Here is a 72,089-nt window from a genome sequence, read left to right as displayed (position 1 = left end):
CTATAGTTTTAGTAAGTCGGTTAGGACATCTACTTTGTGCATGACACAAGTCATTTTTCCAACAAATGTTTACAGACCGATTATTTCACTTATAATTCACTGTATGACAATTCCAGTGGGTCAGAAGTTTACATATACTAAGTTGACTGCCTTTAAACAGCTTGGAAAATTCCAGAAAATGATGTCATGGCTTTAGAAGCTTCTGATAGGCTAATTGACATCATTTGAGTTAATTGGAGGTGTACCTGTGGATGTATTTCAAGGCCTATCTTCAAACTCAGTGCCTCTTTGCTTAACATCATGGGGAAAGGAAACCTGTACAAAAGTATCTATATCCAGAGTAAAACGAGTCCTATATCGACAGAACCTGAAAGGCCGCTCAGCAAGGAAGAAGCAACTGCTCAAACCCGCCATAAAAAAGCCAGACTAAGGTTTGCAACTGCACATGGGYACAAAGATTGTACTTTTGGAGAACTGTCCTCTGGTCTGATGAAACAAAAATAGAACTGTTTGGCCATAATGGCCATCGTTATGTTTGGAATAAAAAGGGGGAGGCTTGCAAGCCYAAGAACACCATCCCAACCGTGAAGCACGGGGGTGGCAGCATCATGTTGTGGGTGTGCTTTGCTGCAGGAGGGACTGTGGTGCACTTCACAAAATAGATGGCATCATGAGAAAGGAAAATGATGTGTATATATTGAAGCAACATCTGAAGACATCAGTCAGGAAGTTAAAGCTTGGTCGCAAATGGGTCTTCCAAATGGACAATGACCCTAAGCATACTTCCAAAGTTGTGGCAAAATGGCTTAAGGACAACAAGGTATTGGAGTGGCCATCACAAAGCCCTGACCTCAATCCCATAGAACATTTGTGGGCAGAACTGAAAAAGCGTGTGCGAGCAAGGAGGCCTACAAACCTGACTCAGTTATACCAGCTCTGTCAGAAGGAATGMGCCAAAATTCACCCAACTTATTGTGGGAAGCTTGTGGAAGGCTACCCGAAACGTTTGACCCAAGTTAAACAATTTAAAGGCAATGCTACCAAATACTAATTGAGTGTATGTAAACTTCTGACCCACTGAGAATGTGGTGAAAGAAATAAAAGCTGAAAAAATCACTCTCTCTACTATTATTCTGACATTTCACATTCTTAAAATGAAGTGGTGATCCTAACTGACCTAAGACAGATAATTTTTCTTAGTATTAAATTTCAGGAATTGTGAAAAACGGAGTTTAAATATATTTGGCTAAGGTGTATGTAAACTTCCGACTTCAACTGTATATCCTATTACCACGTTACGGTTTCTATTTCTTCAGTTTTCCATGTGGGCCAATTCATCAGTGATATTGGTTCTTGTAGAATCCATGACATTTTCTTCCATGTTGTTATAGTGTTCTTAATTATGAAGTTGTTKATGTTCTTAGCTTCATCCTTTGAAAACCGACACGTGAAAAGATTCTAAGGATGACTTTGTGTCTCTTCATTATGTACCCATTTTTCCTCTTTAGTGCATTTAACAATATGTCGCTAGTAAAAGGGTGACTTGGGTGGCGAGTTGATACAATTCCAAATCTGGAAGGTTAAAACCACCCTCAGATMTAAGAACATGTACCATGTTTAAGAACATGAACTTTCCTATTTGTTCTATGAGTTTTATTTTCCCATYTGAAGTCTGTTATGGCAGGGTATACTTTTTTAAAGCATGTTTTCAGTGGGTTAATTGGTATTACTGAAAATAAATATATMAACCTTTGGAGAAATGCCATTCTAACGAGGTTCAAAATATACACAAGATTTACCTGAACGATTTATGGGGAGATTGTTCCATTTAGTTAGATCTGTTTTCATGTTGTTGAGTAACGGGATYAAGTTATCTTTATATATTTGTTGTCACTTATCAAGCATTCTAAGTATTTAATATTTGTTGTGGTCTACTTAAAGGATTGCTGTAGATCATGAGTTATTTAATTTTTCTTATTGCAATTATTTCAGTTTTTTTCACGTAACTTTTATATCCTGATATTTTAGAGTATTTTGATAATATATATTTTTTGTACAATATATTTATTAGATTTATTTTTTTTATATTTTTTTTTACAATTTAACAATCATCAAAATATGACACAGATAATGCCCCGTTATTCCTTCCATCTACACAAAACACCATGCTACATGGGGGCACATCGTGCAAAACCCTTCCCTCCCCAACACAGGAACACCCCCCTACCTCCCCTCTACCGGTATTAGCTTCACTTATTATCAACAAAAAAAGAAACAGAATGACCTTCACATTCCATGCTAGAAAATAAATTTTTCAACACAAAAACAAATAATAATAATACATTAATGAAGAAAGTAGTAATGAGGCAGCTAAAATGACGTCTTTAGAAACTGCTGAAAGTCCCCCCAGACATCAGTAAATTCAAAGGGTTTATTACGTAAATTGTATGTTATTCTTTCAGATGGAATATAGGAAGATCTTTTAGCCACATCTGCTTGCTTGGCGGAGTGCCACTCTTCCATATAGTAGCTGTGCATTTATTGGCTGCAATGACTGACAATTTAATGAATCTGGTTTTGCTACAAATATTAACTGGTAGAACAGAATCATCTCCAAGAAGTATAAGGGAGAGATCTAGTGGTACTGTCATATTAGTAACCTGTGATAAGATCTGAATAATGTCTTTCCAATAATTGCTTAGTTCAGGGCAGGACAAGAACATATGCATAAGTGTGCCCACTCCCYTTTTACACCTTGGGCAAAATGTTGAATATTTAGAATTGATCTTATACAGTCTCTCTGGTGTAAAGTAGATCCTATGTAAAATATTGAATTGCATCAACTTGTGCCTTGTGTTAAATGGTAGACGCTGAGCATCTAAAAAGAGCTTTCCCCAATTCTCATCCTCAAAAATGAGACCAAGTTCATCATGCCACTACATGTAAGCTTTCAGAGGTTCATCATTCCCCAACAGAGCTTGACCAGAGTACATGTAGGAAATGAAACCTTTTACCCCTTTCCTTTCCTTGTTAATATTTTTAACAAGGAGTTGCATTGAGTTTTCAATATTAGTCAGGTATATCAGGAGATCGTCAGCAAATAAYTTTAGTTTATATACATGTTTATCAATACTGATACCCGTTACGTTTGGGTCCTGTCTAACTCTATAAGAGGTTCAATTGCCAGTGCAAACAGCAGGGGGGAGAGAGGACATCCCTGTCTTGTGCAATGTAATCAAATCAAATCATGTATTAAATAATGTATTATTTGTGTATATTTTTGCTTTAGGTGATTAAGATAATATTTTTATGAAATMTATTATTTCAGCTGTTAAGTTTAATGCTTCCAAAGTTTTGAATAGAAAAGGCCACTCAAAGGGCCTCCTGAGTGGCACAGTGGTCTACGGCACTGCATCGCAGTGTTGCGGCGTCACTACAGCCTGGGGTCCGAACCCAGGCTGTGTCAAAACCGGCCGTGACCGGGAGTCRCATAGGGCGGCGCACAATTGGCTCATCGCGCTCTAGCGACTCCTTGTGGCGGGCCGGTCGCCTGCATGTTGTCTTCGGTCATCAGTTGAACGGTGTTTCCTCCGACACATTGGTGCAGCTGGCGACTGGGTTAAGCGAGCGGGTGTTAAGAAGTGCGTTTTGGCGGGTCATGTTTCGGAGGAWTCTTCCGAGCCTGTTGGAGAATTTGCAGCAATGAGATAAGATCGTATTCAGAGAATTGGGGATAAAAAGGGGGTAAAAATTAAAAAGAAATGCAATAAAAAAAGTCCAATCAAGACTTTTGCCATTCTGTTGCTTATGAGTTTTGTTACTATTTTATTGTTGTAATTTATTAAATGTATTGGTCTGTAATCTGCAGGGGACTCTCCAGATTTTCCTAGTTTTAATAWAACTTAAATAARTGTTAGATACATGGAACTTGGAAGCACTGAATTGAGTGACGTGTGTTGTAATTTGAGTAAATAGGGGAGATACATAATATTAAATAAAATTCTATGGGAAAGCTGTCCATCCATGGTGCTTTTCTCCACACAAATGTTTTAACAGTGTCCAATATTTATTTTTGAGTGATTTCCGTGTTTAGTGATTAAGATTTTTATCTGCTTCAGGGTTATTGAGTCTAAGAAGGCTGTAAGATCAGTCCAATTCTGGTTTATATAGATTTTCATAGAATCTTTTAAAATTGTTATTAATTGCGTTGCTATTTCTAATTAAAGCATTTGTATCCTTATCTTTTATAACTGGTTTGGTGTGTATTCGTTTTGTGAGGTCTGCGAAAGGATTTGCAAGGTTTATTTGCCATTAAATTGTATGCTTTATTTGAGTTTAACCTGTAGTTGTTGGCTCTCTTCAAAAGTAAAAGGCCATATTCCTGCCTAAGTTCAGAAATTGTATTATCATCTTTTCCTTGTAAAGATTTTTATGGGCTTTTTCTAAGATAGTGATTTCTTTTTCATTTTAAACTCAGATTTAACTTTAGCTGAATATGATATTATCATTCCCCTAATGTACGCCTTAAAAACATCCCAAATGATGTCAGAGGTCAGCTATTCTCTGTCCTCTATGTCTACATTTGTAATGGTAAAGGTCTTTATTTTTTCATTTACCTATTTAATAAATTTCAAGTCTTGAAGATGTGCTCTGTTCATTATCCATATTCTGTCACTAAGTGTATTTACTGTTGGTGTAATTAAGCATGATACASGAGAAAGATCTGATATCACTATATCATGGATTTTAGATGTTTGTTAATTGTGTTTTTTTTAAATAAAAATGCAGTCAATTCTTGAGTAGGTTTTCTTACTTTGAGAAAAAAAGGAGTAGTCTTATGTAGTTTGGAATAATAATCTCCAGGTGTCCTGTATAAAATTTGTAGAATTAAAATGTTGAGGCTCTTTGAAGACTCCTTAAATTTCCCTTTTTTTATTGCTATGTCTGTCTAACTTGCTGAATGCTTGATTTAGGTCACCTGCTAAAATAATAGTTCCTGTCTGGGGTGGATCTAATATAGCTTGAATTCTATCTAAAAACACCAGGTTTGCCCCTGGGATATAAAATGAAATCAATGTGTATTTTTCGCCATGTAAGGTATAATTCAAAATTAGAAAAGGTCTTTCTTGGTTTGTGTGCTGAAATAAAGGTAAAATTAAATTAAATATAAGGGGAAAGGTTGTATTCATATTTATCAGAATGCCTACACCTCTGCTGTTACTACAGTAGGTGGCAGCACAGGCCTCTCCAACCCAGCTTCTCTTTAAATAATACATTTCTCCTCTTGTAGCTCTTGCAGGAAAACCACATCGGCTGACAATCTCTTTAAATGTTCAAGAACCATGCTTTTTTTTGCCATCATGAAGCCTGTGCACATTCCATATAATAAGTTGGATTTTATTAACTTGTATAGAATAGAATCAAAGCTAACATGTACTGTTCCATCTGTTATTGTAGAACCAGATAAAACATTTTAGCAGACATGTCACATGACCTCCGAAACATGACCCGCCTAACCGCGCTCCTTTATACCCGCCAGCTTAACCTGGAAGCCTGCCGCACCAATGTGTCAGAGGAAACACCGTTCAACTGGCAACTGGGGTAAGCCCGCAGTCACCCAGACCACCACAAGGAGTCGCTAGAGCGTGATGAGCCAAGTAAAGCACCACCGGCCAAACCCTCCCCTAACCCGTACGACGCTAGGCCAATTGTGTGCCATCCTATGGGACTCCCTGCCAAGGCCGGTTGGAAATAAATCTGGTCTATAGTAACGCCTCCCGCCGATCCACTCGGTAGGCCACACCCGCTGGCTTTCTGTCCAACTCCCATCTCCTACCGCAACTGGTCCCGAACCCAACCGCAGTCTACCAATGTTATTTTAGGCGTATGTGACGACGCAGCTCACTTGCCAGCCATGGGGCATTATTTTTTTTAAATAGCCACAGATTCCTTCCAAACCACTCGTTGTTGAATTTGCGATTTCCAACTTGTTCTGTAATGTTTATGTCCAATGACGGATGAACACCGATATGTTCTATTTATAATTTCCCTTCATATGACAAAGATTGAAAAGGATTTGCCAGTAGATTGTCGACGTGGTTCATGACGATGACTGCTTGCTAGCTAAGATTTTGAAAGTATGATGTTGACATGATCAGTCCAATCAAAGCTACGGTAGATATAACGGGATGTGACGTCATTTTATCTGTGGCTAATGACCTTGAGCCTTCTTGGATGGGCACTTCTAATGTAGCTCTATGGCAGCGCCCAAGGGGCATGAATATTTGAGCTCTCCCCGTAGATTTTGCGGCGATGTAGTGTTGCCATGACTAACCGAACACTGAGCCAATCACGGCCCAACTAGAGAACATTACCGAGCCCTACGCTCCGTATTTTCCGCTMGCCTACCTACCCTGAATGACGGGTTGCTATTGCAGTGGTGTCAAACTCATTCCAAACTCATTTCAAACTCATTCCAGGTTTTTGTTTTTTCCTTTCAATTAAGACCCAGACAACCAGGTGAGGGGAGTTCCTTACTAATTAGCGACCTTAATTCGTTAATCAAGAACAAGGGTGGAGTGAAAACCTGCAGACGCTCAGCCCTTTGTGGAATGAGTTTGACACGTGATCTACACTGATTGAAGTAGATTTAACAAGTGACATCAATAAGGGATCATAGCTTTCACCTGGATTCACCTGGTCAGTCTATGTCCCTCAAACTCCACTCTGGACCTCGAAGCCAGTGCCACTGCTTGTTTTCATTGTTCCCCTATAATCGGGGACTGATTTAGACCTGGCACATCAGGTGGGTGCAATGAATTATCAGGTAGAACAGAAAACCAGCAGGCTCTAGACCTCTTAGGGTAAGAGTTGAATASCCCTGGTCTATGTTGTGGAAAGAGCAGGTTTTCCTAATGTTTTGTACACTCAGTGTAGGTTAGATTACAAAAATTCTCATGTGGCCCATTATATTAGGCTATCAGTACTGGGCTATATTGACGAATAAGTTAGAGAGCTGAGTTGGAGAGACTTGCATTTTCTCTTGAGCCATGTTTTATAGCCTACCTTTTAGGAGTGGGACAATTTTCTGATGGAGGCAAATATGGGTGATCAATATAATTTTTGCCCTCAGAACAGCCTCAGTTTGTTGCGGGCATGGACTCTACAAGGTGTCGAAAGCTTTCCATAGGGATACTGGCCCATGTTGACTCCCAATGTTTTATCAAGTTGGCTGGATGTCCTTTGGATGGAGGACTATTCTTAATACACACAGGAAACTGTTGAGCGTGAAAAACCCAGCAGTGTTGCAGTTCTTGACACAAACCAGTGTGCCTGGCACCTAGTACCATACCCCGTTCAAAGGCACTTAAATATTTTGTCTTGCCCATTCACCCTCTGAATGGCACACATACACAATCCATGTCTCAAGGCTTCCTTCCTTAACCTGTCTCCTCACCTTCATCTACACTGATTGAAGTGGATTTAACAAGTGACATCAATAAGGGATCATGACTTTCACCTGGTCAGTATATGTCAATGAAAGTGCAGGTGTTCTTAATGTTTTGTAAACTCAGTGTACTAGGCACACTTGATCTTGCATGCCCAACTAGGAGAGGTAGGCTACTTCACTTGAAGCAGCAAATTCTGAGAGCGTGAATAATACGACAAAGKTGTGTTCTTAATAAAATAGGTAGGCTAATGCATACAAAGCCATTTCTAAATAATCTGCTGGACATCCCAACCGCAGCATGAAATATGCTGACCGCACCATAATGATCTCTGTTGTGGCTGCAGCCCTCTATCTTGAGCCTTGTTACAGTCTATCACCCTTAACGGGCTTTAGCTGTGGTATAGTGTAACGTGTTACAGTTACCACCCATAATGGTTGTATGAGGTATTGTGCTGGGCTTTTGAACAAGGTCCTACTGCTCACGTCAAATGAACCAGAATCAGATGGGAGTTTCAACTATGGTCCTTGGCTCCCGCTGAAGCTACGTAGTTTCCTCCCTCTAAAGTTTGAATTTAAGGGTTTTCACCGCCATTCCGCTACACCACATTCACACCAGGAGCGTCCACCAGTCACAAACATACACACATATCAGTACATACTTAGGCATCAACTGGCACATGGATTTGGAATGTATTCAATATAGTAGTGTTGTGGATCCCCTTAACTTTGCAGGAAATTATACCGGATTTTCACAGATTGCATGAGAGTGCAAGGAGGTTTACAGCTTTATTTTCCCAAACGACTGTAATTAAATTGCTGAAGTGTCGGAAGTTATTGTGTCAAGATGGAGAGTATACTTAGTGCAATCTCCAAAAATACAGATATTCAATACATGAGTGCAATTGTCTAGAGATACTGTTTCTGTGTAAGTGGGTTAATTTTAATAACTTTAATTCCATTATGAATATTTTTTCTTGAACACTAAGAATATCAACACTAATTTTCTATAAATGTATACAGTGTACCTAAGAAACTTCTGAATATCAAGRCATACTGAAAATGTGCCCTATACTACKAATATATTACATTTGTAGAATTCATACTCTTTKCTGTCCATAATAATATTACCATGCTGTTGTTAACTTTTCATTCTCAGTTGTCTTTCTAAATGCTGATGCCTTCCTTGCAGTTAAGAATTCCAGATATTTTACCCCACCCCCACCTCACTCCCCACTTAGGGCCACTTTGCTCTGAATTAAATGTACATTTGTATATGAGCAGATMTATGATTTAGTTCATCARTAATCTCAATGAATTTCAAGTGCAGTGGTACCCTCTCAATAGTCACACTCACTTCCTATCCTTTCTCTCTGCTGCCAATATCGAGACAGCTATAAACAGCAATAAATGATCACAGAGTTGTCTGTATGTGGTTACAGTGAGCTCTCTTTTACATTGTGGTTCACCTTGAGTCATTGGTTAGAAAATCCGGTTGCCAGTGCAGACTTAGAAATACAAAGAACCAAGTAGACATTGTCAGTTACCCCAAGATCTAAATGCAAAACCACAGGAGGTTGGTGGCAACTTAATTGGGGAGAACGGGCTCGTAGCAATGATTGGAACGAAATCAGTGGAATGGTATCAAATACATCAAACACATAGTTTCCAGGTGTTTGGGGCCATTCCATTAGCGCCYTTCCGGACATTATTATGAGCCTCCACTGTACAACACCTACATTTGTTAGATGATTTAGCGGATCCATTATTGTCCTTTGAGTTTGGCCCACACAATCTCTACAATATCTGACTCTTTACAGTGTTCACATTCGTTTGACACTGATCTGGTTAGTGGAAGAGCATTTGTGAGATCTCCATGCCTAGATCCAGACACTCTGTGGCATGTATGCATGTATCACAGACACAGCACTCAAATCCTGGACCTCCACACAGGCAACAGTGGGCATCCAGACACCCACAGCAGCCACAYTGATGGGATGTGTCCAGCAGAGGCTCCAGGGAATCAGGCTCACAGCAGCACACTGTGGAGCATAGGGAAGAGCACAGGGACGAYGCACAGACATGGCATCCTTTCCCCGTGGCCAGTAAACAGTCCCAAGGCTGGCAGAACAGACATGCCAAGAGGATGGAGGCACACAGGCCTAAAGGTGTGATAAGACAGGAAGCAGGGAAACATGGATTGGAAGGGCAGAGGCATTTGGAAAGTACAACACTATAAATAAAAAACTAGATTTATGCTATCTAAATCTATAAGTAATTAATTGCTTCACATTCAGAATAGGCTCTCACCATCTCCATCCACTTGGTGGATCTGTGCAGCAGAAGTTTTGTGGCTGCTCTTGCTGATTGAAGTGGATGGCTGTCTCATTTGGTATGGTGGGCAATGGTTTGTGGGGGTCAACTGTGGGGAAGTAAGCTGTGGTTGGTATTTTGCCACCGACAATTGTTGTGCTTCATTCGTGTCGTCTGCTGGGAAGGTTATATGGATGTTCTGGTGATGAAATTCAGAATTCTCATCAATAGGAGTTTCTGAATGTGACAGACCTGATATGAAATGAGATCAAGACATAAGTGGTGGTCAGTTACGTTTTCAGCTAATGCAATGTACAGATTGTTTCAATCTTCATTCAAAGTGATACCTAATCTTTTTGTTGGTAATACAGAATAAATAGGTAGCAGGTAGAAGCTCTCATTGGCAGAGACTTCAGTCAAAGATAGTTGACTGTCATTTTGCATCTGGTCTGACAAAGTCAAAGATTCTTTGATTGGGAAGAAATGACCACATACAACATGCAATATTTGTTTCCTGGGTGAGGGGAAGAAAACATAACACATAGCTATGAAATTACAATACACCCAGAAATACTGAACATTCACTTTGGAAGGCTAGCAATRTGTACACATGAAGCACATGAAGTACCTGTGTGGTCCAATCCATTAGGAGCATGTTGTGCACTTAGGTCGTCTATTACATAGCACAACTCTGATCTCTTTTTATTCACATCTCCAGACTCAAGGTTCCCATCCATGGCATCAGTCATGAAACATTTGCTGTCTCCAAAGCAGCTCAATCAATTTTAAATCTAAAAGGCATGAAAGAGACAAAGGATATTTCAGCTATTCACTAAATTGGTTGGAGGCAGCAGTTTCAGGTACTTTAATTTACAATCAGGACCTGGTGGAAATGCACAGATACGCAACAAATAGCATAGTTAATCTATTATTAATCTACATTTTGAAAAAGACATCTGGATACTGGCCAGGATGAGGAAATGCTGACATCCTAATGAAAGTATAAGAGCACACAATTTGCCTTTGCTAGTAATCAGCAAGGGTTTGAGAGTTCTGTAAGTGTAATAATTGACCGTCACATCAGCACAACCCCCTTCCCTGGCCAAGAGTCTCTTTTGAGGTACGAGTCTTGACCACCAGGCCCAATATATGGCCCCGATCAGCCAGCAAACTTAATCTGTGCATGTCATTGATAAAAACAAAAAACAAACATGTATTCATGAATTTGCTTTGACTACAATGAACGATAGAGTAGAATCCACATCACATTCAGAAGCAATTATATTTTCATGTTTTTCAAGACATAATCCCAAAGTATACTAAATGAAATATTGAAAAGCATATTGGTTTTGTCAAATGCATAGCAAATATATTTTACTTATTGTGAATCTATTTCTAAATAGATTGAGAATAATTTGTTTGTACGGGACAGCAGTATCACACACGGCAATGAATTTTACTAATAGATTAATAAAAACTTTGCAATGCAACCACTGTAATTACATATTCTGCAATAACGAAATGTACCTACATTAGAAGCCTTGGCATGGATAGAAGCTCTCTGGCATTGTAGTTGAAAGTGGATACAGCCTACTGTACTAACAACCTAAACAACACTGAGGACTACCTCTCCCCTCCCTCCCATGCTTCTCTCCTTGGTGTTTGTTTGTATGTGTGTGTGTGTGTGTGTGTGTGTGTGTGTGTGTGTGTGTGTGTGTGTGTGTGTGTGTATGCGCGCGCTTGTGTGCGAGAGAGAGAAGTGACTGATGAGATTAAATAAGAAATGACATAAAGTGGGATTAGAGACTAATATTTCTAGATACTGGATTCAGAAACAATATATGGGGTGTAATGCTGCTATCTTGAATGTTACCCAGCCAAACAAGGTAAAATGTTTTACATTTGAATGCACCTGATTAAGTGACACCTTGATGAATCACCGAAAGAGATTGACTTAACTGCGCAGGTGTTCTGTTTGAAACTGACAGCATGTCGGTTGAAGATAAGAGCACAAAGAATGAGAATGAGTGGGCTACAGTGGCGAAAAAGAAAGTTAACAAGAGAAGTAAAGTTGCGCTGGAAATTAGGAAATCCAAAACTAGTCTAGATGTGTTTTTAGTCGGAGTGAGGGTTCTAGACCAGTGTTATCTGGGAGCAGAGTGCCTATCAAGGGGGTTAGCGCATGAAGTGCATGCAGATTAAATACATGAGGAAGTAGGTGACCCGTCATTTSACCCATATGGTGGATGGATTGAACAAATTCACTTCATCCATACTTTTGTTCTTTGATGAAGAGTCTCCCATCTCATTTAAAAATAGGGGTTATGAGATACCCTTAAAGAGTGACTGCCTTTAAAAAGCAACGAATCCCTTTGAAAACGGCCTATGTGGCATCAATATAAATCAGAAACAGTTATTCTAGTGTCAAAATTTACTACAACGTGTTTTTTTATAAAGTCAGTATCGTCTAAAACGATGTTTGGAACATCCGTGTGTCACAACGGGTAAATGAAGGTTTGGTTTTGACTTGACGATGTCCATTTGCCCACCAACATGAGGTGAACAGCTGCGCTGATTGCTCTCTATGCATAGACAGTGAGACAGACCTGCCCAGAAGCTCTGACTTTGTTTACTTATTAAGACAACACGTTGCATATTTTTTTTACTTGAGAAATACTGCACCAAACACCTTAGTTAGATGTAAAATTGTGCAACTAAAACATGGCAAAAACTTCAACATTAATTACAGATTTCTTGAGTTACCTTGATTAATTATAGGGATTTTAAAGAAGGGAAATAGGCTTCCGCATCTAGTGTCTCATGGGGAACAAACATCATTAACCAAATGCAGAATCGGTCAGGAAACACACATCCAAGACTGAAATTTCGTTTTTCTAATGAGCAACAGAAAAGCACATGTGCTAGTCGGTGTGTTCGGTGGCTTTTTAACTTTTGTGCATAAACCCTCTCAGTGTCATAAGTGCAAAAGATTTGGTAATGTGGCAAGTGCATGCATACAGGAAGAGTATTGAGTGCCAGCGGAGGTTATACTGTGTGTTGCAATTGTGGTGACGAACATGCACCCGAATTTCCTGATTGCCCTGTTAGGSTGAAGTAGAAAGATGTGACAAGAGTAAGGGCTGGCCAGCGTGTCTCCTATCTGGAAGCGAAGAAAAGAGTCGAAAGAGTGAGTAATGTTGATGATGCAATGGTAGTAGAGCCTGCACCAGTGAATGTTTCTAGGCATCTGAAGGATGCTAATATAATCCATGTTAAAAAGGTGGACTTTGTGTCATTTATTGCAATGGTCATAAAATGATCAGCGTAAACAGAGAASAAATCCGAGAAAATTGGTATCAGCTGAACGTTTTTTAGGACTAAATGTTTTACAAACTGAGGCCTTGCTAGGAATCCTGTTGAAGAATGTTCCACTCTCACAAGCCCCTGAGCCTGTTGGGATGTGATTCGAGTTGGACTGTGACTGAAGGAGTGGGATGATTTTTTTAATGTGTCTATTTTTCTATTTTGCATGATGTCTCCCCCCCCCTCCCTGACCTTTCCTGCAAATAATTGTTTTCTATAGTTTACTACACCATACAGTAGGTGCCGGCAATAGACCGTATCGGTTGTAGTCTGCCAATAGACCTCAAAGAAGAAGAAGAACCAACTAATGGCTGGAGGAAAAAAGGAAGCGTGATTGTTGGTTTGATGAAGTTGGTTGAAAATGGAGGCGAGTAGTGTGGACAAAATGGAGGAAATGGAGAAAAGGTTGGAGAAGAAAGAGCTGTGCTGGATTGTGAACAATATGGGTGTCAGTTCTGATGGTATGGAGTGGGAGGATGAGGGTTGAGGACCGGAATGGTCGGTAGTGGAAAGACATACGTAGAAAAGAGATCATGATACAGAAAGCAGTGGAGTGTCTAGTAAAGAAAGCATAAAGAGGACCAAGGTAGGAAGCAAGAGTAATAATGTGCCGGAGTGGAGAGTGGTGATGGTGTTTGAGACCACAGGGCCTCATTTACACCCTATCCGACTAACCAATGCCATAGAGAAAGAGAGGTGAAGTCAAACTAGCCCGGTTCATTGGACATGGTAGATTGTTAATATTTTGTGGTAGTCAGGCTCAGCAAGGGAAGATTCTGCAAATAGAAAAGCTTCATGGGAAGAAGATTAAAAGCCATGTCCCTGGTGCTTATGCTAGATTGAGGGGAGTCATCACTGGGGTCCCAATATRAATGTCCACAGTTGATTTTAAAGAAAATATGAAGGGAAGCAGAGTGATTGAGGCCAAAAGGTTGATCAGTAGGAAAGAGGGTCAAAAAAGGGAAAGCTTATCAGTGCTGCTGAGGTTTGATAAGGTTTTGCCTGGGAAAAAGTACAAATTGGATTCCTTAGTTTCAATATCAGAGAATTTGTCCCGTCCCCATTGCAGTGTTTTAAATGCCAAAGAATGTGACATGTTCAGTGTAAAGGAAAGACTTGTGCCAAATGTGGAGGGGAGTATGATTATGGTGAATGTGGGAGCAATGTGAAGGTCAAGTGTTGTAATTGTGTGTGTGTGTGGGGGGGGGGGGGACATAGTGCAGAATTTGGTTGATGTCAGGTGCAGAGAGAATCTAGAGAGGCTCAGCGATATAGAATCAGTCATGATGTATCATATGCAAAGGCTGTAAGACAGATTGGTGGAACTACAGTGCAGGCTGATGGAGCTTCCATGGCTGCTCCTGTACTAAGTGGACCTAATGTGGTAGCTGGTGCTTCTGCTGGTCCTGGCATGGTTTCGAGACCTGTTCAGAAATCTTGTGCTCATGAATGTGCTGTGTCAAAGGACACTTTGATAGTGAAATAAAGTTCATAGCTTTCATTTCATTTTATCAACACGCCTCAGGTTGCGGAGAGCAGAAATTGGAGGTTATTGTGGATAAGGCAAAATAGTTATTCAGGGTAACAGATGCTACTGCCGAAATGGTTGTTGACATGCTGAATAATCCTTAGGGGGGATTGTTTCATCATGATATCAGGTCTAATGGTTGGGGGGCTTGGGAGGTTTTTTGTTTGGGGGGTATACATTAGTAGGGATTTATCTGGTTTTTACATTTTCTTTTCTTAGTAYTACAGAATTAGGCAAGCCATGATTGATTGCACACTCCAGCACAGTATGCGGGGGCATGCACATTAKACGTTTGTTTGCGGACCGCCACCGCCATGGCATCATAGAAGAAGAAGACCCAACCAATGGTTGGCCAGCTATATGCCGAATCTATCCGAGTTCAGCCGATGATTTCCGGCGTCGTCGAACCAGATTTTGACACTGAGCAGTTGTTTACTATCGTTGAAATTTGATCGAGGATTGCAAAGACATCGCAAATGGTAATGTTGGTTAGCTAAATTAATAAAGAGAGGCGTTTTATTTWATGTGAATTTCACGGTTAGTTGCCTAGCATTGAGGTAGATTCGTGCTAGTGCCTGGCTAAGGTAGGTAGTTAGCTAGCCAGTAATTTMGGGTATTAAGCAAAGATGGTGGATAAAGGAATATAGTTCACCCTGGCCGTTTACCATTGAAAAAGGTAAGTTCCGGTCTACTTAACTGGGTGTGTCTCCCCTAGGCACCAATGCAATGAACCAGAAAAAAACAGCGAGTGTGTTGTCTCGCTTCATTTTTSGTCTGTGGTATTATCAAGAGCCATATTACTAGCGAACTTGCCATCTGGAACGCGGCAGAATTCGTTTGTAAACAAATGTCTCATTGCGCAGACTAGTACGACTCGATGTAGAGAGTAAGTAAAATAGTAGATATGACACAATTTAAAATGTTTATGTTGTGTGTGCAYTCAGGGTAGTTGTTAAAAAAAAGAAAAAAAGATTAGCCGATCAGATCGAAACTCCAGCGGTATAGATAGCTTTGCCCTACCCAACGATAGTATATTCTGACCCGGGGTGTTTTGTTAAGAGCCCAGAGGCTTGGTCTAATCCAGGGATGAGCAAATGGCCCACGGACCAATTAAAAATAAATAAGTAAAAGTGTCGTAATTGTAGTGTACATGGAGCCAAATGTGGGTGAATTTAATGGCTTTAAACTTTGCCCCAGTATCTTGCTAAAAGTTGGAATTCAACTATGGCGAGAGCACCAGCCTAGTTATGGACACATTAATACACTGTGATCAATTGGCGGTTAACCTAAGGATCGGACCCTTTTTTTCAATTTTCGCCWAAAATGACATACCCAAATCTAACTGCCTGTAGCAAGGATATGCATATTCTTGATACCATTTGAAAGTTAACACTGAAGTTTGTGGAAATGTGAAATGAATGTAGGAGCATATAACACATTAGATCTGGAAAAGATAAAACAAAGAAAAACATGAGTTTTTTCTCTCTTGTTTTTGTACCATCATCTTTGAAATGCAAGAGAAAGGCCAAAATGTAATATTCCAGTTTAGGTGCATTTTAGATTCTGGCCACTAGGTGACAGCAGTGTATGTGCAAAGTTTTAGACTGATTCAATGAACCATTGCACTTCTGTTCAAAATGTTGTATCAAGACTGCCTAAATGTGCCTAATTGGTTTATTAATACATTTTCAAGTTCATAACTGTGCACTCTCTTCAAACAATAGCATGGTATTATTTCACTGTAATAGCTACTGTAAATTGGACAGTGCAGTTAGATTAACAAGAATTTAAGCTTTCTGCCCACATCAGATATGTCTATGTCCTGGGAAATTGTCTTGTTACTTACAACCTCATGCTAATCACATTAGCCTATGACAACTATGTGAGGGGAGTTCTTTACTAATTAGTGACCTTAATTGATCAATCAAGTACAAGGGAGGAGTGAAAACTCGGAACACTCGGCCCTCTATGGAATAAGTTTGACACGTGGTGTAGGGAATCATTGTACCATCTAAATCGCTGTGAAATATATAACAAATATATKTTTTTAAAGCTGTTTGAAGCTGATGGACCAAAGCTAAAAAGTTACTGTCGGTTTTGGACCACCAGCTTCAAACAGCGGTTTTTGTCCACCAGCAAAAGATACACTTACTGTAAGCAGTTTAGGAAAGTTGCACCCGGCTGTATTTTGAGAAACACCGTAAATGTGGAATGGAATAGTCCAATGGAAATGCGAGCGCAAGGTGAGAGGATGCGTAGTAGCCGAGGCGGTGTGTGAAACAGCCGGGTGCAACTTTGCTAAACTGCCCACAGTAAGTGTATATTTTGTATCTGAAAGAAGATTTCTCGTTTTTTATGAAAAAGTTAAGTTSCAAAGGTTTACAAAGCTGTATTGCAAGTGAGGTGTATTTGCGTTTAGACAGAGCGTTGGGATTAAATAGTACGTCCGAATTGTAGTTCACATGGAGCCAGCTGTGGTCCATACGATCAGCTGGGTATACCCCCCTTGAGTACGAGAYCTATAGCTAAACTAGCTTGTTCTGGAGGTCGAACCGATGGGCTATTGAAAGCATTGTACATTTATTTTCAACCAACCTTTACTTGCCGAAACTTTCTTAATTCTCAATTTGGAAGGCACGGGTGTCTGTTTCCAGTTGCAGGTGGAAAAATAAATGATAGTGCCACTAAGCCCAAACCAGATGGGATGGTGTATCGCTGCAGAATGCTGTGGTAGCCATGCTGGTTAAGTGTGCCTTGAATTCTAAATAAATCACAGACAGTGTCACCAGCAAAAGCACCCCTACACAATCAAACAACCTCCTCCATGCTTCACGGTGGGAACTACACATGCGGAGATCATCCGTTCACCTACTCTGCGTCTCACAAAGACACGGCGGTTGGAACCATAAACCTCCAATTTGGACTCATCAGACCAAAGCACAGAATTCCACCGGTCTAATGTCCATTGCTCATGTTTCTTGCCCCAAGCAAGTCTCTTCTTAATGGTGCCCTTTAGTAGTAGTTTCTTTGCAGCAATTCGACCACAAAGGCCTGATTCACGCAGTCTCCTCTGAACAGTTGATGTTGAGATGTGTCTCTGTGAAACATTTGGGCTGCAATCTGAGGTGCAGTTATTCTGGGTCTTCCTTTCCTGTGGTGGTTCTCATGAGCCATTTTCATCATAGCACTTGATGGTTTTTGCGACTGCACTTGCAGAAACTTAAAGTTCTTGAAATTTTCCGGATTGACTGACCTTCATGTCTTAAAGTAATGGACTGTCGTTTCTCTTTGCTTATTTGACCTGTTCTTGCCATAATATGGACTTGGTCTTTTACCAAATAGGGCTATCTTCTGTATTCCACCCCTACCTTGTCATAACACAACTGATTGGCTCAAARGCATTAAGAAGGAAATTAACTTTTAACAAGGCACACCTGTTAATTGAAATGCATTACATAAAGCTGGTTGAGAGAATGCCAAGAATGTGCAAAGCTGTCAAAGGCAAAGGGTCCTCTTCATGCGAATGACGGGGATTTGGGCCGGGAGGAGCCATAAATCTTTCACCTCRGATTCTTTGAAGAAAGAATCTTTGTCCAGCCCGATGTGAATAATCCCTGTTATGATGTCCTGAAGTACATTATGTACAAAAAAAGTTACAAACAARGCAAAAACACACAGAATAGCACAATTGGTTAGGAGCCTGTAAAACAGCAGCCATCCCCTCCGGCGCAATTATACACTCCCTTTTATGAATGCCCAGGGTCGACATTATGGGCAGCCTTTAGGGGCCTGCCCTATCGTATCTCCTTGCCCATAGAAATAAAATGTATAAGTTGTTTGACCGAGATGCACACCGACAGAAAGACGTATTAATTTCAGTTAAATAATCTCTGCATGTGTACACCATGTATCTGATGCTGTCTGGATGAAAAGAGRGTGATATGTAATACAATTTCTGGCCAGACGGCATCAGATATGGGCTACATATACTGCCCTACCAAGCAAAAAGGCATTAACTGCTCATTTGGTCAAATGTGTTAATGTTATTTTTGCTACATTAAATACATGCTTAACCATGTGGACAAGTATCATGCGTTTTGGAGAAAATGGGGGTCATGTTAGCAGTAACTGCATAAAGTTACAGTGAAACCAAGGTATATAAAAGCAATTTCTTTCTATTCCAAGCTATGAGCAGTTACTGCCGTTTTGCTTGGTAGGGCAGTATAGGGGGGGTGCGCTTCGCTCGTTTGCAAGCTTTTTTCGGGTGATATACAGTGACTTTGGAAAGTATTCAGACCCCTTGACTTTTTCTACATTTTGTTACGTTACAGCCTTATTCTAAAATTGCTTAAATAGTTTTTTCCCCCTCATCATTATACACACAATACTGCTAATTTATAATTAAAAAAGAAAACTGATATCACATTTACAGAAGTATTCAAACCCTTTACTCAGTAAGTACTTRGTTTTTAGAACCTTTGGCTGCGACTACAGCCTCAAGTCTTCTTGGGTATGATGCTACAAGCTTGGCACACCTGTAMTTGGAGAGTTTATCCCATTCTTCTCTGCAGATTCTCTCAAGRTCTGTTCGGTTGGATGGGGAGCGTTGCTGCACAGCTATTTTAAGGTCTCTCCAGAGATGTTTCGATTGGGTTCAAGTKCGGGCTCTGGCTGGGCCACTCAAGGACATTCAGAGACTTGTCCCGAAGCCATTCCTGCGTTGTCTTGGTTGTGTGCTTAGGGTCATGGTCCTGTTGAAAGGTGAACCTTTGCCCCCAGTCTGAGGTCCTGAGCACTCTGGAACAGGTTTTAAATCAAGGATTTCTGTACTTTGCTCTGTTCATCTTTGCCTCGATCCTGACTAGTCTCCCAGTCTCTGCCGCTYAAAAACATCCCCACAGCATGATGCTGCCACCACCACCATGCTTCACCATAGGGATGGTGCRWGGTTTCTTCCAGACATGACACTTGGCATTCAMGCCAAAGAGTTCAATCTTGGTTTCACCAGACCAGAGAATCTTGTTTCTCATGGTCTGAGAGTCTGTAGGTACCTTTGGGCAAACTCCAAACGGGCTGTCATGTGCCTTTTACTGAGGAGTGGCTTCCGTCTGGCCACTCTACCATAAAGGCCCGACTGGTGGAGTGCTGCAGAGAATGTTGTGCTTCTGCAAGGTTCTTCCATCTCCACAGAGGAACTCTAGAGGTCGGTCAAACTTCTTCCATTTAAGAATGATGGCGGCCACTGTGTTCTTGGGGACCTTCAATGCTGCAGAAATGTTTTGGTACCTTTCCCCAGATCTGTGCATCGACACAATCCTGTCTCGGAGCTCTACCGACATTTCCTTCGACCTCATGGCTTGTTTTTTGCTGTGACGTGCACTGTCAAATGTTTTACCTTTTTATAGACAGTTGTGTGCCTTTCCAAATCATGTCCAATCAATTAAATTTACCAAAGGTGGACTCCAATCAAGTTGTAGAAAAATCAAAGATTATAAACGGAAACAGGATGCACCTGAGCTCAAATTCGAGTCTCATAACAAAGGGTCTGACTAGTTATGTAAATAAGGTATCACTTCATTTTTTTAAATAAAATGTGCTAAAATTTCTAAACCTGTTTTCGCTTTGCCATTATGGGGTTGGGTGTGTAGATTGCTGAGGATTTATGATTTATTTAATCCATTTTAGAATGAGGCTATAACGTAACAAACTTTGGAAAAAGTCAAGGGGTCTGAACACTTTCCGAAGGCACTGTATACTAAACAAAAATATAAATGCAACATGCAACAATTTCAAAGATTTTACTGAGTTAGTTCACATAAGGAAATCAGTAAATTGAAATACATTCATTAGGCCCTAATCTATGGATTTCACATGACTGGGATTACAGATAGCTTTTTTTTTTTTAAGGGCGTGGATCATAAAACCAGTAAGTATCTGGTGTGCCCATCATTTGTCTCATGTAACGCAACATCTCCTTCACATAGAGTTTATCTGGCTGTTGATTGTGGCCTGTGGAATGTTGTCCCACTCTTCAATGGCTGTGCTAAGTGGAATACGCTGTCATACATGTCAATCCAGAGCATCCCAAACATGCTCAATGGGTGACATGTCTGGTGAGTATGCAGGCCATGGAAGAACTGGGACATTTTCAGCTTCCAGGAAGTGTGTACAGATCCTTGCGACATTGGGCCGTGCATTATCATGCTGGAACAGGAGGTGATGGCGGCAGATTAATGGTACAACAATGAGCCTGAGGGTCTCATCACGGTATCTCAGTGCATTCATAATACKATSAATAAAATGCAATTGTGTTTGTTGTACGTACCTTATACCTGCCCATACCATAACCCCACCACCACCATGGGGCACTTTGTTCAAACGTTGACATAAGAAAACAGCAGGCCCACACGACACCATACACGTGGTCTGTGGTTGTAAGGCAAGTTGGAATTACTGCCAAATTCTCTAAAATGACAGGCGGCGGCTTATGGTAGAGAAATGAACATTAAATTCCCTGGCAACAGCTCTGGTGGACAATCCTGCAGTCAGCATGCCAATTGCATGCTCCAGGATCATTCGCTTCTTAAAAAAATAAATAGCTGTGGGTTGTTTCAAATCACAAATGTGTAGGCCTATGCCTATTTGGGAAGGCCGCAATTTGGGTAGTGCCCGTGGCAATAGGTCTAGCTGATTGAGTTGCGGCTGTCAGTGAAAAGCGTCTAAAATATACTGGACAAAAATATAAATGCAACATGCAACAATTTCAACGATTTTACAGAGTTACAGTTCATATAAGGAAATCAGTCATTTGAAATAAATAAWTTAGGCCCTAATCTATGGATTCCACATGACTGGACAGGGGCATAGCCATAGGTGGGCATTGGCCCACCCATGGGGGAGCCAGGCCTAGCCAATCAGAATTCAGTTTTTCCCCACAAAGGGGCTTTTTAACACACTGAAACACTCCTCCGTTTCATCAGCAGTCTGGGTGGCTGGTCTCAGATGATCCTGCAGGTTAAGAAGCCGGATGTGGAGGTCCTGGGCTGGCGTGGTTACACGTGGTCTGCGGTTGTGAAGCTGGTTGGACGTACTGACGAATTCTCTAAAACGACGTTTGAGGCAGATTATGGAGAGCAATGAACATTAAATGTTCTGGCAACAGTTCTGGTGGACATTCCTGCAGTCAGCATGCCAATTGCATGCTCCCTCAAAACTTTTGGCATCTGTGGCATTGTGTTTGACAAAACTGCACATTTTAGAGCAACCTTTTATTGTCCCCAGCACACTTGATATGCCACATCTGTCAGGTGGATGGATTATCTTGGCAAATGAGAAACTCTCACTAAGGTTTGTAAACAAATTTGTGCACAGAATTTGAGAGAAGTAAGCTTWTTGTGCGTCAGGAAAATTTCTGGGATATTTTATTTCYGCTAATGAAAAATGGGACCAACACTTTACATGTTGCATTTATATTTTTGTTCAGTATGTGTGTGAAGATGTGTCTTGAGTGTCATTTAAAATATTGCATCAAGAAGATGGAGGGGTGTGTGGCAAAGACATGGTGTGTCTCTTCAGAATGCATGCATATGTAGGAAAGTGACATTGTCAATGTCTGTCTTAAAATCCCCACATACACCACTAATAAATTGAGCTTCTCAGTCATTTTCTCTTCACCTCACACAAGTAAATAAAGTCTGTTTTTTAACATCCATTGAGAATGATAGTTCCTCASTATTTGAAAAATCTTTCCAACACTGCCGGCCTCGATAAATCAACAAGCCTCGGTGTGAAAGAGAAAAATATCATGATCTGATGATCCCACATATCCAGTGGCTGTCCCGAGCTCACTGGCACATCAAACTCTGAGGGCCCTGAATAGGCTAGTTAATACAATGTTGCCATTCAGCTAGCTAGCAACAGGCCCGACCCAGTGATAATTTGATGCGTTGCACTTCACTAGCAATAGCTCAAATCAAGACAGATTGAAAGAGAGGCAGACAGGCGTAGTAGAGAGATTAATGTAATTGAAGGAACACACATTTTCACCCGGATATTTTCTACTGTTTTTATTTTTTTGACTTTAAGTCCATGTATTTCAAGTAGTTGATGTAAGGTATAGGCCCTACTGCTGAATTGGCCATAGGCTATCTCTGAGTTCCTTGCTCTCATTTCTTTAATTATTACCGTCTATTGAATGGYCTAGTTTAGCTATGCCACTGGAGGTTTGATCTGATTGGCGAGATAATTATGATCTTCTGATGTTTATCTCTTKCAGGACAGTGAAGTGTCAGACTTCGAGCCTGCACCGGGGCTTGTGAGCAGTATGGAGGGGGAGAAGGCACCGGTGTACTGCATTTGTCGAAAACCTGACATCAATTGCTTCATGATGTGAGTTTAATCAGATGATCATACAAGTAAACATTAAATGACTTTGAAGCATTAACCTTGGTTTCATAGGGCTCACATCTGTTTTTCTTGTAGTGGTTGTGACAATTGCAATGAGTGGTTTCATGGTAACTGCATCAATCTCACAGAGAAGATGGCCAAAGCTATCAGGCAGTGGTACTGCCTGCGATGCCAAGGTGAGGTTTTAATGGTTTACCATTCACTATCATTCACATTGGGTACTCACATGTGRTTTCTAACCTCACACAATGTCTGTTGCTTTTGATTAGACGACAACCCATCGTTGGAGATAAAATACCGTCCAAAGAAGAGCCGTGAAAAGGAGGCAGAGAGCCAGAGAGAGCCAGAGAGAAATTTTGAAAGACAGAACAGCACTCCAGATTATACATCTGAAAAGCGCCGTGGATCAAATGTTAGTTATTTTACATCTAAACGTTATGTCCCCACTTTCTTTCAATGTATCTTTGGAGCTACTCTGTTGGCAAACATACAGTGCTTTCAGAAAGTATTCATACCCCTTGACTTATTCCACATTWTGTTGTGTTACAGCCCGAATTCAAAATGGATCAAATAAAATGTTTCTCTCACCCATCTACACACAATATCCCATAATGACAAAGTGAAAACACGTTTTTAGACATTTGCGCACATTTATTGAAAATTAAATACAGATATCTAATTTACATACGTTTTCACACTCCTTTGGCAGTGATTATAGCTGTGAGTCTTTCTGGGTAAGTCTCTAATAGCTTTCCACAGCTGGATTGTGCAACATTTCCCCATTATTCTTTTTTTTTTTTTAAATTCAAGCTCTGTCAAGTTGGTTGTTGATCATTGCTAGACCAACATTTTCAGGTATTGCCATAGATTTTCAAGTAGATTTAAGTCTGTAACTGTAACTCAGCTACTCAGGAACATTCACTGTCTTCTTTGTAAGCAACTCCAGTGTAGATTTGGCATTGTGTTTTGGGTAATTGCCCTGCTGAAAGGTGAATTCCTCTCCTAGTGTCTGATGGAAAGGAGACAACCAGGTTTTCCTCTAGGATTTTTATTGTGCTTAGCTCCATTCCATTTATTTTCTATCCTGAAAAACTCCCCAGTCCTTAATGATAACAAGCTTACCCATAACATGATGCAGCCACCACTATTCTTCAAAATATGGAGAGTGGTTCTCAGAAATGTATTGGATTGGATTTGCCCCAAACATAACACTTTGTATTCAGGACAAAAAGCTTTGCCACATTTTTTGCAGTATTACTTTAGTGCCTTGTTGCAAACAGGATGCATGTTTTGGAATATTTTTATTCTGTACAGGCTTCCTTTTCACTCTGTCATTTAGGTTAGTATTGTGGAGTAACTACAATGTTGTTGATCCATCCTCGGGTTTCTCCTATCACAGCCATTAAACTCTGTAACTGTTTTAAAGTCACCATTGGCCTCATGGTGAAATCTCTGAGCAGTTTCCTTCCTTTCCGGCAACAAAGTTATGAAGGACGCCTGTATCTTTGTAGTGACTGGGTGTATTGATACACCGTCCAAAGTTTAGTGAATAACTTCATCATGCTCAAAGGGATAACACTATTATTGTTGAACTCTATTATTGCACACAGAGTGAGTCCATGCAACTTATGTGACTTTTTAAGCAAATATTTATTCCTGAACTTATTTAGGATTGCCTTAATAACTTCTTATGGCTGGGGGCAGTATTGAGTAGCTTGGATGAATAAGGTGCCCAAAGTAAACTGCCTGCTACTCAGTCCCAGAAGCTAAGATATGCATATTATTAGTAAATTTGGATAGAAAACACTCTGAAGTTTCTAAAACTGTTTGAATGATGTCTGTGAGTATAACATAACTCATATGGCAGGCAAAAACCTGAGAAAAAATCCAACCAGGAAGTGGGAAATCTGAGGTTTGTAGGTTTGCCTATCCAATATACAGTGTCTTTGGGGTCATYTTGCACTTCCTACGGCTTCCACTGGATGTCAACAGTCTTTAGAACCTTGTTTGATGCTTCTACTGTGAAGAATGAGGGAAGGAGAGCTCTTTGAGTCAGGTATCTGGCATGAGCTGACCACGCGCGCTCCCGTGAGAGCGACCTGCGTTCCATCGCATTTCTGAAGACAAAGGAATTCTCCGGTTGAAACATTATTGAAGATTTATGTTAAAAACATCCTAAAGATTGATTCTAAACATCGTTTGACATGTTTCTACGGACTGTAATATAACTTTTTTAACTTTTCGTCCGTACTTTCCGCGTCATCAATTTGGATTTTGGAACTAAACGCGCAAACAAAAAGGAGGTATTTGGACATAAATTATGGACGTTTATCGAACAAAACAAACATTTATTGTCGAACTGGGATTCCTGGGAGTGCATTCTGATGAAGATCATCAAAGGTAAGTGAATATTTATAATACTATTTCTGACTTCTGTTGACTCCACAACATGGAGGATATCTGTATGGCTTGTTTGGGCTCTGAGCGCTGTACTCAGATTATAGCATGGTGTGCTTTTTCCGTAAAGTTTTTTWAAAATCTGACACAGCGGTTGCATTAAGGAGAAGTTTATCTAAAGTTCCATGTATAATACTTGTATCTTTTATCAATGTTTATTATGAGTATTTCTGTAAATTGATGTGGCTCTCTGCAAAATCACCGGATGTTTTGGAGGCAAAACATTACTGAACATAACGCGCCAATGTTAACTAAGATTTTTGGATATAAATATGAACTTTATCGAACAAAACATACATGTATTGTGTAACATGAAGTCCTATGAGTGTCATCTGATAAAGATCATCAAAGGTTAGTGATTAATTTGATCTCTTTTTCTGCTTTTTGTGACTCCTCTCTTTGGCTGAAAAATGGCTGTGTTTTTCTGTGACTAGGTGCTGACCTAACATAATCGTTTGGTGTGCTTTRGTCGTAAAGCCTTTTTGAAATCGGACACTGGCTGGATTTACAACAAGTTTATCTTTAAAATGGTGTAAAATAGTTGTATGTTTGAGGAATTTTAATTATGAGATTTATGTTGTTTGAATTTGGAGCCCTGCACTTTCACTGGCTGTTGTCAAGTCGATCCCGTTAACGGGATCTCAGCCATAAGAAGTTGCCTTAACAAAGGGATTGAATACTTATTGACTCAAGACATTTCAGCTTTTCATTTTTTATTATTTTGTTAAAATTTAGAAAAACAAAGTTCCACTTTGACATTATGTGGTATTATGTGTATGCCAGTGACACAAATCTTAATCAATTTTAAAATCAGTCTAACACAACAAAATGTGGAAAAAGTCAAGGGGTATGAATATTTTCTGAAGGCACTTGTATCTTTGTCTCTTTTCTGTTTCTCAGGTTAAGCGCTCCGCTCGTATGTGTGGGGAGTGCGAGCCCTGCTTGAGGACTGAGGACTGTGCCACATGCGACTTTTGCAAGGATATGAAGAAATTTGGTGGTCCCAACAAAATAAGACAGAAGTGTCGATTTAGGCAGTGTGATGTCCGAGCCAGGGTCAGTTTCCTAATGAGACTATGCCATCAATCTTATTTTTCCTCCTAACTTATTTTCACCTGGTCAAAAAACAGTTGTAGTCTTGCAAACAATGTGACATAATGTCTCTTATTCTCTGCAGAAAATGTTGCGTGTAAAGGATGAAGAGTTTAATTTGCGTGAAAGGAGGGACAATTCCTACCACCGGCGAAGACGATATTCAGATGACTACGATAGTGAGGCAGAACTCTACGAAAAGTACAAGGCGGCAGGATACGACGAAAACATGGTATTACAATATAATTTTCAGCCTAGTTTCTCATTTATCTAACAACAACAACAAATTGAAATGCATTCAAAATACACACAGATCATCTTTAGCTTGGGCAGCACTTTRAAGTATTTTGAATGTGGGTTCATCTATTGTTTTTGTTTAACCCAGRCATGGCTCAGTAATGAGGATGACGGCCCTCCCTTCAGCCCTGTCCTGCGAAAGAAAGCTGTTAAGGTCAAGCATGTGAAGAGACGGGCAAATAAATTTGACAAGAAAGTAAGCTAATTTTATTTTTTGATCTAGCAAACACACAAAGATTATTGTTACTTGTATCCATGCAGTTGCCGTCCACATCTACCAAATATTTGAATATTTCAGCTTTTGTTTTTTATGGCATCATGGGAATATTACTGTTATGACAAAATACATCAAAGTGGAATGATTTTACATGACAATATAATATGTGTGCAATGGGATTTGTTTTTGTGAATTTACATCAGAAAGAGTCACGGCGGCACAAACAGAAGCAGAAGCACAAGGACAAACTTAGGCACAACAATAAGGGCGATGCCAGAGATGGAGGGCAGCGGCAGTGCCTCGGGCCCAGCTGTGTGGAGGCAGCACGAGCCAACTCCAAATACTGCTCAGAGGAATGTGGCATAAAGCTGGCTGCCAAGTAAGAACACAAACTACAACACTGACCCAATGCAACAGTAAGAAAATGTGTCAACTGTAAAATACTTTCTGTTTCTGTTTGTGCAGCCGGATCTTTGAGATTCTCCCTCAGCGTATCCAGCAGTGGCAGCAGAGCCCCTGCGTCGCTGAGGAGCAGGGCAAGAAGCAACTGGAGCGGATCCGGAGGGATCAGCAGAACGCCCGCATACGCCTCACCGACATGGAGAAACGCTTCCACGAGCTGGAGGGCATCATTGCCAAGGCCAAGCAGCAGGTGGTACAGCAGGACGAGGAGGTGAGCCCCTTCAGTATAAGAATTTTTGTTGTTGCCCACTGCAGTATTTATCCAGTGAGGTCGAAGCTCCTCAACTAGAGATATGTTTTTCCCYTTTGGGTTAAAATCTTTCTTTTGTTAATCTTTTGGTTCCTGTTTCAGGCGAATGAAGGGGAAAATGAAGAAACAGATCTGCTGATTTTCTGTGTGTCCTGCAGTCACCCTATCAACCCAAAAGTGGCATTGCGACACATGGAGAGATGTTATGCTAAGGTGAGTCTGTGATCATCATAATATATGCGCTAACGTTTTTGACTGGGAAACATGCGACAGGCTTCAGACAGAGACTTCCTGTTTAGTTTCTCTGATCTTGGTTCTGACAGTTTGTGGTATACATCCAGACTGCAGTGCACTTGCCTGATAAGTGTCTGCTTGCAGTTGCTGCAACATCCTATATGGGGAGAAGATGAAACGTACAGAATGAACACTTAATATAGAGTACTAACAATACGAATATATAAGTTGCAAATATGCACTCCTACCAAAAGGACCAAGGAAATGTGTACTCTTTACTGTATAAACTGATAACATTCTGTATTTCGCTCTCTTTTGCGTTGACAGTATGAGAGCCAGACTTCTTTTGGTTCCATGTACCCAACTAAGATTGAAGGGTAAGAGAGTCAAGCACTTTGAATGGGTTTGCTAGAAGTGGACTTTGTTTCCATATTGTTTCACCAAGGTATTCTATGTGCTTTTTGTTTTCTCAGAGCAACAAGACTGTTCTGCGATGTGTACAATCCCCAGAGCAAGACCTACTGCAAGAGGCTTCAGGTCTTGTGCCCAGAGCATTCCAGGGACCCAAAGGTCGGTGATGATTGGCAAGTCAAATCCAAAGAACTTTGTCATAAAGCACACTAATTGTCCTGCTGTTTGACTTATGATTTGTACCTTGGCTTCTCTTGCCCTTCTCATGTTTTGTGGGTAGGTCCCAGGGGATGAGGTGTGCGGCTGTCCTCTGGTCCGTAATGTGTTTGAGGTGACGGGAGAATACTGCAGGGTTTCTAAGCGCAAATGTAATAAGCACTACAACTGGGAGAAGCTCAGAAGAGCCGAGGTGGACCTGGAGCGTGTCCGAGTGGTTAGTAGTGGAATGCACCACATCAATCTCTTATTTTAGGCCACTTCATCCAGGTTGGGGTCAATTCCATTAGAATTCCTGTAGATTAGAATCAGAAAGATCCCAGAATTCCAGTTCATCTTTTGATTTCTAGCTAACTTGAATTGGAATTGACTAAGACCCTGGTTATAACAAACATATAATTGGTAGTGGTAGTTGATACGATCGTGAAAGTGAATTTTAAACAACATTTGATTTCAAAGACAGTTTTCAAAAATGATTTTAGTATATTAATCATTACACCTTGCTTTTCTCCCAAAATGTATTTGTGAACAGTGGTACAAACTAGACGAGCTCTTTGAGCAGGAGCGCAACATGAGGTCTGCTATGACCAACAGGGCAGGTCTACTTGCTCTCATTCTGCACCAAACCATTCAGCACGACCCCCTGACAACGGATCTCCGTTGCAACAAGGACAGATAGACAGCCACATCTGCATCTTCATGTTATTTCTGAGTGGCATTTTTGTACATTTGTCAGATTTATAGTATATCTTAGAATATAATCCTTTCCCTCTTTTTGTAGAGACTTTGGCTATTTTTATTTAGGATTTTAAGACCTTTGTGCTTAAATTGATGAACTGAAATATTTGAATGGTAAATMAATATATTTTTCCTTGTGTCCAGTACTATTGCTGCACTGTCACTGCTGGTATCTCTCTAGTCAAAAAAATAAAGGATATGTGTACAACACAAGAAGTTGATAATTTTCTGTTGCATTTATATTTGTTTTGAGTATTTTGCTTTGTATCTTTGTTTGACGTTTGTCTCACCATGTGTAATATCATTCTATTAACGCACCCACTAAGAAACAGGTACACCAGTGGTTTCAAACCTCTTTAGTTGCACTATACCACAGTCAACTGTTAAGTTGTCATGAYATGGAATATTCCACACATTCACACGACAAGTTAGTTTAGTAGTCGTTAGCTAGATACTTTTTTATTAAGAAATATAAAATATACAGTCATACTTTACAACACCGTATACCAACAAAAAAAGACAAACGCGCTAGCTACTAAAAGCAGGCATTTCACGCGAGCGAGAAAGGATACGTCTAAACGGTATCATTGGGACGTCCCAACMCTGACGTCGCCCCACTGAAGTTCGGTTAAGCGAAGCGAGAGGTTTTACTCCACCCAAAATCTGGCAAAAYWAATAAGCCCACGAAGTGAGGAATTTTTGTATGGAGGTCAATGAGTGTCGAATTTGGTCAAAAATACATTGAATTGKTCAATTTCTACGTGAMGCTTATTTGGTTGAATATATGTTTTGTAATGGCTAGGTTGTTATGAGTGGATGCACGTGGCATTTCGGCAACTTTGGGGGAAAAAAACTTACTTTTGGAGTTATGTCTGTTGTCATGGAGATATAGGACTGAGTCATCATGGACATAACCTGTTTTAACATTGACATTGCCATTGAGGGGTTCCACCATTTCAAAGTAGTCAACTGCGTGGCTATTCCTATGATTTTCAAGCAATCAGCAAATGAAGAAGAAAATTGACTACTTTAAAATGGAGATAGTCTCTGGCACTGCCCATGCTGTAGAAGATGCTATAATGTCACAGATACAAAGATGAGTCCTTTATTCAATTCAAGGGGCTTTATTGGCATGGGAAACATATGTTTACATTGCCAAAACAAGTGAAATGGATCAACAAAAGTGAAATCATCAAAAAGAGAGCAGTAAATGTTAAACTCARGCAAGTTTCAAAAGAATAAAGACATTTCAAATGTCATATTATGTCTATATACAGTGTTAATAGTTGTTAATAAAGTGTTAATAAAATAAATACATGTTGTAATAACATATATCTATCTCTACGGCATGTTGGTCACACAAGAATCTGRCCTCTTATTGGCTAGAATGGTCCCACCTGATTTCACCTCCTCCCGCCTGCCGTCCATCTTTGAGGACATGAATTTCCATTGTTGTAGCGGTCACGCGAATGTCTTGTCAATGTAATATACACTGTCTTAGGTTAAGGTAAGGTAGGGGTAAACTAACGTAGCAGTAGAAATAGTCAAGGGTAGAGGGTAGGGACGACCCAAGCATCCATATTTGCGTTTAATTTGTGTTTCCTGTTATGTTSCATGTAATTTCCGGTTCTTAACCGTCGATGGTAAGTTTTCGATATTTGATGCTGTTTTGAAAATATTTATGCTGTTTTGTTTTGGAGCTGCGTCCATTTATCACATGTATGTCTCTCCTCGCAAGTGGTGGGTTAGCTCGTTAGCTCTGTCCAATAAACAGCTAACGACGTTTTTTCTAGCTAATGTGGCTAACTGATCTAGCTATACTTCCGCTAACAAGGATTATATGAATAGGTAACGTTATCTAGCTAACGTTAGCCCTAATATGTTTCATATATTTGTCTGTGGTATCTCGGTAGCTGTTTCGCGGTTTTGGTTTTAATATGTGAATGTGTTTGAAATGACTTTAGTCTTTTTGCCATGGTGGTCGTGAATTGTCGTTTGCTTGTTAACGTTAGCTGCTATGTTAACAAGCTAGGTATCTAGCTAACGTTAGTTAACAATCAAAAGGCGACGAAGTATGGTAGCATTAGCTAGCTAACGTACGTTAACTAGCTTATCTGTGTGATGCTACTAGCTAACACTTATGTCGTTCTTACCAAATATCTGGTAACGCCGTCACTAAAATAATCAATACATAGGGGAGAGGAGCATTTGTTAACTGTTACATTGTTAGAGTTATTGAATAACGTTGGTTTGATTATTGTAGCTAACGTTACAGTAGATAGGAATTGACATGTCTGAATATATTTGACATTGTGGAGGATGCAATGTCTTGAATGATGCTCCATCTCGTTTCAAGTGTAAAAAAAAAACGTAGAAACAATAATATGGCAAATACTGTCAAATAATAATATATATATATTTTTTTTTATTAACAACAAAATAAAGTTAGTGTACAACTACTAATAGCCATACAACTAATAAAAACGAAGTACCTATTATTTTCATATAAATCTCCACATGATGTTTCTAATTGTTAACTAAATTTACACACTTTCAATTACCGGACAGCTGACTGTCAAGCCAGAAATATATTATGAGTAGCAGTCAATGGCAATAGCAGACTGTCAGTCAAGCAAGTATCATGATTAATGTCAGTGGCTTGATTAGGCTGAAACTTCTTGAACAGCTCAGCTGACTGTATTGGGATGGTGTTATGATGTGGATGCATTGATTCAGGGTATACCCATGTGAAATTCTGCTAAAAGCCTGCATAAAGCCAATGCTGTTATTTCTCAACTTTATCTTTTCAGGTCCTATACATCAATGGGAAGACTGAAGTTTTTGGGAAGCCCTGCGGGAATGCAAGCACATATACAGAGAAGCAAAGTTTATGCTTGAGTTACTRTAGAACCCCACTGGATGTGAGCACTCCTCTGTATTGTTATGCAAAGTCTTGGATGTGTGAACCTTGGAAGTCGTTGTTCAAGAACATTTTGGAGAACATTTAAACCTGTGGCTTCATGAGTGTATAGAGCCCCAGAAATGAATGAAGGACTGGTGGATAACCTAGGTTCCGGGAGAGGGCCAGGAGAGGAAGACATGGAGATAAACGGAGAGGTACTAAAACCTACAAATGATCTACTTATAGAAAGGGAGGAGAGGACTGAGGTCGGGGACAATGGGATGGAGAGGACCTCTCAGGTCCTATCGCCACTGGAGGCCCTGGCTCCCTCGGACAGCCTTGACATTCAGGACCATGCCACCTCTGTTCCTGTGATGACAGGCCATGGGCAGACAGAGAAGATCCCAGGGGGAGTTGCTGAGGAACAACCTGTAGACTGGTTTGAGCCCCTGGAGGATGACAATTATGAAGATGACACACAGGGTTGGAACTTGGGCCTTGCGATGGGGGAGCGACGCGTGAATGGCAAAGGGGATGCCGAAGAGGAGAGTGTTGCAGGGAGCGAAAGGAGCGAAAGGAGCGGTAGCGTGGCAGGCCTTGAAAAGAAAATCAACAGCAACAACCTGTATGTTGAGTGAGATGTGACACTTGATTTGACTAGCTTTGGCTGCTGTTGTATCAATGTTATTAAAACATGTCAGGATTTCTAGGGCCCATAAATCAATACAGAAGTTGGCTAATTTACTCCCCAACATAAAAGTACCCTACCTTTTTTAAAGAAGGATTTATCTGGGGCAGTGAATTGGGGCAGTTTAGTTTTTTTTTTTTTGTCATGAATCTTGTACTGGAGGTTAAAATCAAATTTTAACATTAAATTAAGACCTAAAGCACATTTTTATTTTCATATTTTTTGCAATATAGACAATTTGGTCTWTGCAGTTGGCCTATCAAGCAGAAATCGCTCAGTTCTGCCTCCAGGGCAAGATTCATCACAATTAACGTCAACCTGCTGTAATGGGCCCCAAATGTTCTTTCTTGTAGCAAATATGTAGACGGTCAAACTATACAGACTAGCCAGTCGATATGCTCTGCTGTTATGTTTTATGCTCTTATGCTGATATACTTTGCTGACACTTGTTTTTATTTTATGCCAGGTTTTCTGTTTATAGACGGAAGAAAAGAGTAACAGTTGAAGAGGGCTGGGAGGACTGGCCGGCACTTGGAAAGGGGTGGAAGCGCAAAGCGGTTGTTCGTCGTTCAGGTTCTAGTGTTGGACAGAGTGACGTTTATTACATGAGGTAAAAACATTCTGGCAAAACTCYATTCATTTTTAGACCAAGGTCCAGTCTAGATTTTTAACCATTGGTATTGTCTCATGACATGAGGTTCATTTTTATTTACGAGAACTCACTTGCTGTACCTGTTTGAATAAGCCGTTGGTTTGAAATAAAAACGCGGTAATACCAATTTCTTAATAATACAGGCACATTCATTTCATTGTCAGTATTATATGCTTTAAGTTAACTTTTTATAAAACATTGATGCCACTAATGGATCACACTATCTTTATTCCCTTCTCTGTGAACCTGAAGTCCGAGTAATGAGCGTGTGAGAAGTAGGGTTGAGCTTTCCAAAGTTCTGGCAGATACTCAGGACATGACAATGTTTGATTACAAAGCAGGGGTGTTCAGGGGTGCTGGACAACCCAAGCCCTTGCGTGCGAGAAAGACGGTAATAATAATAAAAAGCTCCCAGTATTTACTTGAAATTATACCTTTTCTTTCACTTCACTAATTTGAATGTATTTTCTAACAAACATATCTTGTCTATTCTAACCCATGGTCTGTTAGAACATACAGAAGGATCCTCCTCCCTTAGTGGACTGTGGATTTTCCTCAGAGTCCAGCTTGAAGGACAGAGGGGACCGGGCAGACAGTCCTGACTCCCATCACAGACTGACCCCTCTGAGTCGCAGCTCTATGGGCACGCCAAGCAAAGACCTCCAACATACCACTCCCCCAAGAACGAACTCGTCTCTTGCTAAGATTAGTTCAGCTTCTGTCGCTCATGATGTGGAAGGTATGAAGCAAAATGCAACTAAACTGCCCTTGAGCCCTGCATCATCACTTTCAGTCTCCATCAARGGGATGGCTGGTTCAGAGCCCTTCTTTTGGTGAGTCAAATGCTCCTATGTTATCCTATAATTTTATCTCTGAGAATTTAAATGTACACATTCCTCATACATAATCAGGGTTTAGGCTATATATACACTGAACAAAAATATAAACGCAACATGTAACATGTTGGTCCCATGTTTCATGAGCTGAAATAAGAACCCAGACATTTTTCCATAAGCACAAAAGGCTTCTTTCAAATTTTGTGCACAAATTTGTTTATATCCCAGTTAGTGAGCATTTCTTCTTTGGCTAAGATAATCCATTCACCTGACAGGTGTTGTATATCAAGAAGCTGATTAACTTCTCTGGGATATGTGGGACGGTAGCGTCCCACTTGGCCAAAAGCCAGAAAAAATGTAGCGRGCCAAATTKAAATATATTACTATAAAAATCAATCTTTCATGAAATCACACATGAAAGACACCAAATTAAAGCTACACATGTTGTGAATCCAGCCAACATGTCTGATTTCAAAAAGGATTTACGGGGAAAGCACACCAAACAATTATGTTAGCTCAGTACATAGCCACAGAAAAACACAGCCATTTTCCCAGCAAAAGATAGTCACAAAAAGCAGAAAGAGATAAAATTAATCACTAACCTTTGATGATCTTCTTCAGATGACACTCATAGGACATCATGTTACACAATACATTTATGTTTTGTTCGATAATGTGCATATTTATATCCACTAATCTCGGTTTACATTGGCGCCATGTTCAGAAATGCCTCCAAAATATCCGGAGAAATTGCAGAGAGCCACGTCAAATAACAGAAATACTCATCATAAACTTTGATGAAAGACACATATTTTACATATAATTATAGATACACTTGTTCTTAATGCAACCGCTGTGTCAGATTTCAAAAAAACRTTACGTAAAAAGCACACCATGCAATAATCTGAGACGGCGCTCAGATATAACAATATTTCTCCGCCGTGTTGGAGTCAACAGAAATACGAAATTACATCATAAATATTCCCTTACCTTTTATGATCTTCATCAGAAAGCACTCCCAGGAATCCTAGTTCCACAATAAATCGTTGTTTTGTTCGATAATGTCCATTACTTATGTTTAAGTAGCTACTTTTGCTAGCATGTCCAAACGCTCGCGCAGATGCAGGCGAACTTGGACGAAAACTTCAAAAAGTTATATAACAGGTTGAATAAACTGGTCAAACTAAGTAGAAAATCAATCTTCAGGATGTTGTTATGATAACTATCCAATAACCTTCCAACCGGAGAATTCCTTTGTGTCTCTAGAAGTTATGGAAAGCAAGACGATATTGTTTGGAACGCGCGTGAACAGGAACTGGCATTCTGCCAGACCACTGACTGAAACACCTCCCATCCGGCCCCACATCACACTAGAGGCTTCATTCCACGTTCTACAGACATCTAATGGAAGGCGTAGGAAGTGCAAACAGATCCATATCTTACAGGGAATTGAAAAGGCGATGAGTTGAACATCGACCAGCCTCAGAATTCTCACTTCCTGTTTGGAATATTTCTCAGGTTTTTGCCTGCCATATGAGTTCTGTTATACTCACAGACATCATTCAAACGGTTTTAGAAACTTCAGAGTGTTTTATATCCAATAGTAATAATAATATGCATATATTAGCATCTGGGACAGAGTAGGAGGCAGTTCACTATGGGCACGCAATTCATCCAAAAGTGAAAATGCTGCCCCCTATCACAAAGAAGTTAAACAGCATGGTGCACCTTGTGAAGGGACAAMGAAAGGCCACTCTAAAATGTGCAGTTTTGTCTCGCAATACAATGCTACAGATGTCTCAAGTTTTGAGGGAGTGTGAAATTGGCATGTGGACTGCAGGAATGTCCACTAGAGCTGTTGCCAGAGAATTGAATGTTAATTTCTCTACCTTAAGCCGCCTCCAACGTCATTTTAGAGAATTTGGCAGTACGTCCAAACGGCCTCAAAACCYCAGACCACATGTAACCACGCCAGCCCAGGACCTCCACATCCGATTTCTTCACCTGCGGGATCGTCTGAGACCAGCCACCCGGACAGCTGATGAAACTGAGGAGTATTTCTGTGTGTAAAAAAGCGCCTTTGGGGAAAAATCATCCTGATTGGCTGTCTCCTCTCCCCAGTGGGTGGGCCTCTGAGGCCCACCCATGGCTGCGCCCCTGCCCAGTCATGTGAAATCCATAGATTAGGGACTAATGAATTTATTMAAATTGACAGATTTACTGTATCTCAGTAAAATCATTGAAATTGTTGCATGTTGCGTTAATATTTTTGTTCAGTACATATTTGTTTATTTGCTTATTTGCCCTATTATACGCATGTGTGAATTGGAAATGTTTTTTTGCATGTCTGCTTGAGTGTTTTCCCCTGATATAGAGCTTTTTTTAATGTAAAATAAGCAAAGAATACATGGGAGTGATTGTAGGYGTTGATGTTAATATCTTGAGAATGATTGTGATATTATGCACTTGGTACCTTAGGTAACTTMCTTCGATACTCTTTATTTCAGCATCTGTGCCATTTGTGGTAATTCATATACAGGCTTAGAGTATGAAAGGCAGATGAAGAGTCCCTGTTGCTCCATATGCAGGGGTATGTCAACTCTTTAGTGTCAATCCAATTAAAGGAAAACCATTTTACAAATTTGTTTTAAAGAGGAACAGAATTGACATATTTTTAAGTTTAAAAACATTGTAAATGTGCCTGTTTTTACTGTTTATGAAGTATATGTTTAATATTGTGTTAACAGTATCCCTCTTTGCTTTTAGCCAACAATCCAGCTATAGCCAAGTTTCCACTTCATCAAAGATTCAGAAAGGTAAACAGGTTTTCCTCAACTAACGAGTCTACTACTCCCATTTCTGTTTTTAACATGCGTGCATGCTCCTCGACTTCCTGTTTTGTATTTTTGACTCTTTACTTATTTCAGTTTTACGTAGTTAAACAATGATTTATCAGCATAGGTCTAAATGGATAGGAATACTCTAACTCCAGAATTCCGTATGTCTGTTTTAGTGGATTCCTTGTGGTAACTGTAGGGCTTGCCTTACRACAGAAGATTGTGGGAGTTGTGCCAACTGCAAAAAAACACTGAACCCTGACACCAGAAAACGTGTCCGCTGTCAGAAACGCAAATGCAAATGTCCTATCCTCAAGGTACAGACTGACCAAAGAACAGACAGAGATTGAAGAAATCCAAGTGGTAGTTTATTTTGATTGTTTATGTATGTGTATTTCAGTATAAACCTGATGGTCCCCAAATGTTGGATCCCTATCCCATGGCGAATTTTAAGGTAATTTTCTAGAATCCCATTACCTAGGATATCTTCGTTTGCATGTATATGACAAATGCAGAAGGCTATTGTCTATTCATATCTCTTATGCTTATGCTTACTCAATATAGAGCAGTATGTCCCACAAGTCCACATATGAACATTGGCAGTGAATTTGGAATATTCTCTTCACCTCCATGAAAAGCTCCCATAACTGAATGTAAAGCATTTGTTTTGCAGATTGACAGCAGAGAATTGCAGGTAACAATACCCAGCCCTCTCTAATAATACTCCTCTAATCCTTATCTTAGTAATCATTTAATATGCAAAGGAAACTATGAATGTAATTTAATAATAATGTTTTTTTTTTTTTTCGCGTTGTTTGCAACTTATATTGTACATAATGTTGCTGCTACCGTCTCATGACCGAAAAGAGCTTCTTTAATGAGTCCGACGCGAAGGATATACTGCTTCCACGAGACCAGGCCCAAATCCCCGTCATTCGCGTGAAGACGGAAATACAGGTGGCCGAGGATGAGATGCCTTGCTAGAATTCATCGGCGAGTGGGTAAACCGCCTCTGCCATCCGTTCTATTGGCAAACGTGCAATAATTGGAAAATAAARTGGATGATCTATGATCGAGACTATCCTACCAACGGGACATTAACTTCTTATGGCTGAGATCCCATTAAACGGGATCGACTTGACAACAGCCAGTGGAAGTGCAGGGCGCCAAATTCAAACATAAATCTCATAATTAAAATTCCTCAAACATAKATGTATTTTACACCATTTTAAAMATACACTTGTTGTAAATCCAGCCACAGTGTCCGATTTCAAAAAGGCTTTACGACGAAAGCAAACCAAARGATTATGTTAGGRGAGTGCCTATTCACAGAATAACAGCCAAAGAGAGGATTCACAAAAAGCAGAAATATAGATAAAATTAATCACTAACCTTTGATGATATTCATCAGATGACACTCATAGGACTTCATGTTACACAATACATGTATMTTTTGTTCGGTAAAGTTCATATTTATATCCAAAAATCTGAGTTTACATTGGCGCCTAACATTCAGTTAAGTCACAAAACATCCTTTGATTTTGRAGAGAGCCACATCAATTTACAGGAKTACTAAACGATACAACTGTTATGCATGGAATTTTAGYTGCACTTCTCCTTAATGCAACCGCTGTGTCAGKTTTCAAAAAAYKWTTACGWAAAAAGCAKACCATGCAATAATCTGAGWCGGCGCTCAGAGCCCAATCAAGACACAAATATAGCCGCCATATTATGCAGTCAACAGAAGTCAGAAGTAACAATATAAACATTCACTTACCTTTGATGATCTTCATCAGAATGCACTCCCAGGAATCCCAGTTCCACAATAAATGTTCATTTTGTTCGATAATGTCCATCATTTATGTCCAAATTCCTGCTTGTTGTTCTAGCGTTCAGTACACTTTCCAAACTCACGACGCGCAGGCAGGTCCAGCGGAAAGTACGGACGAAAAGTTAYAAAAGTTATATTACAGTCCGTAYAAACATGACAAACGAAGTACTGAATCAATCTTTAGGATGTTTTTAACATAATTCTTCAATAATGTTCCAACTGGAGTATTCCTGTGTCTTCAGAATTGCGATGGAATAGAGCTCGCTCTCACGTGAACGCGCATGGTCAGAGCATGGTCACTTCATGGCAGACCTGACTCATTCCTCTCTCCTTCAGCCCCACTAAACAGTAGAGGCATCAGACAAGGTTCTAACGACTGTTGACATCTAGTGGAAGCCTTAGGAAGTGCAACATTACCAATATCCCACTGTATCTTCAAAAGGAGCTGAGTTGAAAATCGACCAACCTCAGATTCCCACTTCCTGGTTGGATTTTTTCTCAGGTGTTTGCCTGCCTGATGAGTTCTGTTATACTCACAGACATCATTCAAACAGCTTTAGAATCTTCAGAGTGTTTTCTATCCAAATCTACTAATAATATGCATATTCTAGCTTTTCTGGCTTTGTAYCAGGCCGTTTACTCTGGGCATGCTTTTCATCCGGACGTGAAAATACTGCCCCTACCCCAAAMAAGTTAAACAGGTCAACATTCACAAGGCCGCGGGGCCAGACAGATTACCAGGATGTGAACTCGGAGCATGCGCGGGACCACCTGCCAAGTGTCTTCACTGACCGAGTCTGTAATACCTACATGTTTCAAGCAGACCACCATAGTCCCGGTTCCCAAGAGAGCGAAGGTAACCTGCCTAAATAACTACCAACCCCGTAGCACTCACGTTGGTAGCCATGAAGTGCTTTGAAAGGCTGGCCATGGCTCACATCAACACCATCATCCCGGAAACACTAGACCCACTTCAATTCGCATACCGCCCCAACAGATCTGCAATCTCAATCGCACTCCACACTTCCCTKTCCCACCTGGACAAAAGGAACACCTATGTGAGAATGCTGTTTATTGACTACAGCTCAGCGTTCAACACCATAGTYCCCACAAAGCTCATGACTAAGCTAATGACCCTCGGACTAACCACCTCCCTCTGCAACTGGATCCTGTACTTCCTGACGGGCTGGCCCTAGGTGGTAAGGGTAGGCAACAACACATCTGCCACACTGATCCTCAACACTGGGGCCCCTCATGGGTGTGTGCTTAGTCCCCTCCTGTACTCCCTGTTCACCCACGACTGCGTGGCCAAGCACAACTCCAACACCATCATTAAGTTTGCTGACACAACAGCGGTAGGCCTGATCACCGACAACGATGAGACAGCCGATAGGGAGGAAGTCAGAGACCTGGCAGGTGTGGTGCCAGGACAACAACCTCTCCCTCAATGTGACAACAACCTCTCCCTCAATGTGACAACAACCTCTCCCTCAATTTTGTGGTATCCAGTTGGAAGTTAGTCTTGCCTCATCGCTGCAACTCCCGTACGGACTCGGGAGTGGCAAAGGTTGAGAGCTGTGCGTCTTCCGATACACAACCCAACCAAGCCGCACTGCTTCTTGACACAATGCCCACTTAACCCGGAAGCCAGCCGCACCAATGTGTTGGAGGAAACACTGTACACCTGGCGACCGTGTCAGTGTGCACTGCGCCCAGCCCGCCACAGGGGTCGCTAGTGCGCAATGGGACAAGAACATACCTGCCGGCCATACCCTCCCCTAACCCGGACGACGCTGGGTCAATTGTGATCCCCCCATGGGTTTCCCGTTTGCGGCCGGCTGCGACAGAGCCTGGACTCGCACCCAGAATCTCTAGTGGCACAGCTACCCTTTTTGTTTTTACTCTGCTGCTACTCACTGTTTATTATCTATGCATTGTCACTTTAACCCTACCAACATAGTCAAATTAACTCGACTAACCTGTACCCCCGCACATTGACTCGGTACTGGCACCCCCTGTATATAGCCTCGTTATTTTTACTTTTTGTTTTATTTTTTAGTTTATTTAGTAAATATTTTCTTAACTCTATTTCTTTAACTGCATTGTTGSTTAAGGGCTTGTATGTAAGCATTTCACAGTAAGGTTGTATTTGGCACATGACAAATAAAATTTGATTTGGTATTCAATAAAGAGGAGAGGGCAGAATAGATAAATCTCATTATTCCCACAGAACTCCACTTCTCAATACAGTGACCCTGAGGACTTCTCTGTGAATGTCGATATAGAAGATGACGATGAAGAGTTTGATGGTGATGATGCTGACTATGAGGTGAGCTCTGCTTCAAGATATCTTACCCCACTTCTATCTAGGAGTGCCCTCTGCTGGCCAATTACAGCCTCTCCCACATTAAAACCCTGTTCTTCCTAGTGAGGTCTCCATCTGAATTTGGTCACAGTTTGGGCCAACAAGCTACCTTATATCGGTCCACTGAATATCTAGACAGTGACATGTARTTGTTGGAATAAAAAATWWAAAAACATTTAACGATAGTAGTACAAATAATGATTCGTAATTTTTTTAAACATTTTAATTATCATTCTGACTTTCAGGCTTGGGTGAGGAAACGTAAGCGGCGCTCCTGTGGGAAGTGTGAAGCCTGTAATAGTAGGACAGACTGTGGCACTTGTGATTTCTGCATAGACAAACCCAAGTTTGGAGGCAGCAATAAGAAGAGACAGAAGTGCCGTCTACGGCAGTGCCAGAGACAGGCCATGGTAAGGGTTGATTACTCACCTATGTTTAAATAATTGTCAGTCYTATGAGCATTTTGAGGGTGACAATATTTTTTGAAAGTACCGTTTGAATTAGTCCTTGTTTGGAATTAAGCAATGGCCGTACTCATTGTTATGCCATGAATGGACTCCTAACAACGCTTTCAATGGTGCTCTTATGTGTATGTATGTGTTTGACAGAGACACTTGTTGCCCTTTCAGTTGGGCCAGACTGATTTTGGGTCCCAAGAGGGGTGGGTGCAGCTTGGCAGGCCTAGGCCTCACTTTACATACAGTCGRAAGACAACCCCAAAGAAAAGAAAAACACCGCATCTGGAAGTGGACATGGAGTTCACTGATGATGAAGACGAGCCACTGCAGGAAGAAGAGGATTATCGCTACATGGAAACAGTGAGTATTGCTATGTGGAGATGGCACGATAGGGAAAGGCAATGTTTAAAAAGTTGTATTATTGTTGTCCCATCTTAACGTCACATTGTCTTGAGTACAGGYTTCCATGCAAATACTGATATGTGCATTAATTGTGTCTGTTATTGTTGTAGGCACATTGGCGCCCTATGCTTCCCAGCAAACCCCAGGATGAGAACTTCAGAAACCATATACCGACAGTCCAGGTTGGAATCAAACTTAAAGAGAACATCAACACAAACCTATCTTTTGGTCTTTTTTTTCTTTTTTTTCTCTCATTCGTCCACTGTTGATCCCAAAAATGTTATGCATGTCAGCAGTCAGGTTTTCAAGATCTAGGACTTTCAAGAAGCAAAGTGTCACTGGCCACATCATGATGGTGCAAAATGCAATGTTTTTTTCCCTTTTTAAGCTTCTGTTTAGGTTTACTTTTGTGGCATTTGCCTTTTGGCATTTTATATTGGTTAAAAATGCTCTTATCTTTCCAATGCACAATATTTTCAACYGATTTTTCATATTTTACAGGCTCACAAAGAGACTGTGGAAATTGTCAAAAATAATTCACTTCTGGAGCATGTACCAGATATCCTCAACCTTATAAGTTCTCCAGCAGTGAGTCACCCTTCTCTACCTTATTGAAATTCTCTTAAGCATGTAATGTTTTACAGTATAATAAAATCCCATGACTAGTGTGCTCTTCAGTGTTTACCTTTTTAATATTTAGACTGGAGTATGGTATAATGGTGTATTTCTTTCTTATTGCCCAGTATTGCACACTGTTCAAACCGGCAGACCCTGCGGTGAAATATGTTGAACCCCCAGTTGAGAATACGTCCTCAGCAGCTCCGGACAGACAGAGTGGAATGAACGGAGGAAGGCCAAGTGTGGACACGGATGTAGAAACGCCGTCTGGGGAGCCAGAAGTGGAGGAGGTCACACCTATGGTAAGTGACCACTTCCTGCTTTGGTGCATAAGMACACTTTACAACATTGTAACTGATATTTAAGGCCAATAATTACCTTTCAATTTCAAACTACAGGAAGTTAGGGATTACAATTATGCTTGGATTTTTCATTTTAAAATATTCTATAGGAGATACATGTGAAAGTAAATCTGTAATTGACTCGATTTGGAGTGGAATTGATTCCAACTGTATTTTGTTACCCCTATTATGTTCTGTGTAGATCACTCAGATCTTCAGTCTGGCTGACAGTGCAGGAACAAGTGGGATCGACCAAGAACATGAGCTGTTAAAGCTACTGAAGTCCATTCACAGCTCTGCACTCCCCACACTCTGGTTTGCCATAATGGTGGAGGGCCCGACACTACAGCTACTGCAGTGCTCTAAGCTCTCCCACATGGTGGACACAACCGTGCAGATTGACCCGAGCTTCTACTATCAGATCTGTGTACAGGGCCAGCCGCTGCTCCTCACCCACCCGCTGTATGAAGCTCACCCATCCTGCTTGACATCTGTGCCCCAGGTGGCGAACCTGCTCCTGGATCTGGAGAAGTACAGCGTGTGCCAGGGGGTCCCGACCAAGGAGCAGCCATTCAGCCAGGCTCCAATCATCATTGAGCGGGCATCAACCTGTGACTTTCTGGTACTTAAAGAAACAGAGCACTGTGCGAGGTGTAAGGCCTTATCCTGCAGCTATTAAGGCCAGACACCACACCGTAATAGGGATTCCCCCCGTTAATCATATCACAATCAACTTTCTACAGTTGAATGTAGACACAAATAATATTTTTTGTATTACAATTTCAGATTTWAAAAAATTMAAATATACAAATTAGGTGACATCTCATTTAAATATTTACATATCCAACACAAAYAAAAGTCTGGACACTGGATTAAGTCAGTCTAAATATTTTTGGTTTCGTATTGTTAAGACACTCCAGGATCGGACTTACTCAGTGCATTGTGGACAAATACTTAAAAAATATTTTTATCTGTAAAATACWAAAGATATGAAAGTAAAATGCATTTTGGCACATAAAAAAAAGCATATTCAATTCCCTCTGGGCAAGTATGAGAATATATCTAAGGTTCACTATTTGGTGAATACAGATGCTTCTGAAGCTGGGGGAAATTAGTTGGCGTGTGGGAAGAGTCTTGACTTTTCGGAATTGGCAGTTAAAGACAAGGACACTGAATTTAGACTAACAAACACCTATTTAGACCCAATCACCATCTCTTCAAAGTAAGTTACTACATATAGTTCAGTTTTTTTACATTTTCTATGAAATGGGTTTATAAATTGTGTAATCCAATGTAGTGGGCTTTGAAATGATGGATGTATGTCCATTTTAAAGTGGTTAACATTAATGACATTTTGATGACTGTAGTATGATAAACTAATGAAAATATGCATTATTATCAAGATTGTCATTTTTGTTTACTTTTTGAAAATACTAATATTAATGGACCAAAATACCAACAAATCTAAAAATTGATAGGTAGATGCTGTGATGTAATTTCAGCCTGTGGTGCCTGGCCTTAAGAACATTTGGTGCCGCAGCGCAGGGTTAAGAGTCACCAGCACTTAGCAGTGTCACAGTACAGAGCATCACAGCTCTGCCCTCAAGTCTGCTGGCGATGGACAACCAGGACTGTCTAGTATTTTACGCTTTTACCACTAGACTTTGCAATGATATTTGTTAAGAAATTGAGGGACGTGTTTTTTATATCCCATTTTGTTAGTCTGTCTTACAAATAAATGTACAAATCATGAGGGTTTAAAGCCTGCTTTTTTCCAATAGGTGTTCAGGTCGATTGGAGAACTAGTACAAAATACAGATATAGCTTTCAGCTGCTCTCTGACGTCCAATGTGAGCCGTGTGTCCTGTTTATTTTTCTTCTGTTTAGTGCTCGATGTGGACGGTCAGTGCGTCCACATTTCCTCATGTAGATAAACCACTGATTATCTTGGGAAAGTAAGAAACCTTCAAACAAGTTATTGACCATTAGCACATGAGTATTGTTMGATTAGATTATTGATTTGCAAATCAATATGTGAAACCAATGCCCCAACTGAAGACCTACATGGATGGGATTCACAGGAGGCTGCAGAGGGGAGGACAGTGCATAATAATGGCCGGAATGGAGCGAATGGAATGGCATCAAAAACCTGTATTTGGTACCGTTTCCCTGAATCCTCTCCAGCCATTAGCARGAGCCCATCCTCAAATTAAGGTACCACCAACCTCCTGTGATGGGATTATCACATTGTCAACCATATAACACAATGTTGTTTTGAGAGAAGGGCTTCCAGAACCTCTTCTAGAGGYTGACAGACAGTGTGATAATTCTCATAAGCATTATCTTCCTATTGCCACTGTCAATCATCATCTGAAGAGAACCACAGCCAAATGGCTTGCTTGATTTGAATTAAGCATGTTGTGCTGTATCTTTCACAGTGCTCATGGAAACGTTGCTACGTAACTACAGTCAGATCTCTCTCTGTTGAAGATGTACTCTTCAGATATACATCTGAAAAATACAMATGTGCTAAAATTTAAGCYCTWTTTCGTTTTCTGTACAGCTATTTTTGAAAACATTTTATTTCTATAAGTAATATTTGTATTTAAAAAATCATAATTAAACCCCGAAATTATTCTATCATGATTTTTTAAAATCCCTTTAAAAAGCCCCTTGTTTGAAGCATGTGAATTCTATTCCTATGGGGCTGATCAGTGCATTTTTTCCCTTCTACTTCAGACAGTTATTCCATATGGTTTCTTTGTAACTGTTGGTATCGTGGAGAAATATGCATCTGTAAAGTGGGGAAATGCTGGTGATATAATAAAGCCCCCCCCCCCCCAAAAAAAGGTGATGAAAATATAAGTATTTTGGCCATTAGTTTTGTGGCTGTGATCCATTATACGAATTTATATATTATTTAGGGCAAATACATTTTTTTTTATCAGGATAGGATTCATTGTAAAATGTCAGTTAGCTACAACAGGAGGCAGTGAAGGACCGTATGAAAATAAAAACTTGGTATTCTAGCTACAAGCCTATTTGGTTCTTTATCAAGGTTTGAGCACGTTACTAATTTACATACAAGGTGTGGTGGCCATGGTTTGTGAATTTAGCAAACAGTATAGGCTATAATGTAGGARGACACGGAGCGCGCCACGGATTGGAAATGTAGMCAAAACGCAGGTATTTATTTAATTCTGAAACATGACCGATAGTGAAATTATACTAATAGGTCTGTGTGATATGAAACCTGCTATTCAAAACGTTCTATATCTTGTCCGTTGCACTAGGTAGGACAACCTTTTCCGTGAAGACAGATTTCACGTTTGAGATGCGGAAGGCGTCGACGCAAGGGAGAATGGGGGTTGTAGACGCGCGAGAAAGGGGCAGCTGATGCATTTCAATTGGAATATGGAGCCACATTGGATAAGCAGAAGAAGAATATCGTGAAATTGTAGCGAATGGTCCATTGATTGCTACACTGTGACATTTTAGTCAAAGAACATAACCTCGAGCGCTTTGATCGGGCCGTCTCCCGTGGCATTACCAGATTGAACAGCACCATGGAGACCTCCGCACACACCGGTCATACTCCCAGTGATGGGGATTCTATAGGCTCTAATATGTCCTCTTCGTTGTAACAGTATAGTCAAGTGTACATKATGGAAAATATTAGCCTATAGCCAATAATATACTCAAGCCATGAGTTCATGGAACGTCTTAATTAATTTGAGATTCAAATCTTCGTCATCACGGGGTTCCCTTTCAGGCAAGTAAAACCTTCTGCAATATCATTTTGTAGAATTACTTTAGAACAAAAACGTGCATTCAAAGTCTTTCCTGACSCAATGCAATTAAGAAATGCAATATGAGATGCCTTCATCAACCCACAGCTGTTTTTGATTAGGCTGTACCAGTCTAATGTGTCCATCTGCAGCATCTATGCAGATGTAGGGTAGGCTACTGCTATTTTAGCCTTTTAAGCTGGGCTTAATTGAATGGGGAGGTGGCCACATGTAGCATGCTCTTTTTTAAATATCATTTTTATAATTATATATCTTCTATTCAACAACCTCACCGCTGCTACTGTAATATTTTTGTAGCCTTCCCACTGTGTTCTTGTCACATGAAAAACCAAAACACCTATTTTGGGTTGTGATTTCTTCTGGTTGTACCTTACATTTTGACATTTCATCATGACACATTGATGAATTCCCATATCATGTTGGACACATWCTAAATTTCAAAAAGATATCAAGATTTTATTCGGAATACTACGTTTGTAGAATTTACTGAGGCACATGTWTGATGGGGGGGCTTTAATGTCCTCGAGCTGTTGCTGCATATGATGATGATATGGAACATACATACATACACTGGGCCCATCAATAGTTTATACAGTTACTACCTAGAGCCTTTACTTGTTGTTCTCAAAAGCTATTTTCATGTAATCTGTCCCTGTTATTGTCTGACTATCCAACATAATTAAATATTTCTTTATTTTCTCAACCTTTAAGATGGTTAATTATGTTATATATATTTATAATTTCAGCTTTAACAGTGGAGTTGTTAGAGACAAGGTCTGTAGGTTGTGCATGTTCCCACACTCATTGACCGGCACTGATATTAACACTATTATAAAAACATTCATGAACAAGGATATCCAGAGTTGCCAYGATCTGAGGTACTTGTCCAAATCTGTTCACCCGGACAGCGCCTCGGGGTAATTCACTGCTGCTGCCGCTTTGGTCTGTCTGGGAACACTGCAGTGTTCTCAGAAAAGGATTTTCTATATTGTTGCAAATGCAGTGATGCTTGGCACTGATCACTTTAGAAGTTATCCTTTTCACATGGTCTTTGAGTTCATTGAGCATGACCATTAGAGGATGTCACAGTACATCCATGAAGTTAAAGAATGGTCTGGAAATCAGTGGGCGGCAGACGGTAAACCTTTTTGAATGCTTGTCTAGGAGTATCGTTTGTGCACACTGTTTTCTTGTAGCCAAAGTTAACTAYAGCTGCAGGTTGGTTTGTCCTTCTTGGTTTGGCCTTCCTCATGTCATTGTTTCATATAAATCAAGTATAATTATTATTCTACTTTTCTATAAAGCATGCTCTGACCTTGTGTACAGTCAATTCCACTTCACAATGTGTGGAAATTGAGTTTTCAGACTCAGGTGAACACAAACATTATAATTGGCTGTTGCGCCAAGGAGACACCATGTCCATGCCATTTATTGGATGTTGAACTGGAACGGACTGACAGGATTTGAGCAGCTGGCTTGATGTTCCATGAATGTAGTTATCAGCTACCAGACATACACTGAGTGTACAAAACACGAAGGACACCTTCCTAATAGGGATGCACGATATATTGGTGAAGATATCGGAGTCGGCCGATATTAGCTTAAAATGCCAACACCGATGTCAAAGCTGATGTGCATACCTATATAACGTAGGTACATGACGTAATGACGCCACGTAAAATGTAGTGCTATACATGCATTCCTAACCTAGCCAACAATGTCTGCTGTGTGGATCGAGCAGTCAACAAGTTGAGCAGTCATTTGAATGAGTAAGAACATTTCAGCGAGACAACTCAAAGGCGAAATCCATTAAAGCCAAGATAATGGAATTCATTGCCCTTGACAATCAACCGTTCTCTGTCGTGGGTGATGTTGGCTCGCCGACTGGTCGAGCACCGGTACACACTAAGTTACCAAGTGTGCTATTTATCAGATGTTGCCCTACCGGAGTTACACAGTAATAGCGTCACTGCMATTAGCTTCATGATTGACATTTGGACCAGCGATATCAGCCCCATGAGCATGCTGAGTCTGAKAGCARAGTGGGTCATCGAGGATTTCGTACTGAGGAAAGTCATATTTCATGCCCATGAATGTGCTGGTTGTCATACCGCTGCTGCCATTTCAATGCATTTGAGAACATGTTTGAAACTTGGAAACATGAACACACCAGCTAGGRCCATTCGAACAACTGACTCAAGAAATAAGCTCATTAACTGCGCCTGCAGCAGACGTGATACCCTCGGTCATGGCATTGAAACGCCTGCTCAACAAAACTGGCGACAGGCTGTGAACAAGCGTTTCGGTGGCATTCTCTCTTCACTGTGTCGCCACCATGCTCGTTGCTATGTACAAGGACCGCTACTTCGATGCAGACAAGAAACAGGGTTTACGTGAAATGTTACATACACAGCTGGACAAGATGGAAATGGACACAGTGCGTACCGAGGAAAAGAGGCCACGGACAGACAGAGCTGAAACTTCACTGCTTGACATGTATGATGAAATCCTGGTTGAGAATGAAACGACTGAACAAATGAACAGGGAAACAGCACAGGAAGTAAGTGAAATAAATAGGTTTTGTTTATGTTTTACTGGTAATGGGGACATACGTAAATGCCAACAAAATAACTTTTTGGTCAGAGTGGTGTGTGTGTGTAACCTTTATTAAATGAGGCAAGTCAGTTAAGAACAAATTCTTATTTACAATGACGGCCTACCCCGGCCAAACCCGGGCGACGCTGGGCCAATTGTGCGCCGCAATATGGGACTCCCAATCACGGGCCGGGATTCGAACCAGGGARTGTAGTGACGCCTCTTGCACTGAGATGCAGTGCCTTAGACCGCTGCATCCATGTATGTGTGTTAACTATTTAACTGTACTAGAATCCTTAAAAGGCCGCAAKATTTTTAAATATCGGTTATCGGTATCGGGTTTTTTTTTTTGCCAAGGAAAATATTGGATATCGGTATTGGCCAAAAATGTCATATRGGTGCACCACTTTTGCCKTCAGAACAGCCTCAATTCTTCAGGGCATGGACTCTACAAGGTGTCGAAAGCGTTTCACAGGGATGCTGGCCAATGTTGACTCCAATGCTTCCCYCAGTTGTGTCAAGTTYCCTGGATGTCCTTTGGGTGGTGGACCATTTTTGATACAAACGGGAAACTGTTGAGRGTGAATAATCCAGAAACATTGCAGTTCTTGACACAAACTGGTGCACCTGGCACCTACTACCATACCCCGTTCAAWGGCACTTAAATCGTTTGTCTTGCCCATTCACCATCTGAATTGCACACATACAGTGCCTTCGGAAAGTATTCAGACCCCTTGACTTTTTCCACATTTTGTTAGTTATAGCCTTATTCTAAAATTGATTCAATCGTTTTTTCCCCTCATCAATCTACACACAATACCCCATAATGAAAAAGCAAAAACAGGTTTTTAGAAATTGTTGCTCATTTATAAAATGTTACATTTACATAAGTATTCAGACCCTTTACTCATTACTTTGCTGAAGCACTTTATGCAGCAATTGCAGCATCAAGTATTCTTGGGTATGACGCTGCAAGCTTTGCGCACCTGTATTTGGGGAGTTTCTCRCATTCTTCTSTGCAGATCCTCTCAAGCTCGGTCAGGTTGGATGGGGAGTGTTGCTGCACAGCTATTTTCAGGCCTCTCCAGAGATGTTCGATTGGGTRCAAGTCTGGGTTTTGGCTGGGCCACTCAAGGATATTCAGAGACTTGTCCCGAAGCCACTCCTCTGTGTTGTCTTGGCTGTGTGCTTAGGGTCATGGTCCTGTTGTAAGGTGAATCTTCACCCCAGTCTGAGGTCCTGAGCGCTCTGGAGCAGGTTTTCATCAAGGATCTCTCTGTACTTTGCTCCGTTCATCTTTCTCTCAAACCTGACTAGTCTCCCAGTCCCTGCCGCTGAAAAAATTCCTCACAGCATGATGCTGCTACCATCATGCTACACTGTAGGGATGGTGCCAGTTTTTCTCCAGACGTGACGCTTGGCATTCTGGCCAAAGAGTTCAATCTTGGTTTCATCAGACCAGAGAATCTTTTTTCACATGGTCTGAGAGTCTATAGGTGCCTTTTGGCAAACACCAAGCGGGCTGTTGTGTGCCTTTTACTGAGGATTYGCTTCTGTCTGGCCACTCTACCATAAAGGCCTGATTGGTGGAGTGCTGCAGAGATGGTTGTCCTTCTTGAAGGTTCTCCCATCTCCACAGAGGAACTCTAGAGCTCTGTCAAAGTGACCATCGGGTTCTTTGTCACCTCCCTGACCAAGGCCCTTCTCCCCCGATTGCTCAGTTTGGCCGTGCGGCCAGCTGTAGGAAGAGTTTTGGTGGTTCTTAACTTCTTCCATTTAAGAATGATGGAGGCCACTGTGTTCTTGGTGACCTTSAATGCTGCAGACATTTTTTGGTACCCTTCCCCAGATCTGTGCTTCGACACAACCCTGTCTCMGAGCTCTACGTACAATTCCTTTCAGCTAATGGCTTTGTTTTTGCTCTGAAATGCACTGTCAACTGTGGAACCTTATATAGACAGGTGTGTGCCTTTCCAAATCATGTCCAATCAATTGAATTTACCACAGCTGGACTCCAATCAAGTTGTAGWAACATCTCAAGGGTGATCAATGGAAACAGGATGCACCTGAGCTCAATTTRGAGTCTCATAGCAAAGGGTCTGAATACTTATGTAAATAAGGTATTTCGGTTTTATTTTTTATAAATGTGCAAACATTTCTAAACATGTTTTTGCTTTGTCATGATGGGCTAGTGTGTGTGTGGATTGAGGAAACATGTATTTAATCCAGTTTAGAATAAGGCTGTAATGTAACAATGTGGAAAGGTCTAGGAGTCCAAATACTTTCTGAATGCACTGTGCCTTAAGAAAAAGGGCCGTGGATCAGAACCTGTCAGTATCTGGTGTGACCACCATTTTTGTCATGTAACCCGACACATCTCCTTTGCATAGAGTTGATCAGGCTGCTGATTGTGTTCTGTGGAATGTTTTCCCACTCTTCAATGGCTGTGCGAAGTTGCTGGTAATTGGTGTCAACTTGAACACGCTGTCGTACACGTCGATCCAGAGCATTTGTCKTTATGGGGTATTGTGTGTAGATGGCTGAGTACATGTTTTTATTATTTTAGAATACTTTCCAAAGGCACTGTACACAATCCATGTCTCAATTGTCTAAAYGCTTAACAATCCTTATTTTAGCCTGTCTCCTCCCTTTTATCTACACCGATTGAAGTGGATTTAACAAGTGACATCAATAAGGGATCATAGCTTTCACCTGGATTCAAATGGTCAGTCTATGTCATGGAAAGAGCAGGTGTCCTTAATGTTTTGTACACTCTGTGTAAAGTAGCCTACACAATAATATTCTTGGGTCCCACCCACACACCGACCCAGACTCAGCTGGATAGGTAAAAGTGCCGAAAGTGTTACCTTGTGTCATTCACATTGTGATGTGTCAATGAGTCTCTGTGTCATCCAACAGCGAGGATTTGAACCAATATAAAGGGCTTGGGGATTAGGACAAAACATTTTCACTGCAAGGATTTGGAATAGATACAGAGATCCCTTCATGTGGGAAAACAGTATAGTAATAATCTCCATGGACATAGGGCCACATTCCATTTTTTATTACATTCTGTTCTACCTTGAACCTACCAGAAATCTAGTAGTAGGAGGAATCACCAGATTGCTTTCACCTATACTGTTGTTTCAGATCTGCCTAGGGTAGCGAGCCATCAAGGGCAGAGTGAAGGGAGCAGGATTTCAAAATGGGAATACTGCGCTGGCCATAGGATTGGCCACCACGTGCTAAGCTGCTCTGGGTCTTGCTGATAAGCATGTTATAATCAGTAGTTCAGAGAGTGAGACGATATCATATTGGAAGGTCACCTGACCCTCCATAATCTCTCCACAGGGTCCAGCTGGTGGCTGGCTGTTCAGGTGCAGCTTGTTGAATGAGACAGAATGACTGTAATAAATCCTGAAGACTGTATTTACAATATCTTTTTTACATCGAAGCCTCACTCACCCCCCAACGAAATGGCTTCCCTCCCTCTGCCTACAGTCGTGGCCAAAAGTTTTGAGAATGTCACAAATATTAATTTCCACAAAGTTTGCTGCTTCAGTGTCTTTAGATATTTTTGTCAGATGTTACTATGGAATACTGAAGTATAATTWCAAGCATGACACTTATGACAAAGGCTTTTATTGACAATTACATGAAGTTGATGCAAAGAGTCAATATTTGCAGTGTTGACCCTTCTTTTTCAAGACCTCTGCAATCTGCCCTGGCATGCTGTCAATTAACTTCTGGGTCACATCCTGACTGATGGCAGCCCATTCTTGCATAATTCTTGCCTTACAAAATACTTTTAAACTGGAAGAACTTGTCCCGATTGGTATTTTTWAATCACTGATGAATGATCTTGAGACTGATTCCCTGACCTGTCAATGTTTTTAATTTGCTGTTTTTGATTTTGTTATACTCTTGTGAATTCTGTTTTTTTTACTAGATTACTTGTAGTTTTTCATGTTGTTTGTCTGTCATTTTTGTAATGACTTGGTGCTGCCTATCTTGGCCAGGACACTCTTGAAAAAAAGATTGTCACGACTTCCGTCGAAGTCGGTCCCTCTCCTAGTTCGGGCGGCATTCGGCGGTCGACGTCACCGGCCTTCTAGCCATCGCCTATCCACTTTTCATTTTCCATTTGTTTTGTTCCTTGTCTTACACACCTGGTATCAATCTCCCAATTACTTGTTCATTATTTAACCCTCTGTTCCCCCATGGTTGTTTGTGAGTGATTGTTTGTTTGTAACACGGTCCGTTATTGTGGGCTCGATTTTATTGTGTTGTATTTGTGAATATTTGAGTAAATTACGTTTATTACTCATATCTGCTGTCCTGCGCCTGACTCCTCTACACCAGCTACACACAGACACTATTACAGAATCACTCACCAACAACCATGGGGGAACAGAGGGTTAAATAATGAACAAGTAATTGGGGGATTGAAGCCAGGTGTGTAAGACAAGGACAAAACAAATGGAAAATGAAAAGTGGATCGGCGATGGCTAGAAGGCCGYTGACGTCGACCACCAAATTAATGCCCATGATTTTGGAATGAGATGTTCGACAAGCAGGTGTCCACATACTTTTGGTCATGTAGTGTATCTCTTGCAAACGCAACAGGAATCAGGGACGTTTAGAGGGGTACGCAAATGAAAATGACAATAAAATGAACTAAACGGAAAACATATTCTCGGCCAAAATGCATATGGTAAGATATGCATTTCAAACTCTGCATTTTCAATTGAAGTTCCTTCCCAGGTGTGGACATTTCCTGTTATATTGTTAACTTTCTATCCCCCACCCCTTGTGTTATGCTAATGGTTTAGTCTCCATAACTGTCCTCCAGGAATACTGCATACTTACTATACTATTATTATCGGAAGTCAAGTCAGGAAAGTTACACAAATGAACATAGAGAAAATGTGGCAGAGCTAAAGAAGAGAGCAGGTAAATTCAATATATATTTTTGATACAGCTTACTTATAAGAGAGATCTCTTCTAAAAAAAAAAGGGATGCTGGTCCGTTTAAYAAAATACAATTGGTTAGTTATTATTAAATTCTGATGCTGAGTATATATATTTATGGTATATCTGTTGAGGTGAGTTTGTGTGTCATTTGACAATTCATGACAGGAGCAGGCAGCAYCTGTGTAAACAATGGTTGTAGCCACCACCAGGATTGAGTGTGTCACRGATGGTATATCTGCACTGGAGCCGAGGACACATTTCAGCTGCTCTTCTTTGAGTCTCTGCTAGTAGCATCAAKATCATAATGGTATCAAAGCATTGGGTTCCTATAAATCAGAAACAATTTCCATTTGGCAAAGATATAGTAGCCCACATCACAGTATTCAAAGTAGTATGCACGAAAATATGCAAATGAATACGTATTTGGACAATCCATGCTACAGAAGAAAGCCATTTTGGTATCTTTAAATGGGCTGGAATGACGCATTGTTTACTGAGCTGTGWTGGATTTTTGCCTGCCCTGCAGTGGTGGGGCTATACGGCCTGTGAATATTATCATATAATAGGCTAAGCTTGTAAAGATATGTGGTGTTGTGAGGGTGGACATTATAGAACAGAAAGAGAGGCCTGCCCTGCAGCATTGACTATGCGCCCCCCCTGGACTTGAATATTAAACTCCTGGCTGATTTGCATTTTGCATGCGTGTGATGCGAGCTGCACAGGGGCTGCCTGCCTGCGCTCACAGCTCATGTTTTAATCAGCGTGTTTCTCTCCACAGCTCATCTGTATCACGATAACCATTGTCTCACTCCTAGCATATTCTGGCTYGGTCTCCCAAGTGTCCATCTCGTTCTTATACTGTCAATAGTCACTCRCTCTTGTTTCTCTGATCATCCCACTCATCTCACTGTCTCTTACCTCATTTGGTCTGACTGATGATTTTCCTCTAAACCTTCTTTCTTTCCCGTAGGATTCACTCAGGAATGTGAGTTTAGTGCTGAGTTATTGTACCTGTGTCTCTGAACACATCTGACCTCCAGATGTGCCAGTAGTTACCTCTGACTCACACCATGGGATCAGCAGTCCTTTCAGGTGTGCTTTATTTGGTTCTAGGTTCAAAAGGCAGTAAATCCAGAACAGTAAGATAGGAGTGCTGTTGTATTTTACCAGCTCACCCGCTCCTCATCCCTCTCATGCCATGTTTCCCTTGATTATTTATGAACGTACCTTCATTATTTATGAACTTTCTAAACTGATTGTGGAAAGTAAAGKTCTAGCTGCTCACACTGCCTTTCTGTGCTGTGTATTATTTGGTTTGTGTGGAAGAAAACATTCCTAGATGACGTGCCTGCCTTATGGCTCCAGGCATCAACTSACCACTTCCATCCAAGAGGACACCCAACGGTTCCTGTTGGGAGTGGACACCCAACTGTTCCTGTCTGTCTCGCCATTTTTCCTATCAATCTCTGTCTTGCCCCTTTTCCCCATGTTTTTAGACTGTTGAATGGTACATTATTAATAATTTTGGTCGAAGTTTGGTACACCACCTCCCTCTGGTCAATAACATGATGTCCTCTTCAGTGCAGATTAAGTTAAATGAAGAATAATCAATTGACTAGGACTGGAGTGGATTCATGTGATGGGTTGGGTCAGACTATCAGTGTCAATGGACAGTGAATCATTACTGTGTCAGTTGTTTGTTTAAGAGGCTCCTCTGTGTCTATCAATGTGAAGTCACAAGGGGAATTTCACACTAGTACGTGCAAACAGGACCGTCTCAACTCCAGGACTGAACCCCATGTTAAATGTGTGAGGTATTTGAAGCATGCATCTCCCATATAGTATGACTGAGGTGGTAGATACATGTTKTTTTTTTACGATGATAATATGGTGCCGTTCTCTGTACACATCTTAAAAATGTTCCAACCTTAGTCTTAGCCCTTGAGGCATTCTGTGTTGTTGATGGTGTTTTGCTCAGGAAAGAAGGATTTGGTTATTTAGTAGACTGCAAGGAGCTGCCTGTTCTTTATGACTAAGATTCTGGAGTGAGAYATGCTCTGGCACTGAATAGTATCACTATTGTTTGTTCTCTATGCAGCGTAAGGGAATAAGGCCTGATTTGGAACAAGCTTGCATGGAATTTTGAATAATACCACAAAGAAAAATGACAGGCTACCCCTGACTTCTTTAGACTGAGATGAGCAACCTCCTGCTTTGGCCATTGCTGGCAGGCTTTAAAGTCCAGGCAGTAGATTACGGACCTTATCTGATGTTTATTTAGTTGGTGCTGTATATGAACTAATATACATCAGTGGCGGTCGGTGCCATTTAGAGGATTACATTTTTTTTTATTACAACATATTGGATAACTGTCATTCATATTCCATTCACCCAGCTCAATGTAACATCGATAGGTTTAGGCTACCAGATGATGCTAGAATGTTCCCTGTACACATCATGAGGTTGTGACAACCTAGCCTATGAATAAAAGTTGACAACGTACAGTTGTCAACTCAAAAGCTGAGTTTAAATGTTTCACAATTCCTGACATTTAATCCTAGTAAAAATTGCCTGATTTAGGTCAGTTAGGATCACCACTTTATTTTAAGAATGTGAAATGTCAGAATAACAGTAGAGAGAATGATTTATTTGAGCTTTTATTTGCTTTATGCACGGATTCCAGTGGGTCAGAAGTTTATATACACTCAATTAGTATTTGGTAGCATTGCCTTTAAATTGTTTAACTTGGGTCAAACGTTCCGGGTAGCCTTCCACAAGCTTCCCACAATGAGTTGGGTGAATTTTGGCCCATTCTCTTGACAGAGATTGTGAACTGAGTCAGGTTGTAGGCCTCCTTGCTCGCACATGCTTTTTCAGTTCTGCCCACAATTTTCTATGGGATTGGGTCAGGGCTTTATGATGGCCACTGCAATACCTTGACTTTATTGTCCTGAAGCCATTTTGCCACAACTTTGGAAGTATGCTTGGGGTCATTGTCCATTTGGAAGACCCATTTGCGACCAAGCTTTAACTTCCTGACTGTGTCTTGAGATGTTGCTTCAATATACCCACATACTGTCACGACTTCCGCCAAAGTTGGCTCCCCTGCCTGTTCGGGCGGTGCTTGGCGCCGTCGTCACCGTCCTACTAGCCGCCACCGATCCTTTTTCGTTTGTCTGTTTGTTTTGTCTGATTAGTTGCACCTGTGGTTTTTTTGGTTTCGAAATGAGCTTCCCTATTTTAGGAGTTTGACCCGCCCTTGTTTTGTGCGGGATTGTCTTTTGGTTACGTGCGTTTGTTTTGGGTTTTGCAAGTGTTTCTCTGCGCCTGTATGTTCGGGCTTATCATTTTTGTGTAATAGTAAAAGGAATATTTTTCCCAAGCGGCTCTCTCTCTGCGTCTGATTCTTTCACCACCTACGTCCCCCGTGACACACTACCCAAAGCACCCCCACAACATGATGCTGGCATCCGTGCTTCACGGTTGGGATGGTGTTTCTTCGGCTTGCAAGCCTCCCCTTTTTTCTCCAAAATATACGATGGTCATTATGACCAAACAGTTTCTATTTTTGTTTCATCAGACATTTCTCTAAAAAGTACGATCTTTTATCCCCATTTGCATTTGCAAACCGTAGTCTGGCTTTTTATGGTAGTTTTGGAGCAGTGGCTTCTTCCTTGCTGAGCGGCCTTTCAGGTTATGTCGATATAGGACTCATTTTACTGTGGATATAGATACTTTTGTACCTGTTTCTTCAGCATCTTCACAAGGTCCTTCGCTGTTGTTCTGGGATTGATTTGCACTTTTCGCACCAAAGTACGTTCATCTTAAGAGACAGAACCGTCTCCTTCCTGAGCGGTATGACTGCTGCATGGTCCATGGTGTTTATACTTGCGTACTATTGTTTGTACAGATGAACGTGGTACTTCAGGCATTTGTAAATTGCTCCAAGGATGAACCAGACTTGTGGAGGTCTACAATTTTTTTTCTGAGGTCTTGGCTGATTTATTTGGATTTCCCATGATGTCAAGCAAGAGCACTGAGTTTGAAGATAGGCAGGAAATACATCCACAGGTACACCTCCAATTGACTCAAATGATGTCAATTAGCCTATCAGAAGCTTCTAAAGCCATGATATCATTTTCTGGAATTTTACAAGATGTTTAAAGGCACAGTCAACTTAGTGTAAACTTCTGACCCACTGGAATTGTGATACAGTGAATTATAAGTGAAATAAGCTGTATGTAAACAATTGTTGGAAAATTACTTGCGTCATGCACAAAGTAGATGTCTTGACGACTTGCCAAATCTAATAGTTTGCTAACAAGAAATGTGTGAAGTGGTTGAAAAATTACTTTTAATGACTCCAACCTAAGTGTATGTAKATTTCCGACTTCAACTGTAGGTGCACAGGTCGAGAGAATTTTGATTAACCAAGGTGACAGACAGTGACACATTCACACTCTTGCCTGCATCTAGTTGATCTAGGGTGTAATCACTAGTCCAACAGTTGTAAACGAGAGTTTCTATTGGAGAAATTCAAGTATTTTTATCCCGGTTTCATTCCGTTTGCTTCCGTTTAAGAAACGGTTTTCAACAGAATCGGCGCAATGAACACACCCTTGATCACACGCAAACACAGTTCACTTTCATAGTAGACACATACAAGTAGCTCGTTGTATATATCGTTCCTTCTCGCATCGATTTACTCGCTGTCCTCCTCTCACCTTTTCTCTTCGCTTGTGGACTTCAGTGCACAACACATCAGCTGTCTGTGACCAGGTGAAACAACTTTTCCAAGCCAAACCTTCATATCATGACCACTAACCGCTACACAGCCTACATCATTGTCACGTCATAGTCAACATAGCTACTAGAACTAACGCGTTAGTAAACCCGTTACAATCATGCAGTACTGTGTACAGTCAGCAGCAAGCAMTTAAACAGTTACACCGGCGYGCCCCAGTGGCAATAAATTAATAAAACCAAAAGCTTACATTGACTTGGAAGAGTTCCAGTGTTGGACAGCCATAGTCAGCTACAGCTAACTAACATGTCATCCCTCTCTGTTTGAGCCAGGTGTTTGTGTAGGCTAAACTAGCTAMCTAAGTAAGTGAAAGTWAAAAAWATATATACTACGAAATATAGCAAGCTCTCTCTCGCTTCTCCTTAATTTGTTCAAAACTGTTCAACTATTGTCTTTCTCTTTGAGTCAACTACTCACCACATGTTATGCACTGCAGTGCTAGCTAGCTGTAGCTTATGCTTTCAGTACTAGATTAATTATCTGATCCTTTGATTAGGTGGACAACATGTCAGTTAATTCTGCAAGAGCTCTGATAGGTTGGAGGATGTCCTCTGGAAGTTGTCATAATTACTGTGTAAGTCTATGGAAGGGGGTGAGAACCATGAGTCTCCTAGGTTTTGTATTGAAGTCAATGTACCCAGAGGAGGACGGAAACTAGCTGTCCTCCGGCTACAACGTGGTAGCTACCCTACAGAGTGCGGCTGAGGCTACTGTAGATCTGCATTGCAAAACATTGTGTTTTAATCAATTATTTGGTGACGTGAAAATATTCAGTAGAGTCTATCTAAAAAGGAGAACTTTAATGTTTTACTATTTTTATTTTTCACTGAGGAGGATGGTCTCCACTCATATATATACAGAACAAAAATATAAATGCAACATGCAAAAATTTCAATGATTTTCCTGAGTTACAGTTCATACAAGGAAATCAATCAATTGAAATAAATTAATTAGACCCAAATCTATGGATTTCACATGATTGGGCAGGGGCACAGCCATGGGTGGGCTTGGGAAGGTATAGGCCCACCCACTTGGGGAGACAGTTTTTCCACACAAAAGGGCTTTATTACAGACAGAAATACTCCTCAGTTTCATCAGCTGTTCGGGTGGCTGGTCTCAGATTATCCCGCAGGGGAAGAAGCCGGATGTGGAGYTCTTGGGCTGGCATGGTTACACGTGGTCTGCGGTTGTGAGGCCGGTTGGACGTACTGACAAATTCTCTAAAACTGCGTTGGAAGCAGATTACAGTAGAAAAATGAACATTAAATTCTATGGCATCAGCTCTAGTGGACATTCCTGCAATCCACATGCCAATTGCATGCTCCCTCAAAACTTGAGACATCTGTGGCATTGTGTTGTGTGACAAAATTGCACATTTTAGAGTGGCATTTTATTTTTTACCTTTATTTAACCAGGTAGGCCAGTTGAGAACAAGTTCTCGTTTACAACTGCGACCTGGCCAAGATAAAGCAAAGCAGTGTGAGACAAACAGCACAGAGTTACATATGGGATAAASAAACGTACAGTCAATAACACAATAGAAAAGTCTATATACAGTGTGTGCAAAGGTAGTAAGATTAGGGAGGTAAGGCAATAAATAGGCCATAGTGGCGAAATAATTACAATTTAACAATCAACACTGGAGTGGTAGATGTGCAGAAGATGAATGTGCAAGTAGAGATACTGGGGTGCAAAGGAGCAAAAAATAAATAACAATATGGGAATGAGGTAGTTGGGTGGGCTATGTACAGGTGCAATGATCGGTAAGTTGCTCTGACAGCTGAAGCTTAAAGTTAGTGAGGGAGATATAAGACTCCAGCTTCAGTGATTTTTGCAATTTGTTCCTGTCATTGGCAACAGAGAACTGGAAGGAAAGGCGGCCAAAGGAGGAGTTGGCTTTGGGGATGACCAGTGAAATATACCTGTTGGAGCGCGTGCTACGGGTGGGTGCTGCTATGGTGACCAGTGAGCTGAGATAAGGCGGGGCTTTACCAAGCAAAGACTTATAGATGACCTGGAACCAGTGGGTTTGGCGACGAATATGAAATGAGGGCCAGCCAACGAGAGCATACAGGTCTCAGTGGTGGGTAGTATATGTGGCTTTGGTGACAAAATGGATGGCACTGACTACATCCATTTGCTGAGTAGAGTGTTGGAGGCTATTTTGTAATTACATCGCCGAAGTCAAGGATCGGCAGGATAGTCAGTTTTACGAGGGTATGTTTGGCAGCATGAGTGAAGGATGCTTTGTTGCGAATAGGAAGCCGATTCTAGATTTAATTTTGGATTGGAGATGCTTAGTGTGAGTCTGGAAGGAGAGTTTACAGTCTAATCAGACACCTAGGTATTTGTAGTTGTCCACATATTCTAAGTCAGAACCGTCCAGAGTAGTGATGCTAGACGGGCGGGCGGGTGCGGGCAGCGATCGGTTGAAGAGCATGCATTTAGTTTTACTTACATTTGAGAGCAGTTGGAGCCCATGGAAGGAGTGTTGTATGGCATTGAAGCTCATCTGGAGGTTTGTTAACACAGTGTCCAAAGAAGAGCCAGATGTATACAGAATTATTGTCCCCAGCACAAGGTGCACCTGTGTAATGATCATGCTCTTTATTTAACTTCTTGATATGCCACACTTGTCAGGTGGATGGATTATCTTGGCTAGGAAGAAATGCTCACTAACTGGGATGTAACCAAATTTGTGGACAGAATGAGAGAATTTAACTTTTTGTGTTTTTGATCTGGGATCTACATGTTGCGTTTATATTTTGTTCAGTATACATGSGTTCTAACTTGAAAATTATTTGTTAGTTTACAAATTGTACAATTTATGCTCCCTGCATATAAAAACCATTATAGACTGCCGGAAAACCCCGAASGCAAGATTGTAATTTCTATGACTCAAACGGTGGAGGAACATGTTGCCTGTACATGGTAAACTGGGGCGCACCAAGTGGAACTTCATTTTTTTGTATGTAAAATGGCTCTGAGGATTTTCAACAATATTCACAACATATTGATACAATTACAATCTTTATAGAATAAAAATATAATTTCAATAATTAAATGTGTAAAAACATATTTGAGTGAACATCAGAAAGCCAGCTGCAGATGAAACAGAACGTGAATTCTCCTCTGTCTCTCTAAGGGTTTAGCTTGCAGCCATCACTGTTTAACTGGCTAGGTTTAAGGATATTTACTAGCCCATACCAGTGATAAACTTAGCTATGTTATCGACATATGGTAGTACACAAACAAAATCTAGCTCACTTATTTTGTCAGCTAGAAAGAAAGACAAAAAGTCATCCAGAAATGGAGTAAGAGGATAGCAAGCTAAAAGTAATKTGCTGCCTCTTCAACAAGAAACAACTGTGACTACATTGATCCTAAGATCCAAAAATAAACTTTCCCATGGACCYAAATCRATCCCWCAAAAGAAAACATGGCTCRGGGGCTTATCTGAAGTGACACCTGACACCTGATCCGCGGTCCGAGCCATGGCCAAAGCATAGCATTTCAGTTTAGCCCGCACTCAGCAGGCCGTATAGAAAACTCCCCCAGAGCCACAGAGTGACGAATTACCGCAACACAGCAGKCCCCCAAAAGACCTTAAACGACTCTTTCCCATAGTAKAAGCCTATCTATGACAGCAWCAGCAGTTAGATGGCAGACATTTACATGTGCGTAGTTTTATCAGTGTTTAGATAAAAGATGTCAGCTAAATGCGGTAGCTCTATGGCTAGCTAACGTTAGCATAGAGGTAGSATGCTAGCTTGCTCTTTCAATTACCTGGTTCACTTCCATGCCAGTGATCATACTTGCGGTCTCTGCTGGTGTTGCTAGCTGTCTGAGATGCTTAAGAAGCAACATTAATGGTAGGTGCAGCATCCACTTTGAGAAGCACATTTTTGCTGAAGCCCTCCTTCCATTGTTGATTGCCATGGAAGTTCTCGGATGAAATGTGCCCGCAGATTGACGAGTAGACGCCCAATTCGCCCGCCTAACATTCACAAATTTATCCCACTTTTTAGAAGTTTTTCATTRACCGAGTGATGCTGACTGCAGAGCGTTGTGGGATTGTTTCTGAAGTTTGATTTAGAGAACCTCAAACCCACCTTCTGGAACAACATTACAARATTATAACAATTCATTTAAGAGTTTGTCATTTGAGAACGTTTTATTGGGGTGCTCTAAATTACTATTATATGTGTTTCTGGCATTGGAAAATAGGTGCTAGACTGCCTTTAAAGGTTCTGTTGAGATGTCAGCTAAATATCTTGAAGCAATGTTTCCAAAATGATGAATCAGGACCCACTTGTGGGATGTGTTCCTGGGTTTCTGACTAGAAATGTTGTTTTTGAGTTATTGGGTGAGTCACAAGAAAATCCTGAAGGTTCAGCTCACAACACAAACAAGTTTGGGAGCCACTGTTTTAGAGAACATGTGGAGAATGCTGTCACTTGAAATAAACTGTTGGGTGTAAGTTGTCTTCACTGAATGTGTGCAACTGTGCATAAACAGAGCAGGTTGTGTCTTACTTTCAGTGCAAAGTTATTGCTGTTACTTTTGGTTCATTATTTTATATTGTGTTGGTTACCTTTGGAAATTGAGACATGAAACACAGTTTAGGTTTCRCTCCATCTGTTCTTCTCCATACGTTATTAATTCTGTTTCACTCTCACTCCTCTTCAAAGACATGATTGTCAGAGCTAAGAGATACATTTTATGCAGGCAGGCCTACGATCGCAGCACAGCAGTGCTAAAACAGTTGTTTACCATGCCCTCGTGTACAATTGCTTTAATATTATTTATTATGTTGGCACAGTCTACACTATCATGTTAAATACTTAAGTTATTAAATTTTTGAATCACTCTATTAAGCACACTTTTGAATTAACCTGTTAACATGAAGCCATCCTATGCCACCAAGCATACATTTTATATAATGCAAATACGATGGGCATAGACAGGCTAGGCCTGATAGTCTATCATTGAAACAACACACACGGTTCTTATTCTATATTAACTGTAGGCCTATTTGTTTTTAGTCACATTTAGTCACATTTAGTCACAAAAATTGAAACTCTCTGCCTCTCTGTTACAGGATTTAGCATTAGACACCTGAAAAGAGTCACAGAGGCTCCCCCCACTGGCGGTGGCTGGGATCACTTTACTGTTTTTTACTAGTGGAAGACACACATTCTTACTGGTTTAACAAAAATAGATGGCTAACCAAACTACTGGAGAACACATGCTTGAAGTTGCTAGGTAAGATGAATGTATTTAAACCAACCTGTGCTCTAGGCCTACATTATTTGTCCCATTTCTATTAGGTAATCACAGTGCTCTCTCTCAACAGGTGAGGTTTTGATTGGCTGAGGTTTGAGAAGCAAGACCTCACAAATCAGACCACATGGAGGTCAAAGGGCGCCTAATCACATCCATGGGTGTGGGGGCTCCAGGTGAGTTTTACACCTCCACAAAGAGATTTGGGGGTACTTACTAATCTCTTGTGGACAGACGCATGTAACATAAGATGGTATRGTAGCATCTGTCAACAGCCTGTGGGATGTAACGACTAACAACAAACTTTGTTCCGGTGCACAGATTTTTCCGTCACTGATCATTCGGACAAATCCCAATTTCGCAGGTGTTCACATCTTTCGGGGAGGGGACAATTTGGTCCACAGACTTGCCGGAACTTGCAGAGACAGGGGGGTGGAACTACCGCCCTGCTTRCGCTCCTCGTTCTAGTATCTTTTCTAACACATCTGCCCCCAGAATTTAATTGATAATCTGATGCAATTACACAATATTTTAAGTACTCAGTAATACTGTAATTACCTAGTAACACCATTGTTGCTACAAAGTAATTGTATAAATGGTTGTTGTCTTAGCTGCATGTGTTGATGTGTGTGTTGGTGTGCAGATCAGGACAGCAAGCTGCAAGCTGAACGCATCTCCGCACTGCAGGAGAGAAAGCAACTCCTGGAGGACCTCCTCAGCAGCCGAGTGGGAGAGCTGAGACAAGTGTGTCTGCTGGAGGCGGTCAGTTCCTCTCTCCTACCTTTTAACCATTGTAGGTCTCAAGGCAAGTTAGAGGGAATGGCTCCAATCACCCAAGCCATGATATAGAGACGTGTGCTTTATCAGATTATTGAAAAGCATAAACCAACTTTGGGTTTGTTTTCTGTATCTGACTCAGTACGGAGTAGCTCTAAAGCCCTGTAAACCTCAACCACCTGAAATTGTAAATCAGGCTCACTGAGTTTGGCTACAGATGAAAGAACAACATTTGGCAACTTTTGTTACATAGCGAAGTTTAAAGCTTTCCCCTTCCAGAGCTGCATGAGTCAAGAATATGTAGCGACAGCATATCAATGTTAGCCTGATTTCTCCAGAGGCAGAGCCAGACATACCAGGCAGCAGCTCCAGCTTTTCACTCACAGCTGTTTCACACATCCCCKTGCTTTTGGTTTGAAATTGAACACAGATGTGTCTCAGCTTCTCTCTAGAATAAGATTATTAATGCATGGAAACGCTCTCTATATACTCTCTATATACAGTACTTTTGATTTGGTGGTCGGATGTACCACCATTCAAATGATACTATTCTTGACCAACATAGTTTAATCTTCATTGGACTATTATCACATTAGTTCTAGCACATGTATTCCAGCGCAACAATCAACAATTTTAAGATACAAAGACCGGAGACTGTAACAGTATATGTATCAGTGTTTATTACATTTGTTTCTATTGCTCAATTATATAACTATATTATATAACAGACAGTATGACATTTGACTTGGCATTGGCTACATGAAAACAGTGTTCGCTTTTTAATCTAACTAGGCTAATTCTGTGGCATGTATTTTGTCTGCAGGAGCTGACCGGGAAGGTCCCACATGCTTTCCCCCTGGAGACAGGAGAGAGAGCTCCCGTTGTACAGCGCAGGGCTGGCCTGCCACATAACAACACCAAGGGAGAGGTCAGAGGACTTTCTCAAATACTATGACACTGATCACAGAGGTCCTGTATGTCTGTTAATACTGGTTATCAACACATAACTGACTAAGTTATTGCTTTGTGCAGGATGAGACAGGTCAGCGAAGGCAGATGAAAACRATCTTCAGTGGTGCTCTATACAGGCACTCAGAGTCAGACAGGAATGTCCCAAACAGCAAGAGGACCGTTCACCGGGGATGCCACACAGGTAAGGCAGTGCTGTGTACAGCAGAGTTCAAAGACGTGTTAACAGCTATACATACATATCTTGATCAATGTTTCCATGATATCTATCTAGGCCAAACAACTGGGTACTGGGTAGCCCTTTCCTGCAGTCAAATTACCTAGTGGCTTCATTGGTGGAATGTTATTCATATTATTCATAATTTGATAATTAATAAAATAAATACAAATTACTGCCGGAAATCCGGTGTTTCTATGTCAAACGGTTTTGTTATATTTCAATCTTCTGTGATGTACTGTATATAAAGTGTAATATTGGGATGCAAACTCAAAATGTAATACATTTCAACTCTATATCCGACATGGTACAGGTGTCTTCTTGTTTTAAAGCCTATAKCCATGTGTGTCAGGTGTATTTGTTTAAGACTACCAAGAAACTCTCTATGTGACCCTGATTTAGCCCACTGCAGTGAAAGGTTAACCTCATAGAAGTTCACTTTGATATGAGCCAGTTTCCTTTCCTGTCCCCTCCAATGATGTGATGGTATGTGTATTTGGTCTCTACTCCCTGTGATATAAAAGAGGTTGTGTTTGTTTTTCTTGCAGAGGACACGGTGATGTCAGAGAGCACTAGCTCCATGTCAGATTCAACATCCCATGACAATGGTGAGTCAGCCAGAGCTGCAAAAACAATCATAACAACCGAATCTGTTAATGCTAGTGGGTAAAAATCATTGAGCAGTTATCTTTGTCTGTTTCGCCCAAACACTGAAGTCTTGCAAAATATTATCCAAACGTCTAGACAGAGTTTGTTTTCATTGCATTATTCGGTGAGGCTACAGAAAAAGAGAGATTGGATGATTGGTACTGTGCATATTCACAGTTTATAATCAGTTACTAGATGACAGATCACATTTCAGTACCTATCGTAAATATGAGAAGAGTGAAGAATTACATTTGTATTCCTTAAATTCTGAATTATACGGCTGCTGTCTGATTATGGTCATGAAAGAGAATGTTCTGTTTACTGTATTTGCGTGTCGATTGTGAGTTAGAGTGACTCTAGTTAAGACCAAACCCCATATTCTCCCTCCCTTAGAGGAGTCCTCTCCCAGTGTGGCAGCAGACCACCGCTCCATGTCCCAGCCCCGTCTGTCCCTGGGCAGCCCAGACCACCAGGTCTGTAGGAAACTGTCCCCAGTGGAGATATACTATGAAATGAGGACGCGCCGTAACTCTGTGACCAGCTCCATCAGGTATTGTCAGTGTGTGTGTGTGTGTGTGTGTGTGTGTGTGTGTGTGTGTGTGTGTGTGTTGTGTGTGTGTGTGTTGTGGTGTGTGTGTGTGGTGTGTGTACTCGTGTAACGCCACTCCTTCTTTCTTGTGTCTAATTGCTATGAATCATGTCTTTTTCCTAGCCCAAGTCATTCTCTACCAAGGAGTACATCTAATGTTGAAGGCAGAAGTGTTCCTGCTACCCCCCTCATCGCCCGGACTGCCCCAATCAGTGTTCATGTCAGGTAATATTCCTCCTCTGGTCCAGTGCTTCTGCTTAATGCAGCACATCCACTGCTACCCACCCACTATGATGACAGAGAGGCTGACAGAGTAACAGATGAGTGTAGCAGGTAATTAGACTACAGYACATGCCAGCCATGGTAAACATTGCATCAACATTTGCATCAACATTTTATCATCAAAGCTCACAAGATGATTTATTTTGTGAGAAGTCAGATGCTTAGTGCCATAGATACTTATATCATGCTCKCTTTGATATCACACATTCAATCAATGGAATATGAAATGTAAAGATACTGTGTTTACATTAGGACTAACCTATTACAATAAGCTCGTTGCTCTCTTTCTCTCCTTCAGATCGGATGGCTCTGGTGGGATTGCACTAAAGCAGTGGTCTGGCAGCCTGGATGTACCTCATATGGTGCCCTTAACCCAGGAAGGCTCCTCAGAGCGCAGAGGCTGCCCGTACAGCTCCCGTGCCCGGCGGAGCAATAGTTCTGAGGCCTTGCTTGACCGCTCCAGTCTCCCWGAGGACCCAGGCCCCAGGAACGGGATGCCCCCCAAAGGAGGGCCTTACAAAAGCTCTGAGACCCTCACTGATGGCAAGCTGAGGCACATCCACCTGAGCAGTCCTGAGAGGCACTTGGACGGCTCTGTGGAGCAGGGCAACATGCGGCTGTCCATGGGTGGGAGAGGAGAAGCAGGGGGAGGGGGTTACAARGAGCTCCTAATGGATTACATCTGGGGGAAGCAACAGAGGATTCAAGTGCAACACCAGCTGTACCAATCAACAGGTAGAATCTGGCAGGACATTTCCTCTCCTCGATCGTCCACTGCTGCAGTGCCTCCTCAAGCCAACGGCTTCTCCCTATCCCAGGTGCATCTACCCAGTGCTGCCCCACCCTACAGCCCCATGGTGATCCGTGGCTCCCAGGCTGAGCCTCACAGAGTCAAAGTCACGCGGACCAAGTCCTGTGGACCCTTCATCCCCCTGCAGCATGACACCATCCTGCTCTCTGCCTATGAGTCTCCCCACCCTGCCCCAAGCTCCACTACCTCCTCCATTCCCAACCTGCACCCCTACCAGACTGAGCTGTCCGGCCCCTCATTCAATCACAGGCCTCCCCAGTTCTCTCGCCCAACACCTGAGGACTCGACGAGGAGTCTACATAAAGCCCTGGCGCTGGAGGGTCTCAGAGARTGGTACCTGAGGAACGCCCTCGGCTACCCTACTACCACGTCAAAGGGGCATGATGCAGGGGTCTCCCGCCTCTCACACCCTCACCCTTTGGTGCACCAGGCTCAGTCTATACAAGGTGATCCACTCCATAGGTCCCAGATGTCTCAGTCAGCCAGCTTCCATGGCCACCCACTGCATGGAAGGTGAGTATTTCTGTACTTTGTAATGATTGTTGGTAACATTCACACAGGTGCAGATTACGGTACTTTTGAGTGCTGTGATGATTTGTGCCCTCTCTATGGCAGGTCAATGGAGTTCTCACTCTATCAAGAGCCCGTTCATCCTCAGATGCAAGACATGACTCCGAAGGAGCCCAGCGCTGACCCTGGCACGTTGGTCTAATGTAGCTGAATCAGTTTTTAACACATACTTGCACACACTCACACGCACACGCACACATACACGCACACACACACACACACACACAGACACGCACACACAGATCCAAACAATGTAAAAGGAGCTGATATAAGGTGACCTCACAAGCTAAAAAAAACACATTACAACCCAGCAGAAAAAGACTGTAAAGCCGTTCTGAATGCCCTGTTATTCTGTAGCTACCGTATACTGTATTGTATTCTATCGTTGGTCAGACCCAAGCCACATGTAACAAACATCCTCCTTGTTTAACCTAACAAATCTCCCAAGATATAATTTTTTACAGAATATAGTATATGTATTCTAAATTACTATTTTGTATCTTATGAGATATAAAGAATAGATATAGAAGAGTTCATTTATTGCTCATTAGTCTTGTGATTTACAAAAATATGTAATGAACTCAATTGATCTAAAAAGTATTTAGACACCAGTGAATGTGTAAATGTACATGTTTGTAAAGATGAATATATTACATCTGTCTTATCTTTTAATCTGTCCATCAAACATGCATTGGCTTGCTATTTCTCATTTTTGTTAAATGAATGGGGACTTAAATTGCAATATCGTAGACTGAGGAACAGGAGCTGTGGCTCTGTGTTTAAAACAGAACCCTACCTTTAGTAAAAACATGAGTTATTTCTAATAATCTGCAATGCTAACACAAATCCTTTCAAAGCTAAGTCTTCAATCAACAAATGAAAGTAATGCCTGTTGTTGCCAAATTGAGTTGTTTCATGCAATCYAATTTTTCTGCATTTGAGTCCAGCTGCTGAAATGTCATAATAGTAACGTTCAGATAAACACCTGAGGGCTTTTAGTGGTCTAGGACAGTCGTTTAATGAACTTTCTAGTCATTTCCATTCATTCAGTTGRGTAACATGTTTTCCTTCAGAGCACTTTATGAATGTCAAAAGCCTTAACCCCTCAAAAGCAAGTAGAACAGTGGGATGGGACATTTCCCCCAAGAGAGAACACTTGAAAACCAGAAAATGGTTGACAGGGTATCAAGTTTGAGCAAATAAGAAAATGTTTGTGGCKCAATTGGACATTCAAGATCAACAATAAACCACATATTTGGATCTGTATGTATCATGATAATAAGAAAGATTTGACAATAAATTCCTTTTAAAGGGGTCTAACAAGAACAGGGCTAGGGATGGCACTGCTGAATGATGGCATGAGCAGGCCTTATGTCAGAACTGTGCTAGTAGGAGATTCCATTTCCAATGTATCATGTTGTCATACGCTACTCCTAGTGTTGGCACAATGTTATCATAATGATAAAAAATATTTTAAGTCATTAATGCCACCACAATTCAAGAACGACCCTTTTATAAGCTTCCCATGATACGCTACGTGACCAAAACTATGTGGACACCTGCTAGTCGAACGTCTCATTCCAAAATCATGGGCATTAATATATTAATAGATGTTGGAACATTGCTACTGGGACTTTCTCCCGTTCAGCCACAAGTGCATTAGTGAGGTCGGGCACTGAMGTTGGGCAATTAGAKRTGGCTCGCAGTCGGCGTTCCAATTCATCCAAAAGGTGATCGATGGGGTTGACGTCAGGCCTCTGTGCATACCAGTGAAGTTCTTCCACACCAATCTCGACAAACCACTTCTGTATGGACCTCGCTTTGTGCACTAGGGCATTGGCATGTTGAAACAGGAAAGGGCCTTCCCCAAACTGTTGCCACAAAATTGGATGCACAGAATCGTCTAGAATGTCATTGTATGCTGTAGCGTTAACTGGAACTAAGGGGCCTAGCCCAAATCGTGAAAAACAGCCCCAGACCATTATTCCTCCTCCACCAATTTTACAGTTGGCACTATGCATTGGGGCAGGTAGCGTTCTCCTGGCATCCTCTAAAACCCAGATTTGTCTGTCGGACTGCCAGATGGTGAAGCGTGATTCATCACTCCAGAGAACGCGTTTCCACTGCTCCAGAGTCCAATGGTGGCGAGCTTTACATCGCCCTAGCCGAAGCTTGGCATTGCGCGTGGTGATCTTAGGCTTGTATGCGGCTGCTCAGCCATGGAAACCCATTTAATGAAGCTCCAGACTAACACTTATTGMGCTGACTTTGCTTCCAGAGGCAGTTTGGAACTCGGTAGTGAGTGTTGCAACCAAGAACAGACYATGTTTATGCGCTARGTGCTTTAGCACTCAGCGGTCCCGTTCTGTGAGCTTGTGTGGCCTACCACATCGCTGCTGA

General features: G+C 41.1%; 3 protein-coding genes and 1 long non-coding RNA gene across 16 annotated transcripts; 3 read left to right on the top strand and 1 right to left on the bottom strand.

The window, feature by feature from the left end:
• The first annotated feature begins 12,894 nt into the window (after window positions 1-12,894).
• On the top strand, window positions 12,895-29,655 carry LOC111969869 (CXXC-type zinc finger protein 1). Of its 5 annotated transcripts, none has more exons than XM_070445553.1 (14): window positions 12,895-12,947; window positions 22,927-23,039; window positions 23,133-23,233; window positions 23,327-23,469; window positions 26,415-26,570; window positions 26,692-26,838; window positions 26,992-27,099; window positions 27,324-27,499; window positions 27,586-27,793; window positions 27,935-28,045; window positions 28,394-28,443; window positions 28,540-28,636; window positions 28,758-28,910; window positions 29,226-29,655. In XM_070445553.1, the coding sequence occupies exons 2-14, from the start codon at window positions 22,975-22,977 to the stop codon at window positions 29,370-29,372; spliced, it is 1,662 nt and encodes a 553-aa protein (XP_070301654.1). In that variant the 5' UTR covers window positions 12,895-12,947; window positions 22,927-22,974; the 3' UTR covers window positions 29,373-29,655. The 5 variants fall into 5 exon arrangements, with proteins under 5 accessions (XP_070301654.1, XP_023851977.1, XP_023851978.1 ...); XM_023996209.2 differs by lacking the exon at window positions 12,895-12,947 and adding an exon at window positions 15,031-15,130; XM_023996210.2 differs by lacking the exon at window positions 12,895-12,947 and adding an exon at window positions 15,137-15,327.
• Window positions 29,656-29,967: 312 nt separating this feature from the next.
• Window positions 29,968-45,112, top strand: LOC111969868 (methyl-CpG-binding domain protein 1). 8 transcript variants are annotated; one of them, XM_023996202.3, is made up of 17 exons: window positions 29,968-31,074; window positions 32,242-32,958; window positions 33,488-33,631; window positions 33,926-34,064; window positions 34,184-34,506; window positions 37,017-37,099; window positions 37,276-37,325; window positions 37,523-37,663; window positions 37,747-37,800; window positions 38,020-38,040; window positions 41,408-41,506; window positions 41,788-41,952; window positions 42,151-42,360; window positions 42,513-42,584; window positions 42,904-42,990; window positions 43,146-43,322; window positions 43,564-45,112. In XM_023996202.3, exons 2-17 carry the CDS (start codon window positions 32,474-32,476, stop codon window positions 44,038-44,040), a joined length of 2,727 nt encoding a protein of 908 aa, XP_023851970.1. In that variant the 5' UTR covers window positions 29,968-31,074; window positions 32,242-32,473; the 3' UTR covers window positions 44,041-45,112. The 8 variants fall into 8 exon arrangements, with proteins under 8 accessions (XP_023851970.1, XP_023851972.1, XP_023851971.1 ...); XM_023996204.3 differs by having other exon boundaries at window positions 29,968-31,150; XM_023996203.3 differs by having other exon boundaries at window positions 29,968-31,171.
• Window positions 45,113-45,403: 291 nt separating this feature from the next.
• LOC111969867 (coiled-coil domain-containing protein 120) lies at window positions 45,404-70,630 on the top strand. Of its 2 annotated transcripts, XM_023996200.2 has the most exons (11): window positions 45,404-46,547; window positions 64,645-64,808; window positions 64,900-65,002; window positions 65,470-65,588; window positions 66,427-66,531; window positions 66,636-66,756; window positions 67,338-67,397; window positions 67,831-67,987; window positions 68,150-68,251; window positions 68,607-69,632; window positions 69,735-70,630. In XM_023996200.2, the coding sequence occupies exons 3-11, from the start codon at window positions 64,954-64,956 to the stop codon at window positions 69,829-69,831; spliced, it is 1,836 nt and encodes a 611-aa protein (XP_023851968.1). In that variant the 5' UTR covers window positions 45,404-46,547; window positions 64,645-64,808; window positions 64,900-64,953; the 3' UTR covers window positions 69,832-70,630. The 2 variants fall into 2 exon arrangements, with proteins under 2 accessions (XP_023851968.1, XP_070301653.1); XM_070445552.1 differs by lacking the exon at window positions 64,645-64,808.
• LOC139028339 (uncharacterized) lies at window positions 60,348-64,305 on the bottom strand. The gene is made up of 3 exons (XR_011480524.1): window positions 63,330-64,305; window positions 60,945-60,998; window positions 60,348-60,769 (listed from the first exon to the last, which is right to left on the bottom strand). It is a non-coding gene; the product is annotated as an uncharacterized lncRNA (long non-coding RNA).
• Window positions 70,631-72,089: the final 1,459 nt, after the last annotated feature.

This window comes from Salvelinus sp. IW2-2015, linkage group LG11 (genome assembly GCF_002910315.2).
Source record: "Salvelinus sp. IW2-2015 linkage group LG11, ASM291031v2, whole genome shotgun sequence".
Taxonomy (NCBI): domain Eukaryota; kingdom Metazoa; phylum Chordata; class Actinopteri; order Salmoniformes; family Salmonidae; genus Salvelinus; species Salvelinus sp. IW2-2015.
This window is presented reverse-complemented; position numbering and strand designations above follow the sequence as displayed.